Raw genomic sequence first — 69,519 nt, forward strand, 5'->3', positions numbered from 1 at the left:
GACACCACTAAAGCCACCAGGAAGCATCTGGTCATATGTGAATTCAGTAAGTATCTCATCAATTTTGTCTTTTTTTTTTATTCTCATGCTTCTCGGTTCAGTATTAGGCATCTCGGGACACCACTAAAGCCACCAGGAAGCATCTGGTCATCTGTGAATTCAGTAAGTATAGATCTTTCCATAATATCATCATTAGTGCCCTTCTTTATAGAAAAATATGGTAAAGTTGCTTATTAGCATGGATCATGCTTTATTGTCCACAAAACCAATTCATCATGTGTATATGTGCTCTACGCTGTGAGTTGTACATCTTTTGATTTTCTTTATTTGTAAGTGCTGGTGTTGCAAATTTTTAAGTGCAAAGCAATGAATGCTATATATTAGGAATACTTGTGTTTAGCAACAGTTATAAGTCATGCATACATACTCAGATATGTCATAATGTACTCCTAGGAGCTGTTATACCTATTTATTTGTTCAAATGCCTTCATTCTGTAGAGAAGTGTTCATGTCTTTAGGGGTTTCATGGCTGGCTTAGTGTTCATGTGTTTAGGGCTTTCATGGAAAATGATTTTGCTATAACATGTTGCTATGATGAGCCATATGGTGTCATTTTAGACTATACTCATATTACTTTTTCCACAGTAGTATGTTGTAATGTACATCTAACAACAGTTAAACCTATGTATTTGCTTAAAATGCCTTCAGTAAAACCTAACAACAGAAAAACACACTGAGAGTACTTCAAATATATGTTCAACTATTCTACTAGTGGTATTCCTTAAAATCAAAACATTCCAGTACTTGTACAAACTATTCCAGTTATTTTCATGCCTAGTCAATAAAATCGAAATATTGTTATCGTTGTTAATCTCCTCAACGAGTACTTGAGTGCTATGCACTTGTTGCCAAGTCTCCCCGCATGTGAAATGTTCTTAACAAGTACTTTAATGCTCACTTAATTGCAAAATCGTATGTTCATTATTGTGTTACTCTATACACAAGCGTGCATGACTTTTTTTAAAAAAGAAAAATTTGATATCGAGTAGTTTGTAATTCTGAATTGCATTATGCAAAGTCAAGGTTGCAGATGCAACTCATCTCCAACATGTCGTGAGCTGATGAGCAGCATGAGCAAATCACCTCTTCAGTAACACCTTGATGAGCAGCATGGTGCCACCCTTGCAGCCAAATTTACATCAACATTTTGCTTTCTTCTTTTCCAAAGAACAATGACATATGATCCTTCAGTTCATATTTGTATTCCGAACATCATTGCCTATAAATTTTTGCTGATTGTGTTGCGTCATGTATGAGAGGTTACATCAGTGCCTGCCTACAAATCTGATTTGTTTTTGTTGACTGTGTTATGAGAGATCCTCTTAAAGTCGTGAGACAATAGTGATGTGCCACAAGTTCTGATTGTAAAGTACTTAACTGCAAATTTGTACAGGACAATTTTGGTGTAAATTTATAGTAATCATTCATGGCACCTTACAGCATCTGAAGATACGATGATGAGATGACCAACAACATGATCGTGCATGCATTTTCTATACAAAGAGTTTGATAGTCACTAATGGCAGCTGAAGGTACCATAACGAGCTTGCATGCCAACAAAAGAAAAACAAACTGCCATTAATCATCTTATCTAGTATTATAGCAATATAGGTATAAATATTTTATATTTCTGATCCGTCAAGATCCATGCTAATCATCATGGCATACGAAACCAAAGTGTTCACCTCTTGGAAACATGCATCCTTATACTGCCATCTAAATCATTTGAACTGTTTTCAGTTTGCACTCCCAACATACTTAGTGTCTTGACATCACCATACCATATACTTCTTAGTAATCTGAAATCAGCACTACAATTTACAATATTCAAATTCCTAAAACTTCATAACAAGGAATTGTTTCACTGCTTTTGTATGTAGTACAAGCACTCATGCGGTAGTGTAGTATTCACGCAGAAGCACAAGCACTCCATCTATATCAAAGTATGTCACAGTTTGGTCGATAGTACGCAAAGCTCCTCAGCCAAACATGTAGTCTATTACATGCATCTCATCAAAGAACCTGCATGAAAATAATAAAGCACAAATTGGTAAGCATTCATCGGCAGCCCAAGTCAAAAGTGTACGGTATAATGCTAACTATAAGGATATAGGTATGCCTATAAGGCATTCAACTAGATGAAGTCATCGCAAGTAGTGATTAGAAATATGCAGAAATGCACAAATTCATGACAAGTATGCAGAAATAAATGGCATGACATGCCTGTGGCTAAGAATCATCATTCAGGTTATGCCATCATAGCAGCCCAACAAAGTTCATCGATGGTCATGGGATTATTGACTAAAATTTGGAGAACCAAGATTGCTTGCAAAACACAGTAGCATATCCTCCAGGTAGCTGATAAAATATAGAAAATAGCAAATATCGTTGAAAACTCAACGCAAAACATCTTACAAGAAAAGTATTCACAGGTTGTGCCAACAATCATTCACAAAAAATAGAAAACATTCTATGCCTAACAAATTCTATAGCAAATATTTTCCTAATCCTTTAAAGAATTTTTTATATTAGAATGATTGTAAATAACTGAAGCATAGCAATGCCGTAGGCACATATCCTATATTGCAAAATGCCTAAAAAGAAGCAGAGGAGGCCTAAAAATAGAGGACTTTCTACCAAAATGACTACGAAATAATCTAGCCTGACATCTTTTTTGTTCTTTTGAGCTAAGACCAATTAACTTGTAGATACATAGAAAATGGAGGGTCTTGGACCAAAATAAATATGAAATAATATAGATGAAATAATGTAGGCTATAGATTATGCTCTTTTGAACTCAGTTCCATATACGATATTTGTAAACCAGTGAGATTGAAGAAATGTTTTGGTTTGTATCTTCTCTGCGAGTTAGGCTCGCAACCAAATGCGTACCTGAAACAGCGACATGGAAATCAAAATTAAGCTTCATGCGAACTACATCTTGCACCATGTACCAGCAGGTATCTTTGTCGATGAACTCGTTCCTCCATGGAGAGCCGCAAGAGGTCTACCTGTGCTTGCATCCTCGGTGGCGCAGCGTGGCGCAGAGAACTGCAAAGAAGGGCAGCTATGCCAGCTAACAAATCCAATCGGATGAGGAGATCTAGAAGAGGAATGAGCACTCAAGAACTACACAGAAGAGCGCAAGCATGAAGATCTAAGAGAAATACTCTACTCGCCGGAGCTCCAAGGAAATAGCCGGCGTCGGCGAGCAGAGAGGGAAGGAGGGGGGGGGGGGGTGGGGGGATGTGGCACAGGTACATGGCCCCGGCGAGCAGACGGGTCGTGGCCGCAGAAGGGAGGCAGCATCGAGTTGAGATTAGAGAGAACGAAAGAGAGGAGAGATTGTTGGAGAGAGATAGAGGAGGGGGAGGAGAAGAGAGAAGGGAGGAAGCTGAGATGTTGCCGGTACACGGCAGCGGAGGAGAGAGAACAGTGAGAGATGGATGAGGAAGATGCTTGTATTGAATCCTGTATAGGTTCGTATATTTCAAGCATAATGGGAAAGCGAAGTAATACGGGTGCTGGCGCACTGACAACGCTCCACATCCTGATGCATCAGTCCCCGCCACCGAGCGGGCTCCAACCGTCCTGATAAATACAACTGAGGGTATACAGTATAAAAACAGCTTTGAAGACCTTGTGCCTTATCAATCCAAATAAAAAAATCTAACAGATAATGTATGTTGTCTTCATCTTATAATTAAGTTATATTCTCCTAACACCAAATTTAATTTTTTATGTGGAACTAAACCAGCAATCCTTCGGTCATACACAACAATATGTGACCATGAAAACCATCCAGCCTTCCTCATCAGCCCAAGAGCGAGTATAGGGTATGGGATCCCTTCTTCTCTTGTATCCGCCGGTGCTCGCAAACCATGCTTCATTAGAGATGTTCCATATTTCGAGACACATCTTAAAATGTCGCATCAATTTTGCAATGGTCGTTTACATTGGATCTTGCGAAAAAGGAAAACTGTTGTTTTAGTACAAACACGTCTTAAAAGGATTTTTTGTGAAATGGATCTTACGTAGTTGGTCTGTTAACTTCCATTTTCGCAATACTTTGTCCAGGTCACCGAATGTGAAAAATAGTTCTGCAATACTCTCCGATGTCAACGTACCATTCTCTCCGATCCCCTTCTCGTTACTTTTTTTTTGTATCTAATAAGCTCCAATCACGGATCCACATTCTTTATCGTTACTCTGTGCTCCCCAATGGAAAACAGCAGTTCCATGGACTCCGCCGCCGCCTGCAGTCACCTACACCAAATTATTAAAAGCCGATAGCAGCAGTTTTTCCCGTTCGTCTTCCCGGTGCCCATGGTAGTAGTTAAGTCACCTCGGCCAGCACTGTCGATCTTTTGGCTATGAGTTCTATGCTCTATCTTCTTTTGGATCTGTACTCGCTAAGCTGGTTTCCCCAGCCTTCTGTACCGTGGCATAAACATACGCTTTCAATAAAAGCAGAGATAGATCATCTCTCCTTTGCAAAAGAAGTAAAACCCTTTCATGTTATTCATTAAAAAAGCAGCAAATTTACATTTCATTTTGCATATTCAAGCATGCATGTATATGTTGTCTGTACAAATTGGCACCCACCGTCCGTCGTACTCAAAACATACGTGGCCACGTGGGCAAAAAAGCTATCAGAAAACCAATCAATCAACGAATCTATCAACCATCGATTAGCAACGGCAAAACTGTAGCGATCGACCGTGGGCGCGCAGCCATTGGATTGTGCCATTGAGAGCTCCATCTCCATGCCTCTTTGTCCATCGATGGCGCGCGGCCCTGGACACGATGATCCTCCGCGCACAGCTCTCGGATGGGCACGCGACGAGAGATCATCGTCAGATCTTGCGAAGCGAGCTGAGCACACGCGCGGCGGGCGCACGGCCGACCCATCAGATGCATGCGCCGTCGTCGTCGGCCACGGTCCTACGGAGGGCAGCCGTTGTTGGGGCTGTTGGTCTGGCACGACGCCCCCGGCCCTCCCAGCTGCTGCAGGTACAGCCGCCGGAGCGTCTCGACGATGAACACGCCGCCGCCCGGCAGCGGCCCGGCCCCCGTGGCCGCCCACCCGTCGCCGCCGCCGCCCAAGGGCCGCGCCTCCGCGCCGGTCGCCGCCATGAGCAGCACCACCGCCACCGCCGCCACGAGCACCGGCAGAACGAGCCCCGTCCTCCTCATGGCGACGGTCATGGCTGACGAGCGACGACCTTAACTCTCCCCTCCTTCCTCCTCTCTCTTCTCCCCCTCTTCTTCCTCTAGCTCTTTCTTGCAGAAGACGATCTCTGTATCGGGGAGTTGAATTCGCGTAGGGCAAGGTAACACGACAGCGAACGGGTCGGCGGGTATATATAGCGCGAGGAGGGCGAGGAGGCGGCACCGCGATTTCTCGGGGGTTGCATTGCATGGCGCGGGGTTTCGTGCGGCGACTTGGTTCGCGAGCGCGTCCGTCGGAAAAGTCGCCGCGCGCGCCCGACCAACTTCATCAGGTCATCAGCATTGCACCGGCATGCTCTCGGATTAGCGTGCCATGTGCATGTGTGCCAGTCTGGCTGCAGCAGCGGAGTTATTGGCGGCGTACGGCTCGTTCCTTTCCGGGGGCCAGTTGGGGGCCCGGGCCCGCGCGGCGGCGGCGACCGGCCGAGCCGCGCGCGGCGGTCGGCCGGTGTGAGAGAGAGAGAGAGAGAGAGAGAGAGAGAGAGAGAGAGAGAGAGAGAGAGAGAGAGAGAGAGAGAGAGAGAGAGAGAGAGAGAGAGAGAGAGGAGGGTCGTCTTTTCTTTTACTTTTTTTTTCCTGTTTGGAGAGGGGGGCAAGGTGGTTAGAGTTTGACCACGACAAGTGCCTTGTGGGCCAAGGCAGGTTCGGCCGTTTGGGTGCGGGGTCTAGTTTGACTTGTCGGGTCAGCGGAACGATTCCAACCCGTCGTGCACTATGCGCGCGCACGTTCCCGCAGTACTCGGGTCCTCCTCTTCGTTCACACGGTCGGAAACTTGGGAGTCCTTGCCTCATCGCTTGCATGGCATGGCATTCAGCAGCTGAAGCACGCACCCACGCTCCCTTTCCATCGTCCTTTTGGTCAGAGTTTTCACCTCAGGATTTGTAATTCGTGTCCAAGCAGAAGTCAAAACATGCGCTGATTTTCCGGGAAAGTGCTCGCAAAAGTTGGCCAAAAGATTGTTTCCGCCTTCATATCTCCAAACCATCTTACGTGTAAGCAGCTAGCTAGCCTGTTTGAGATAAACTTGCACTATGTTCTCAGTGTTCCAGGGAAGCACGGTACCAGGTCGAGTTCAATTCCTGAGCGAGCTATACCACAGACAACAATGACTGCACCCACTACCTACACTGGCATTCTTTAAAATCTTTTCTTGCGAGAAACTAGTGCATTGGCGTTTGGCAGATAACTTGACGTTTTCTTCCCCGTGCCCGTGCACGAGATATTTGACCACTAACCACCGTCCACCGCGGATTATCGATCGAGCTGGGTCAAGCAAGCAGGCAGCGCAAACCTACGACCGCTTCAAGCAAGACTGCGAGAGGGAATGAATGGAGGAGACCGCCGTGACTTGCACAACTCTCCGATCCGTCCTAGCAACGTGATGTGCCGCGAGTTCCCGTCTCGCCGTCGCGCGTGGTAGCTGCACGGCTTCGCCCGGCGACGGAGACGTGGAGCTGCTGGTCGCAGGTAGGCATGAAAGGCACCGGCCACCAGCTGCTCCCTTCACCTCCCTGCGGGCTCCAAGAAATGGCGCCTTGTCACCTCCCTGCACGACAGGTCACACAGCAGAGTGAACACAAAGATCGTCAGTTCGAGGTCAGCACTGTAGCTGAGTGTCCTCAATTAGCCAGTTTCCTCTTAGGAGCTACAGACAAGAAGTACCTGCGAGCTGGTACGGCTCGGAGATCATGTGGGTTGGTTTTCCCCCATGCCGGTGCGCGAGATTTGACCAGGTGCTGCATGCATGTTAGGCAACACAAAACCTACGACCGCTTCAAAGGAGAGATGCAAGGCTGTGGCTTGTACGGCTCTCTGTCCTGACTCCTGCTCCTGCCTCCGTGTCCGTGGTGTGCCGTGAGTAATTCCTCCAGCTGCGAGCGCCGCACGGCGATTTCCAGCATCAGGGTCAGCATTGTAATACCATCCTCGTCCCAACTCCCAATTCGGGAGCACTAAGCTCCGAGAAAATGCCCCAGGCAGACTGTAGATGTCAAGGAAATTCAGGCTTCAGCGCAGCCACGGTCGGCTGGACTCTGTTCCGGTTCCAACGAAGGGAGGCCTTGGTTTTTTAAGCTTGCCACCTCCCTGCAGGACCGGCAATACAGAAAAGTAAGTACAACTTCTGTCATTGTAAGTCTAAAGTCGGCGATTAAGTACACCATCACCACATTTAAATACAGCACCTCAGAACATATTCATTCATGATCTAACCTGTACGGGTGAAGATATCTGCAAAATTGGAAGTGATTTGCTCAACTCTCGTCTCTGTTGTTTTCTCCTACCTCATTTTTCTTAGGCATCTCTGCTTAGCAGCAACATCATCAAAATCACCAACATTAGCAAAGCCAGGAGACGAGGTTACTCACACCGGCCACAGCAACAGGTCACTGAAGTTGCAAGGAGGACACGGTTTCCCTGCCATGCCAACTTGGTTTCTGCTGACTTCTGTGCTTGGCATGGTACTATAGCTCATGTCTTCCCAGCAGTAGAAGAAACAACTGGCAGGAACAAGTCAACATACGTGGCTGTCATCGACTGACAAAATGCGTACCACCGCCAGTGTCGCTATGGTATTTCAATTCCCTTGAAACACGGACACAACTTTCACAAGGATTGAGGGCAGGAAGGAGATCAGATGCCATCTTGAAAACCTGGCTAAACAGTATGGTGAATAAAAACAGGAACATGTAGCACTGATGATAGCTTTGATAGTTCAGTCGCAAGTGGTTATTGGTAATGTCGAAGGACAACTAATAAGGAGAATATAACAAAACAAAAGCATTAGCTTATAACTGGTTGCTAACGAAAGCCTTTTATCCTATTTTCGCCTCCTCTATTTTTTACTTTTTATGTATGTATACAGATCTCCATGGAAGGGCAGACCTCGCACAGCGGTAGAGACTCTCTGCTTTGCAGAATTTCAAAGTAATTTTGCAAGGGTAAGGCTGTCTAGGAATTCCCTTGCCCAGACCCCACCTTGTGTGGGAGCTTTCGCACTGGGTAGTACGCCCCTTTATACAGATCTCCATGGTAGTACACATTCACTTCACCAAAATCTGAAATAAGAGGGAGCATGGAAAAAATGAGGCATACCTTTATATTCATGAAACTACTACGAATTAACACTTTTGGAAGACATAATCACTATGAATTTATGTCAATTAAAATATCCTCTTCTTCCTTCAACCATGGAAATAGCACAACAAAAGTTACTTCAAACAAAATCAAATTTGTTTAAAAGAACACAGATCACACTTCATTGGAAAGTATCATCATATTATGACCTTCAGTTTCCAAGAATTAAATCCATAGATAATTTTACTTTGTGTTATCTGTCAAGATAGTTGCAATGTGACTGCACTCATGGAAACTGATTCAAAGTCTTGCTGCTTAAGGGTAGTACCATTATCTTTATAACCACGATTCAAATCGTTGCCGGCATTAAGCTTCACACAGGCGGCACATCACTAGAGATTAATTGATAATGTAAATAAAATGTTTAAAAGATTCCCCTCATCTCTAAGGTGCAATTGATATATTTTAAATAAAAGAATTCATAGCTTGTAATCAGCAAGCAAGGCAACACTGGAGACAGGGCACATGGCAAGCAAATTTGGACGAAGCTAACATGTGTTCCTATCTCAGTACAAACTCCACCTGCCTAGTTCAATAACCAACAGTATAAATGTAAACAAGATAGCATCACCAGTGCAAGGAGTGGAAATTGGAATGCAAGAGAAGAGACGAGAAAAAAGAAGACCTTGTTACAATGAAGAGCTCCCAGTCCAAACAGGCTCCTCCACCTGCATCTTCACCTCCAAGAGCAAGTGCTTCCGGCGACTCCAGGTCTACAGGCTCCCTTCCAGGCAGCACCTTGTACAGCCGTACAGGTCATCTACACCAGCCATACACTGCACGGCAGTGAGCTCAGCCAGTACTCGAGAGTGCCATCCGTGATGTACTGGTAGCATACCAACTCAGTGCAGCTAGGCGGAACCTTGTTGCCGATGTGCCTGCTGCTTGCGCAGCAGCAAGGTCTTGCTGGAGGAGGCATCGCAGGTGGAGGCCAACATCAGCTCTCCTGTAAGAGAACATTCACACTTTTACTCTTAGAAATGGTGAATTACTTTTACTCTTAGAAACGGTGAATATGCCATTCTAAGTAACAGCAAATGCAATATGCATTTACATTGCATATGAATTCATCCATGCATCATTTGATTTGCAGATTTTTACAATTGTCACGTTTACAATTGTTGAGAGCTGTGTATGAAGGATTTTCTATCATTGAGAATTTAAATTCAATCATGGCGTGTTCATGTAAGAAGGTTTTCCAGGAAATAACTTCAGAGCAGACAAAATAAGAAAAGTTAAATATAGCCTTGCAAGAGGGTCTTTCTTCTAATGAAGGTTCATGACAGAGGGTCATGAACATTAACAACAAAAGGCTGTGCTCTTAAAATCTTACTATTTTCCGAACTGAAGTTATGCAACATTATCTGTTGAAGAATAAAAACTTCATTTGATGTAGACCAACGTCAAGAATGATTTGGTACATTGGTAACTGTTTTCAACTATCATCTATTCAGCGCTAGAGTTGCTACAAAGGAATAACCTGATGAGTTGCCACTATACTGAATAAGATTCCTCTGAATTTTGTATGCCTTACAGTCCTAAAATCGAATGTACACAGCCAGTTCTGACCATGGTAGTCCGGATCCATCTCCCAAGGCCAGCTAGGATTTAGAAGATGGTTTTCAAATTCTTGTGTCAGCACAGTCAAGTCTGAGTTTCCCATGACAAATTAAATAGATATTGAAATTCTAATTAATCCAACGCAAGATTCATGCCTCCATTCATGGCCCAACATGCAAGACAGAACTCATGGTGCCTACTAAGCTCCCCGTGCTCTCACATGGTTATCCTTTAGATCCCACTGCTGCATGAAAGGTTTTAATCTCTCTGTTTCACCAATTTCAGGGAGCCATTCCATGAGAATATCCAGAGTCACATAATCAGGAGTGCACCTCTCGTCTCTCATCTGGTCCATAAGTTCAAAAGCCTTTTCTGGCATATTCTTATCTTGAAGACCCTTCAACAATGCATTGTAGGTTGTTACGTTTGCTGGCACATTGTTTTCCCTCATCTCATCAAACAGCTTGATAGCTAAATCAACATCTCTGCTCTTGCAGAGAAAGTCAATGAGAGTATTGTATATTACGGTGTTGGGCTGAACTCCGGACTCATCCATGGACCTGAAAATTCTTAACGCCTCATCAATTTTACCAGCTTTGCAGTATCCATGTACAAGTGTACCAAAAGTGACCACAGAAGGCTGACAGCCATCATCAATCATCTTCCCCAATAATTCATCCACCGCCAAGAAATCTCCTGCTTTGCACAAACAAGACAACAAGGTATTGTAGGTATACACGTCTGGCTGAAGACCAGCTCCTTTCATCTCCGCAAGCAACTCGTAGGCCTCACGCAACCTTTTCTTCCGGCAAAATCCACCAATCAAGATGTTATACGCCTTTGCATCCAGCTTAAAGCCTGCCTTCTTCATTGATGACGCCATGGTGCAAGCATCCTCCAACCGTCTTGCTTGTGTCAATCCAGATATCATGGTGAAGTACATTATTGCATCTGGTGGATGCCCTTGGTCCGCCATCTCATGGAATAACTCCATGGCCATACCCACATTGTTGCAGTGGAGGAAAGCACTAACCAAAGTGCTATAGGTCATAGCATTGCCCTTGGTCTCCGGCCAAGCTGTTCTCTTCTCGTGGAAGAACTCCAGAGCGGCTCCAACCCTCCCAACTCGGCATAAACCACCAACAATCGTGTTCATTGTGACAACATTCGGTGGCACACCCTCTTTCTCCATCCTGCCCACCACTTCGCAGGCCATGCCAACATCCCCCACTCGGCAAAACGCATCAGCCAAGCAGTTATATGTAACCGTGTTGGGCGCACACCCATGCACGCGCCTCATCCGCTCATCCACGAACATAATTGCCTCCTGAAGCCTCCCAGTCTTGCACAGACCATCCACTACAGTGTTCAAAATGACAATATCCGGGCGGACGTCCGAGCCTGGCCTGGACATTCCGTCGAGCACCTTCAGCGCCTCCCCAACGCGGCCTGCCTTGCAGAGACCGTTAAGAAGTATCCCGTAAGTGACGACGTTGGGCTGGACGGACGCGCCCCGCATGGAGGTGAACAGCTCGGTCATCCCGCGCAGGTCGCCGGCGCGGCCTAGCGCGGTGAGGAGCGAATTGAAGGCGTAGACGTCCGGCGCCGGCGCGCCCGCGGCGAGGGAGTCGCGGAGGAAGCTCGCGGCGTCGGCTGGAGAGGAGAAGCGCGCGAGGAGCTGGGAGAGGAGCGACGCGGAGGAAGGAGGGATACGGTGGCATGCCGCGAGGGAGTGGAGGATAGCGAGGGAGCCAGGGGTGAGGGGGGCGTCGGACTTCCCAGACACGGCGATGAGGGCATATAGCTCGTCGGCAAGGCTCGGCTGCGCGCGTATGAGGGAGAGCGCGGCAGAGGAGGGGGTATGCTCCTGGAGGACGAGGCTGGAGAGGAGGGCGACGGCGCTCGGGGCGGAATGGTCGAACGGGGATGAGGAGGAGGACGAGGAGAGCCGGCGGAGGGATAGGATCTTGTTGAAGGCCGGCGCAACGAGCCTGCTGGTAGATGACATGGTGGACGGCGGAGGCGGCGGCACGGGAAGGAGGGAGGCGGCGGTGTATTCGCCCGGCAGCGGAGGGGAGCTCTATTTACCATGCTCGGCGGCGAGCGCGGCGGTGGCCGGTTGGTATGATTCTGCGGTTTGCAGGATGGGCTGGGCCTCATTACCGTCGTTCCTCACAGCCGCTAAGGTGATATGGGTCTGAGTTGGATTGTGGATTTGTGGGATCGTGCAATGTTTGGGCTGGAGGGAGACTGGGCCGTAGAAAGGGAGTACAAATCCACTTGGCGAAAGCCCATTCGGCTTCCGGCGTCGCATCGCCTCTGCGAGTCGGCGAACGCCCGTCCCTCACGCCACCTCCCCCTCTCCGACGGCGCAACGCCGGCGACGTAGCCGCAGCTCACCCCGTAACGGCCCCCCGGCCACCTCCACTTCGGCGACTTCGCAGCACCCTGTATAAAAAAATTTAAAATTTTAGTCTAGATAATTTAAAAATTGATTGATTTTCTAGCATTTTATATCGGTTGTCTTGCATTTTTGAGCATTTTATATTTGTATTTTTGAGTCTAAAATTATATAAAGATCAAATTGGATTATGAAGAGTGCCCACTGGCGGCCCCCTCCCCGTCCACCTGCCTCCTGCGTCTCGCCGCCCTAATCCGGCTCCGCGGGGCACATCTCTGTGTGTTGCTTCCGCCACCTCCGCCGCGCACCGGCACTCATTCACCGCACACGACCTACAGCACCCGCCCAGGCGCCCTGCCCATGAAGCCACCACCACCACACGCACTTACACCGCACGGCCCGGCCGGCGCGGGCCAGCACACCACCACCTAGCCCGACACCTCCACCAGCCGACCAGTTGGCCTGCTACCCCCGTCTCGCATCCCGCACGGCTTGCTAGCCAGCCCGGCCGCACGCATAGCCTAGCCCGTCACCGCCCACACCCAGTCACTAACGAGCCTGCCCCGCTCATCAGCTTTCCCCTTCATCCAACCAGTCCCCGCCTCGCCTCTGCTCTGCTCCACCCGCCTCCGCACCGAGCCTACCCTGCTCCGCGACAACACGGCGCAACGGCCACACCCCGCGCCGCCGCAGCCCCCACGTCACCCACGCGCCTCGCTTGACCACCCGCGGAACCCTAACCCCGCTCCTGCAACCGCGCGATGCTCGCCACATAGCCCCACGCGCCCGCCGAGCCGCCACGGCCATCCCTCAGCGTCCGGGCCACCCAAACCCTAGCGATCGCCCCTACAAAACCCCCAATCACCGCCGCCACAACCCTAGCCACCCCGGGGTTCTTCCCCTTTTCCGCCGCCGCCACCAAGGAGGGAGAAGGGGAGAAGCCAAGGAGGAGGAGGCCCGCTGTTGCCGCCACCCGGGGGACTTCGACAAGCCTGCGCCCGTACGCTTATACCAGCGTAGCCGCACGGCACGGCATGGCTTCACCTCGCCTGCAACGACCCACCACCGCACCGAGACCCTCGCCTGCGAGCCCGACCGGTGAGTGCCGCTGCCCTTGTCCCGATACCCTCGTGCTGCCGATGAGCTCGCCGCCGTCGATGAGCCCTCCAATAGGTGGCCCTAGGAACCCCCTCCCTCCCCCCCCTTTCCGATCCCTTTCTCGTGCAGGAGCTCGTCGCGCCGCCCTTGCTTGCCGCAGCCGTCGTCGCCACCTCGCCCCGGAACGCCGGTACCCCGCGCACGGCACGGCCATGCCGCGGTCCCGGGATACTAGGACCCGCGCGCGTGCGTGCATGCCGAGCTGACGGCCAAGGCCCTCCTTGGCCCTAACGGTCCAGACCGCCGCCGTCGCCGCCGCGCCATGGCCACTCCACGGCCAAGGTGACCACACACGTCCCTGCAACGTCGCGGTGTGGCGCACGTGGGAGCCTCTGCGGCATTTCACCGAGCACCCCATATGCGGCCATCACTCACGCCCGCTGCACACACATACGCACATGCACACGTTGCTACCGCACCGGATCCAGGTGCTGCCACACTAGATCCGGCTGAGGCCGACGCATGGGCCCCAATTGTCACAAGAGGAGGAGACACCGACCCGTGGGCCAGCCATGACAGAGAGAGAAGGGAGGTAGACGGAGAGCCAAAAACGAGACGGGCCAAGGAGTCGGCCCGTAGAGCCGAAGCCCAATCCAGCCTGCCAAGCCGGCCCATGAGCCGAGCTGAGTCAGGTTGGGCTGGCTGAGCCGATCCAACACGAACCGGCACAAAAACCAAGCCGTGATCCTTTCTCTTTTCTTTTCTTTTACCTTGTCTGGCCGAGGGCCCCACCTGTCAGCCTCGGTGAGGCTGACCCGTGGGTCCCACTGACCCGCGGACCCGCTTACCCCGTTGACCGTTGAGTGGTCAGCGTTGACCGGTCAACGATAACGTCGGCAGGACTCACTGCTGACATCAACTAGGACGGACCCCCCAGTGACGTCATGCTGTCGTCAACATACCACGTGGCACACTCTGGTGCTGCCACGTGTCATTGCCGAGTGTTTTTCTTTTTCTAATTTTTTTATTAATTTTATAAATAGGTTTTCCCTAGAAAATTCATAATAAATCAACCGGACCTCCGAAAATTATGAAACTAGTTTCATAATTCTTCTAAAATCATGAACCACCCGTTAGAATAGGTCTTGATGTGATTTGGGTCTTATTTGATAACTTTTGTGCACTTTTGTACTTTGGCGCTAGCCCTTATACGTATTTACGAATGGGGCCCAACTACGAGGAGCTGACCGACGGCCAGGACCACCCGGAGGCCCAGGAGGACTATGAAGAACCGCCAGGTTCACGTCCATCTTCATTTTGAATATCTATTAGATATTGCTTGCTAGATATGTTATTATCCCTTGATGTGTTGTGATGAAATGAACGTGCATAGCCTATTTATTTACCTAATTTCCTTGCTATCCCATACACTTGATATATATATATATATATATATATATGAAATGTCTTGGTACGCTTTGCATGTGTATGTATGGGAATGGATGAATAGTCTTAGCATGAGTGGAGATACACTTACGAGGAGTTGGGGCTTAGGGCTTTTTAGCCGGAAGCGAGCGAACTTAATTTGATTTTGGATCGAGGGTTTAGGATGTGTACCTTAGCACACCGTACGAAGTACCTATGGTAGGTACAATCTTGTGGTTACTTGGTTGAGGAGTTGGGGCATCCGTAATGGGTGCAATTGCGGACCATTACGGTGGAGACGCATGTGACGAAGATGCTCGTTTCAGCAAATGAGGACCGGATGGAAGTAACTATGATTAGTGGGACTATGTTAAGCGTGCACACCACTTACGCATTATGTGGGTGGGTCTGGTTCAGGGCTAGCAAGTACGGTACCAAGCTAGTAGGAGGATTGAGTATCGGTGCAGGGGAAGGAGGTGCCGACCTCACATTTCCCGAGACGCAAGGGAGGCTTCACAGTCCCGGGACGACCTCTTGCGGGAGGATGCGCCCAAGATCCGGGAAAGCTGGATGGTGCCGTGGCTCCTAGTCTTGTTTTAGTAGACCGGTGTCTCGTCGTCCAGTTGGCTGATCTCCGGCTAGCTTTGATTCGAGTGGGTCCAGGTGTACAACCCTTGCTCGGTGAAAACTATACGTATAGCCGCGTCCTCGGTCATGGACAACCCTACTCTTCTTTTGCTCTTATTAGATAGTGATAAACTTGTTTTCTACCTCCCTTTTGCTCTTATTAGATAGTGATAAACTTTATTTCTACCTCCCTCTAGTGGTAACTTCCCTAGGACAGTTGAGGTGAGAGAAGCGGGAGTTCTCGCACCGACTTGGTAGTTTTGAAAGGTATGTGTGGACCGGGAGACCAGGATGCCACCATGGCCCGAGTTCGGAGTTCAGAAGAAAACATATTTGATGATGCGCATGCAGAGGAAACCCCAACTTATATCCTTGAACCTTTGTTATACCCTTAGTATTGTCTACTTTAAATCTTGCATACGGATGGTGATGTGAACCTATCCCATTCCTTGGGGATAGCCTGGTACGATGCATGATCCAACCCGAAGTTCAACCCCAACGATGATGGTTGGTACGATTGAAACCCGTGCAACGATGATGGTTGGTACGATTGAAACCCGTGCTACGCTCGAGTTTACTTGTGGAGGAGATTCTAGAAGATGAAGGATGGACCAGAAGCCAAACTACCGTTTCCCGTTTCTGTCTATTCATTTTAGCCCAAGGGGCTTGTAATGGATCTTGTATTGCAAATCCTATAGATTTATATAATAACTAAACCCATATTTTAACCTTATGCAAAGTATAACTATAAAATAAGTTCTGTGTACGATAACGCTTGATTCAGAAACTATCACGTTAATACGGGGAGTGGGATTCTCAATTTGAGAATCCGATTCCTTTCAATCGTGTCCCAACGGCAGCCGATGCAGCCCAGCAAAAGCTTACGGACGTTGGCCAGCCTTTTCTCTGCGGCAGCATCCCGTCGATTGTGTCACCGTTCGCTGAATTATTTGGACGGTGAATTTAGGGTCTGATTGGTCGCCTACCAAAATTTGCAATGTTAAAATATGGGTATACCAAAAATTTTTGACACTTGTTTGGTTGGAAATAAAAAGTAACTCACCTTCTAAAATTACCAACATTTTGATAAAAAAGATTGGCATATCCATATTTTAGTATGCCCACGTTTTGGTTGCCAACCAATCAAGCCCTTAGTCCATCCGGTACATCTGAATTATCCGGACGAACTTCTTCCTTCTTTTTCTCCCTCCAGTCCTCTCATAATGGACAAGGGTGATCGCCATGGATATTTTTTTTGAATCATCTTCATTCATATTTCACTTCTTTTCATTCGACCTCTTATTTGCATACACTGTTAATCAGCCCAATCTGTACAGGCTCGGTGGTTCTTCTCTCTCTTTACTGCACGCGTATGTACAGCGACACAACACAACCGGCCGGCATGCAGAGGTGAAAAAAAAAGCGTGCAATGCAGGGATACAACGCTTCGACTGGCGCCCTCGGCCCTTCTACAGTGTTCTACTCGCCATCTTCCTGATCGTCGTCCTCGCCTCCGACCAGGTAGAGCTTCTGGCCGTCCTTGACCATGTCGACGTCGAGCACCCTCGCCCCGTCCTCGCAGAGCAGCCGCAGCCGCGCTCCCGGGCCCGGGACGCCGAGCTTCTCCTGCGCCGACGCGACCAGGCTCTCGATGGTGTGCGGGATCCACAGGACCACCCCCTCCTTCCGCCGCCCCGCGCCGGTGGCTGCTGCCGCCGCCCGCCACGGGTGGTACGGGAACACCGAGCACCGCCGCGGGTGCATCTTGTCCCTGACCCCCTCGCCGCGCTCGGGGAACTTGGATAGCTCGTCGGCCCGCGCCTGCTCCAGCAGCGCCAGCAGCGTCCGGCCGCCGCACTTGCGCGCTTCGTCGAGCGGAGTGGTGCCCCATCTGCACACCACAGCGTGAGTGTGTGACACTGTCAACCTCGTGTTCTAAGTTGCTACTACAAACTTGGCATCGGACCAAGCTTGGACGTATACCTGTCCGTGGCGAACACGGTGGCGCCAGCCTCGACGAGCATCTTGGCGATGAGGTAGAGGCCCTCGGCGGCGGCGATGTGGAGCGGGGTGCGGTGGTCGTAGTCCCCGCAGTTGGGGTCGGCGCCGCAGGCCAGGGCGCGCCGGATGAAGTCCGAGTCCCCCTTGGCGACCGCCGTGCACAGGTGGCTGCCGGCGTTCTTGAGGCTCAGCTTGGCACCCTTGGCGAAGAGCAGCGCCGCCACCCGTTCGTGCCCCTGCTTCACCGCCTCCAGCAACGGCGTGTTCCCAAATTGATCTGGTAAGGAAAAATGTTAACATGATCAAACAGGGAGCAATAATCTAGGAAAGAAAACTGGAGATGGCAAGGCAACAGGGACGTCAATGACATTGGATCTAATTTTCATCAGAAACAAAAAGAAAAAAAATGGCATTGGATCGAGCGTGGCGTCATACCGGTAAGGTTGATGTCGACGCCTTCGCCGAGGAGGAACTGCACCACGTCCTCGTACCCTCTGGAAGCCGCGAGGTGCTGCGAGGAAGACGTAGATCACATCACAAACTTGTTGAGCTGATATCAGTTAAGTGCCAATGGCAGAGGCATTCTGCTCGTACCAGAGGAGTCCGCCCGTCGTAGTCGGTGTTCTTGGGATCGGCCCCAGCCCGGATCAGGCTTTTCAGCTGGTGCAGGTCGCCGTAGAAGGCGGCGCTGTTGACCCGCAGGATGAGCTCCGCCTCCTGCTTCCCGATGTGGAACGTGATGTCCGACTCCAGCTGCTTGATCCGCCCGCCGTACTCGCTCTGCACTCAACCAGGAACAGATCAACGGCATCATCCACTGGCCAAAGCAACTGCAGAATTCGATGGCACCAAGAGCTATTTCCGCTGCGTATGTACGGTACCTCGGAGAGGTTGCTCAGGATCCTCCTCCCGTCGACGAAGTAGATCTCCAGGATGTTGGTAAAGGACTGCTTGTCGAGACGCAGGAGCCGGCAGAGCTCGCAGACGCGGACACTGTAGGGCTGCGGGATGTTGCAGAGGATGGAGATTTCCCCGAAGGAGCTCTCTGGCTCCAGCATCAGCACAGTCTCTTCTTGGCCGTCTTCACCAATGCCAACACCTTCCTGCATAGAGCAAGGGCATGTATGAAACACAGGTACCGACTTTCTCAAGCAGGAGATGCTTATGGAAACATCTGATGGTTGTTACATGCTCTTGAACTCACCAGTGCACCGTAGCAAACAAAGTACAACTGATCAACCGCGCTTCCTTGCTCCAAAATGACTTCTCCTGGTAAGAAAAACTCCTCTTGCAACCTGATCACCTATAAAGCACAATAACATGTTACATAGATCTTGGGAACATTATCAAAAATAAAAAAGAGTATGCATTAGATCAACATGCATAATTTGAATGAAACAGAGGGCGCTTACTATCTGTTGAATGAACTCTGCTGAACATCCCTTGAACAGTGGTACGCTTTCAACATATGGCTTATATAGTGTTTGAGAAATCTGCAAATGCAATACATTTATCATCAGTTCCAAGTAGCATAAGACAGTTGATGTTCTGTGTATAGCCGAAGGACAACTGGAGCACTAGTATTTTAAGCTGACAGTTGCAACCAAGACAATTTTCAGAACTACTCCAGGAAGGATGGAAGCATAACAAAACTGTGGCTCGTCACCTTTGCACGAATAGAAATGGGGATATCCTGAAGGACGGAAGCTTCAGTGTAGCTGCTCTCATACTGCAACCTCAAGTGTCCTTTGATCTGTTCTCTTATTTCCTTTCCAAGTTTATTTCTGTTCATATATCTGATCACTTCTTTCATCTTGTCCCTAAACCTCTCAGTCCTCGAGCCTTTCACGATGAGTGCAGTCATGTTACCGATCAGGTAAGCTCCTAGAATCATATCAAAGGAAACATAGATCATGACAAATATCATTTCTCTGATATTAACAGCATGTATGTCACCATAACCTGCAGAGAGAGAGAAAAAAGAACATTTCAGCTATTTTAAATACCAGCATTTGCTAAGATTTTAAGAGACAAATGAAAATGGAGTGGTGAAAATTATGTGTTGGAAAATTAGGAGACCAAAATTTACCAACAGTTGCCATGGTGACAATGGCAAAGTATAACGATGTTATATAGCGCTTGGCGAGATCGATCTCCCTGAAATTGGCATAGCTGTAGTCCCCCAACTTCAAACTCCCTATCCATGTATACCCTTCCATTGATTCAGGAAGTGTTGTAGCCAGATAATAGAAGATACAGGCTGCTGTGTGTGTACAGTAGAGTTCCACAACTATAAGCTTTACTATCCTTGTGAAAAGGTAGTTGACACGTATGTCCTTTTCCAAATGCCAGAAGAACTCTGAAACCTTCAGAGCCCGTGTCAAGCGAATCCACAGCAGGTATCTTACTTCTTCTTTACTTCCACAAGCCTGTTACGGAATTCACCATGAGAGAACTAATCACAACAGAAAAGCGAAATTTGATTGCAGCATAAACACCAATGCATAACTAACGAGCTCAAAGTTTTCTCAAGCAGAAGAGTAACCTTGTAGATGGCATCCCATGGGAAGCAACCAAGAAGATCAAATATGAAGCTTGACTTGAAATACCGGAGGGCAATAGCTGTGGGATCATAGACGATCCGATACGTGTCTGGGTCACGGTACGCCACAAAAAATTTGATGACAATGTCAATAAGAAATGCAATTTGTCCAGCTATGTCCAGCAAGAAGAGGTTTCTTGGGAGCCCTCTGAAGAAGGCAAATTCCAGGGGTGTAAAGAAGGAGCTGTACACTGCCCAAACCAGTATGAACTTGGTCCATAACCGATACCACCTGCAGAAAAGGCCATCCAAAAGAGATTCACAAATGAGGAAATTATGAACCTAACTTATAAACATATTCTCATTGAACACTAATTCCAAACCCACCAGCTAGTAATGAGTAATGACTCATGAGTATAGTGCTTCAAGAATTGAGATATTTAGGTAAAACAGGCTCAAAACGTTGGTAAAAATCAATTTATTTAAAGCAAAAAATGGTTAAAATTTGGTTCATTACAAAGCCCTATGATTTTGTTGCTTTGCAAGGTACGTGTTCAGAGACAGGATCTATAACCACACACGACGCTTGCTTGTTAGGTCAGAAGAAGTAGGTAGACCAAATTGCATGGTTCCAGGTGAGTTCAGACGCACAACCCATTCTCAGGAGCACATGCACATGTCTGAGGTGACCGATGTGGCCGTGAGTGGGATCCGCTTGTTGTGCATCCATCTAATGATCCTACTGGCAATAAACTAGCTTCAAAAGGACTACTTGAAATGATATAAATTTAGGAGACGCTAGCAGAGCACCTCATCTCCCGTCACAATCACCAGGTAAGGGTGAAACAGAGATCGACAGGTTTACCATGCAAATTATTTAAACCTCACGCCTAATAACAGCTAGTAATTTAGCAGAAAAAAATACATGTTGATGCTAACGAGGTTGATCAAAGCCATTGGACATGCAGTAGGGCTGTGCTCTTAAGGATCAAGCTTGCTGAATAAAAAATTATGCATACTATCACTAACCTGATTTCATTATGCGTGATCGCCGCTGATTGAAGCTATGACGGTCCACATCATCACAATAGTTTAGCTGTCAAGGAGATTACTCCACGACCTTACAGATTGGCAACCTACGCACCCCTGTTAAAAACTGCTTAAGACGTGATCCCAAATGCCTCCCCCGTAACAGTCCAAAACTTCTCTGGGCATCCTGATGAGAGGAAATTTTTTGGCCTCGAGCCCCGTTCAAACCCACCCGTCAAAATCAGAAGTAACCAAATCAAACTCGGAGTGCTGAACCTCTTCAGCTGCCGTACAACTGGTTGGCCTTTAAGGTGAAGGGTGCTCGTATAAGCTATAGCTTAGTTGTCCTATTGCGATAAGCGCGCGGATGAGCGTTATTTATTGTGTATTGTTTGACCTTTGCTTGATAATTAACAACTAAGCACGCATGGAGGATCGATGTGGATAGCTCCAATATTATGTTCATGTTCATTTTCTTCAGAAATTAGAAAGATCATGTGTACCTAAGTGTTCAGCTCGTTTACGCCATGATAAATAAAGAAAAGAATGTCGGGCAGGGAGGGTTTTAATTAGTTTACAAAGTTTTGATGCTGCCTGATGACAGAAAGAACCCAAGATGAGGAATTGAGGATGGATGACAGGTAGCAAAGGCAACCTCCAGAAAATTTGAATATTCATGCAGGAGGAAGATAGCTGACGCTACAAACAGCTTCTCTTCAGTTGAATTTTTGTTTGCACAGGGAGCGATTTTTTCAGATACTAATTCACTTTTGGTGCTCTACTTTCCTTTTATTTTTCATGCTTTAGTTTAGTTCTGTGTGCTCATTCTGCTAGCGAAATCAAGCGGCCGCGGGTGATAGTATAATGCTCAAGTTGTCATGACAGCATTAACCAATTCTAACAAGAGGAATCTAGCAAGTATTTTTCTGTGCTGTGTGGAATCTACCAAGCATATTAGCTGCCCCTACGGATTTGACAAACAATACCTGGTTATTCAGCTTCATATAGTGAATCAGTCACTACACTCTTCTTCCAGGAACGAAAAAGGGGAGGAAAATGATCTCACCGGGGGGGGGGGGGATTTCCCCACAGTAACCGGTCAAAACAGGAGGGAAAAGGGGAAAAAAATCCGTGCAAAAACAACTACCAGCGTGATCCAATTAAATTAGGCTCATGTTTGTGTGGCCGTCAAAGCCTACCCCGTGACCGCGTGGCTGGCAGTCCAAGCTAGCAGCTTGCGCAGCTGGCGATCCCATCATCATCAACCCGCGAGAAATTTGCGGCTGTGATGCTGATGCACACTCTGCTCACCATCGCCTCCACATCGCGTGGTCATCCACCATACGAACGTACTAGTACGCGTCACATCGATCAGACCAAAACGTTTAAAATCCCGGGAAATTCACCGCCGGGGATTCACTCGTGGTCGGGTAATATCCAACAGAAAACATCTCAATATGCGCGGTTAAAAGTGTTTTAAAATAGGATTTAATTATCTGGTCCGTCCTGGTTGCTCAATTATAGCGAAATCGCGCGCTGGAGCGAGCCGTCCGATCGGATGGACGCAGCCGAGCGATCGAGCTCGCCGTTTCGCGTCGCCTCGCCGCCATGCAGCTTCCAGGAGAAGCAACAGCCGTGGCGCGAGCGAGGAAGAGGAAGCGGAAGCTTCTAGAGCAACGAGGCTGCGGAGGTTGGGGGAGGAGAGCGCTGGGTTTGCGTACCTGTTATCGGGGTGGATGACGAGGTCCTGGAAGAAGCCCTCGGCGCCGCCCTCGCGCCTGCGGCGGCGCGGGCGGAAGCGGCCGAGGCGGAGGTCGGAGCCGAAGAGCGCGAGGCGGCTGCCGCGGGAGGAGGCGATGTGGTCGCGCACCACCTCCACCTCGTACTCCTCCGAGGACCCCTCCTCCTCCTCCTCCGGCTCCGCGTCGCCCTCCGCCACCCTCCGCTTCGACCCCAGCCCCCTCCCCATCGCCCCCCGTCCGCGGTCTGGTTATTACCGACCCGACGCAGCAGGCGGCGGCGTGGAAGGCTCGAGTCCCGAGCGCGGCAGTAGTGGCGGCGGCAGCCGCTGGTGGTGGTGGGGCCTCGGTGGGCAGCAAGCGTTCGGCGTGCGGCGAGCGTTTTGAACTGGGAGGGAGACGGGGAGGCGGGGTTATTTATAGGCGCCGGCCGGAGAGGCTGAGCTCACCGAGGGGTGGGGGGAGAGGAGAAGGGGAGCAGGGGGAGGTGAAGCCGTGACCGTGAGAAGGGTTTAAACCGCCACGGCCGACGGGGAAGGGATGGATGGTGGTCGGCGCCTCGGCGGTGGGATGGACGGGACGGGCGGGCAGCCAGGCAGGCGACTCCTGTCCTGGCCCACCCGGTGCCGGCAAAGCGAAGGGCCGGGAGAGCTGATACCACTTGTTGGAGATACTTACGCGAGATGGAGACGCAAGGAAGGAAGCTAGCGGATAAAAAAAAAAGAGAGACACACTAAGAGCTCTTGCGGCAGCACACACAACTATGCCTTTCCTCTTATTTCTCTTATGCTGAACTGATTACACATACTCATATTTAAAAACTCACACCGGTGGCATGCTGTCTCTTGCGCGTGCTCAACTAGCCGTAAGAGTCGGATCACAACTGCTTAAACTCGTCCACTAATTAACTACATGCATGACTCATAACTTCCTGGGAGGAAGAAGTGGTCTGACCATGCAGATGTGCGTGGTGTGGCTGGTCGCGTTAGTTATGAGTCATGCATGTAGTTAATTAGTGGACGAGTTTAAGTAGTTGTGATCCGACTCTTGCGGCTAGTTGAGCACGCGCAAGAGACAGCATGCCACCGGTGTGAATCTTTAAATATGAGTATGTGTAATCAGTTCAGCATAAGAGAAATAAGAGGAAAGGCATAGTTGTGTGTGCTGCCGCAAGAGCTCTTAGTGTGTCTCTCTTCCTTTGTATCAGCTAGCTTTTTTCCTTACATCTCAATCTCGCGTAAGTATTTCTAACAAGAGCAACACCAGAGAGGTCTGTGGCTGTCGTCCGGGAGTATATTGTTTTTCTTTTGTCAGCTAAATGTACGGGCTTCGCTTTATCCTCGGTTACCATGGATGATTTTGGTGTATGTTTTTTTTAAAAAGAAACTACATCCGTTCCTGCAAAACAACTCCGAGCTCAGCAGCTCGCGGATTATGATGTTCCTTGCTTAAACAGCGCTGGAAGTTTATGGTGTATGGATGATATATTCTTCTTTATAAACCTTTTGAAATTTAAGATAATTTTAAATGGGACAAAGCTGGAAGTGCACTTAGGACTGAGTGAGTTTAAACAGTTGCATCACTTAAAGACACACATGACGCAGAACTTGCCCGGATAAGCAGGGTACAAGTACAACCACCTGTGTTAACCACCCAAAGCGATATTTTTTTCATATAGACAATGATTTTGAATCCACGATAAGAGCAATGTGGGCATTCAATTCAAGCCTTACAAAGCCATTTTATCAAATTTAATGATTATAGCACTCTAGTCAAACTATAGTGTGAACTATGTTGCTGCGAAGCTACCACTGGAAAAATAAAATTTCTTCGCCAGCATTTTTTTTTCTGACAAGATGACAATAGGACCTCTTATACCTGATTTGTATTAAGCAAAACATATGAAGACTATATCAAAATTACGGTTGAATCTAATGAAACCTTCTTCTCCACCGCAAACATAGCTACTCTATTGAGCTGCGTATTAAAAGGAACCGGTGCTCGTAGCCCAAGAGAGGGAGGGGGTGAATTAGGCAATTCTAAAATTTTAACCTATGGCTCAAACTAGTTTGCACAAAATATAATCTAGAACATGCTATTTAGATGTACAACTATAGTTCATCTAGTGTGAAATTCTTATCCCAAACAAGTTTTGCAACCTATGGCCAATCCTAATAAGATACTACACTAAGAAAGTAAAGTCACATAAGTTGCAAGTATAAAATGCGGAAATATAGAGGAGGGGATGAGAGGAAGCAAACTATTGACATGAGGATTTATCCGTGGTATCAATAGCCACTAAGCCACCACTAATCCATATTGTTTAAGCACTCACTAAGAGTATTACTTCCCGGTCACCATGTCTCTTCCGGGACTCCCTTTGACTTGCCACAAAGGCTCGGCCACTAAGAGTCACGCTAAGTCTTCTAGTCACCTTAATGCCACCTTCACTACGGAGCTTCCAAGAGTCTCCTCATCCCCCATACAAAGCCATCGTCGCCGCTCCACACCAAGCTGAAGGGTCAAAAATTTACCAACGAGCCACGAAGACTCCAAGGGGGCGGCACACCGAGGTACAAGCTTGAGGTTCACCCAACAACCAGCATAAGGTCACAACATCTTGCTTTCACACTCTCTCTAGAGCTAGCCTAGCGCTACATCCCACAAAGCTTGTGCTGAATCTAGCGATTTGATCAATGAGCTTTTTGGTTGGTTTGAAGAACTGCAGTAGAGTTTCTGTAGCTTCTTACGAGCTCCAGCAGCCTCAAATAAACCGTGGTGAGGCCTTATATAGGCTGGGGGCAGCTCATATGCGTCGATTAAACCGATCGCCACCATCGATTTAACCGGTCATACTGACCCCTGCCTGCTAGCCGTTGAACTCCAACTGTCTTCTTCTGTTGACATCATTGCACCAATGCCTTATACCGACGGGTGCCGGTTCAACCGGTGCTGAAGATCTTCAGGCTTCTCCAACTTCAAACGCTTTTGTATCAGTAAACTACCAATGTACCGACGCTTCCACTTATGCTGTCGGTTCAACTGGTGCTGAAAACTTTACTTGGAAAAATCTTCTGGAGCCAAGACATGCTCTCCGAGTAATCCCAGCACTAATGCACCGACGTCTCTGTTAGATCCGTCGGTTTAACTGGTGCTAGTGAATCTTTCTACGCTTGGTTGCTTTATCAACTCACCAATACACCGTTCGGTTCAAATATGACGCCATCGGTTTAACCGTCTGATTCTTTACTTCAACTTGAATGTCTTGACTACGATTTGGACTGTCTTGTATATGGATTGGACTCCATTTATAAGATCTAGAAATTCTACGAACTTAAACTCTCTCGTTAGTCCATTAACTATATTATCACACAATCAACAAAATCACAATCGTAACCTAACATGTTCCTTACGCATATCCACATTCACTGCTTGAGAACCATTCCGAGGGCCACACTCCAAACCAATCCGATTTGCTCTTGCGCCACATCTGTGGATAAAACCATATCCCTTACATGCCATTTACTGATTTACATACCAGTGCCATTTGGAACGTCCTAAGACCAAGGGAACAGGAGGATAGTTATTCCAAAGTCTTACCATCAGCTCTGCCCAAAACGATGTCATGGACATGAAATCCTTAGCCAGTAATGGTGCACCCCCATCGTGGAGGAAACCATCAAAGTGAGATGACTAGAGGGATCAACACAAGAAGATTTGTCATCTCCGCCATCGATCACTGATAAAGCCGGGATAGACGGGTGCCTATCTGGACCAAAGCAGCCTAGAAAAGTTGCTAAACCTATAGAGGGGATGGATCCCCGCTCCCTGGCTCCCTCTGCTTCCTATAGCTCGTGCGCTGGTTCGTGCTGTACTGTCTGATCCAGCACGGATGCCTGGCCTGCAGCCTCTCACCTTACCAGAATACCAGAGCTCGGACACATCAAATCTCTACCGGCGCCGAAAGCTATTAGCTCGTGCCCGTCTGAGCCACCATGGATGATGCCTGGCCTGATCTGACGACGTTGAATTTACCTGACTCTGTGTGATGATGACCGGGATAATGGAAGACGAGCCAGTAGCTTTTGGCATGGTTCGTCGTCTCTGCACTTCAACCACCGAATCATGTGGCCACTGCACTGCTGCACGATCTCTCTTTTCAGAGTGCCGGCTGATCCTGCGTGACGGGCCGGACGCATGCGTCGACGATCGACCACGCCGAGATCTGATCTTGCTCGATGCGTCGGGGATCCGAGGAGGCTTCGTCCGCGTCGGAGCTGCTACCACCGCGCCTCGGAACGTACTATTTTTTTCTCAACTCTTAACTGATTCGATCTCGTGTCACGGCCTGTGAGCGTACGACGTTGTCAGGAGCGTGCTACGTATATTCCCTTTGATAATGTAGTGCTAGCTAGGAAAGCGAGTGCACGCCCTCGAATTGAATTGCCTTTGCTTGCATATCTTTGTGGGCACTGTGATGCGTGCCCGCAGTTAAATCGCTTTGATCGATCTAGTGATCCTAGACTGCGCTGCTGCTAGGAGGCACCCGTACATCCACGTACGTGTTGTGGCATTGAAATCTTTGGTGATGAAATGGGGATCATGTGTAATTCCATTGCTCGAATTATAGCTATATATATAGTCCTGTTCTTGTTGACTTGATCACACACTTGGCCCCCAGTTTAGGCTCGGCATCTTTCGTCCACCGGCTGGCTTGGCCCACCCGGACCACCAACCACGCACAACCTGCGTGCAACAGCGGGTAGCATGCGAATGAATTCTCCATGCCACTGCGTGCTGAATTCAGGACCAACCAACCAATTCCGGGCCGGTCCTGCAGCAAACTTCTCCATTTCCTATTGTAGTACGCAGTAGTAGTACGGTACCATACATGTATCCAGGACCGCCAAGCCCCATCATCACAAGCTCACGTTTGCATCCTAGTACGTAGAATCCTAGCTAGGACATTCAAATTCCTGTTTTGTCCGTCGTTGTCCCTTGCCAAAATTCATGGGAATTAAAATTCGCGTGTTCGAATTGAAACACTGCTCGATGCGCCAAACGAGCCAATCAGGCGGCTTGCGTGCGCAGGAGCTCCGAGCTCGGCGGTGGCGGCGGGGATCGGACCACCGGAGCTGGCCAACTTGCGGCGGGTCGCACTCCATCGACGCGCGGCTGGCCTCCTCACCCGCGAGCGCGCCCCGCCGTTGGCGCAGCACAAGTGGGGTGCAGAAAATTCCAGGCGATGGAGTAAGCCGACGCGAGCAGCTGCGCCCTTCCATTCGCTCATGCAGGCGAGTTTAATTTTAGGCGGCCTTTTGGAACGTCTGAATTCTTCTTCTTTTTTTGAGCTACTTATATACAGAAGAAACTAAACCTAGTTGTTTCATAAGATCAATTACTTATAGCAAGGAAAATGTATACGTTTCAAACTTTGAATCCAAACGACTTATCTCTTTTTAAAAGTAACCGGAACGATGCATTTGGATAGGAAAAGAAGTTAACACTATGTCGTCGTCATACCAAATAAAAGATTGGTCTATTACTATCACTTACAAACAAAAGGAATGTTGTGTTAATATACGTATAAGCATCATCAACATGCACATGCTTTTTTAATTTTCTAAATAAAATTTTGAGATGCTGCCTTGTGTCTGCTGATAACCATGGATGAACTGCTTATGTATATGCTTTGCTGATACTACTAGTAGATAGAGGGGTAGAGCCAGGTTTCAGGCTCTGTTGTCCACGTAACTAGAATCCTTATCATCACGATAATCACGACGACGAAGGCGTGTTTAGACCAAGTAATGGAATTCTAATAGTCTGTCCAACTAGCTGTCGATCGACTGCACCGGCATTATTTGTACATCCAGGAGCTTAGACAAAAAGAAGTTTGTGGCCGAAGCTATCTGACAGATTAGAATTGGTCAGGCTGGTCTAGCTTATTCAGACCGTCTGATGTGTCCTGACGGTACTCGATCAAGAGTTTGCCGTTGTGCCCTGATCTTACGCTTCTACTGTATGCGGTTTTCAGTGACAAGGCAAGTACACAAGAGGAAAGGTCCGGACTGGTGAAGGCTCGCTGCTGATTGCATCTGAATGATCCAACTGCAGCAGCTGCTCCTCCAGCTGTCATGCGGCGTCGGTGATCCAAGACGTGTTCCATCTCTGCGTTACGTGTCATGTTAGTTCTAACTAATACACTCATTGTGCTATGTGTCATGCAGCCTCAGGCCTGGGACTGATGTTCTGAGATACTTCGGTTCCATCCAACTCAACTAATATCAATATAACATGTAAATCTGTGAATCATACGTAGTAGAGAAAAATAGACAATAATTGAAGCCAATAATAATCGTTCAAGTAAATATGCAACAATTTCCAGCATAACAATAAATTTAGTTCAACAAAATTTATTGTGGCTAATGTATTTTTTTGCAAGATTACTTCATCTTTTAATAAATATTCATATATATATATATTTTAAAAAATATAACTTTTTGTTTATTTTGGTAAATGGGCAATGATCATATTATATGTCGTTTTGATATTTCTAAATTTATAGTTTATTTTACGGATAACTAGATTCATAGTTTTTACTGTATGTTTAGACATAACGTATATTTAGATGCATAGCAAAAACTATATATCTAGAAAAAAATAAAACGACCTATAATTTGAGACAGAGGGAGTAGTAGTGATGATTGCCACATAATGATTTTTTTGTACAAGCTCACTATGGCACCCTTGAATAAACCAGCAAAACCCATTGTTACATCAGCCATGTCGCATCTTGTACTCCATTTCACACTTAATCGAGAAAATTCTACATTCGACATGGGATCCTAGATTTCGTTTTCACAGCTGCCAAAGTCTATTTCCCTTATAGCTTGATCGGTTGCAACTGATGTCTCAAAGTGACATACAGCACAGCCAATCGACCAATAGGTTAGATGGTATGGTGGCTTAAATGGACAGAGCAAGGTTGAGTTAGTGCACACCGGACTGCATACATGCCTTTTTGGACTCTAGCCACCTCATTTTCTTCTTTACTTTTGGATCAGGTTTATGTAAACTTATGACTCCTTTAGGCATTATATATCCATGAAAAAGAGAATCTTTTCAGCATGTGCACAGCAGGTCACTAATCTTGATAGCATCAATAATTTGCCTGAAATTTAAAAATTGAAATGGAAACTCCTTTTGCACCTTTTTGTTTTTTTTGAGGGAATGCCCCCCTTTTTTTTGTTTTGCTCTGAATATTCTAGGACAACTAATGCTGCCGGTTGCAGTACTGCTTCATCTGTGGCCGTAGCTTTTGTCAGGAATTGTTGCTGCTTTGCGTCAGTGTGAGGCAATTTAAATTAACCGTAGATTTGGATAGTAGCGTATATGATCGCACAAAAAGCTCGACCTCTCCTGTGCACTGTCACCCACTTTCCCGTGTTTATTATACATGATCTGGTACATTTACGTCACGACCACCTCTAGGCCTGCTAGGGGGAATTTCGCAGGATCGGCCAATATGTCGCTCATTATTTTGATGAAAAGAATTATATACTAATTTGTGAACTGCAAGAATTCGTCTTCAAAGGATCATCAAATTGCGCAAGTTGATGGGCATAGATGGTGGGTCAATTTGCAGTGGAGCAAGGCCAGTTTGATGCCAACTTTGCTCGGAAACCTCAGCATGAAATGCGTCCATGCTTTCTGAGAAGGTTCTGAAACTAGGCCTTCCCTTTCCGCTGGCCACTTGCATTGCAAGCAATGAAGCAATTGACCACTCTAAGAAACTGATCTTTGTTCAAAGAACTTAGACTTGTTAATGAATCATAACTGGTTGACTAAAGCAACACACAATTGATAAAAGTGCATGCATAGCTAGCTTCACGGATGCTGAAAACAAGTGGATGACCATCATACTATTACTAATTACTAATTGAGCCTACTTTTCAAGCCTCCATGTGAAACCACTTATGATCCTAGGTAGATACTTAAAAAAATAGAAAAATCCTAGAAATTCTCACAAAAATTATAAACATCCGATCATCAATCCGACAACTCTAATCGTTATAGTCATTGGATGTGTTATTTTTTCTAATAAATTACCCACCTCTACCATTATAAAAATACACTAAAATAACCCCCATAACATGTATCTAAATTACTCACCTCTGCCATTATAAAAAATCTAAAGTAACCTCTATCTTCGTGTAAATTACCCACCTATACCATTGTAAAAACAATGCAAATAACCCCCTAAATTTGCATATAAATTATCCAATTATGTTATTATTAAAAGTTAAAGGAACTCCTAAATCTGAATCTAAATTATATAATTATAACCAAATATTAAAGTGCACCAATATAAAATTCTAAATTACTATTTCTATCATTATTAATATATTATTTATGTTATTTTTTTATATAAAATACTACCCACGATATGTGTCATCATGTATTCATGTATGATGGAAGAGATAAGAGTACCAATTTATAAACAAGTGGTTCAATTAAATATATATCAAACACACATGGAGGTGTGATGCAAATAAAATCTATTGCAACTAGATAATGATAAATACGTATTTTAGAGTATGTGTTAGAATATTTAATAGATGAAAGAGAGTGTATGATAGATAATTATAATTATAAACTATAAATCTTATTTTATATTAAATGTAATTAGCCCGTGTGGGAGCACGGGTTGATAGGCTAATACCACCTAGCTAGGATGGTCTTTCCTTCAAGCTATCTAATTTTGTATCACCCTCGAACTATCATAAAAGTCTGATTTACACCCTCAAACTATCATAAAAGTCTGATTTTCAACATTCAACTAGAAAACCAGACAACAAGGGACATCAAACTGTCAAAACCGGATAAGTTTGGCCCTTTGAGTGGTTTCAAAGACTGTTTTCTATTTATTTTTTTAAAAAATAAAAATTCTAGTTAGATATAAAAAAACCAAAACTAATTCAATTTAGATCAGAAAAATATAAAATTAGTACCAAAGTTTTCCTAAAATTATAACCTATCTGTTGTTGTTCTATTTGTATTTTATTTATTCAACATTAATAGGCATAACTGCAAGTAAATAATTACTAGGAATAGGAAAAAATTGAATTCGAATAACTGACAATAAGAATGCTAATAGATAGTTACATTTTTAGAAAAATATTGGTACCCATTTCATATTTTTTTTAATTTAAAATGGACTTCTTATGAGTTTTTTTAGTTTAAATTTGAATATTTTTAATTTTTACAAAATAGAATACTTTTTTCACGAACATGCCTAAGCACGTATTTCATTATCAGAAAAGCAATACAACCATTACAAACCTTAATAGGCAGAGGCTATTAAGGCAAATACAGAGCACCACCAAACAACTGGCGGACAACCTTAGCAACAAACAAGAACAACAGCAAGAAAATTAGGGAGCAGACTCACCTGGACCACAAACCTAGCTAAAACCAAACAACTGAACCTGCTAAAGGAAACTATAACATCAAAGGTGCGAAGGTCTACAACACAACAAAGGTGGCAAAACATCTACCCGACCAACCAACCACGGCGGCAAATCATCCTTCCGAAGCGATCTCCAACCAACACGATGACAGCGGCAAAGCATCCGCTAGAGTAGAATGGCGGCAAAGTATCTGCTAGCGAAGAGAGGGGAGGCAAAGCGTCCGCCAACCGACGACCAAGGCAACCTGGATGATGTAGAGGAAACTAAGCGACGACGGGCGCAGAAGTGGAAACTCCCCAAGCAGACGACCACCACCAATGAGAGCTTCCAAGAGGACGCCTCCAAGGAGGGAGTGACGCCATAGGCGTCGTCGTCGTCCGACCAACATGGTCTAGATTTTCACCCGAAATGCTCACCGGAGAGGAGGGAATAGGGGAAAAGAGTGATGCCTTCAAGAAGGTAAACAACGCCTGAGGGCATCGCCGTTACCGGCCCACAGGCACACCCTAGGCTTTCATCTCCACTCCATTCCCATCTCATACCTGAAGACCGACAAACACCGCCACCCAAGAGAGCCCACCAGCACTGCAATAAGGGCGGCTAGCGGGGGCAGAAGCCAACCATCAAACGAGCGACAGGAGGTCGAGACCCCAGGCCGGAGGCCGGCATCCAGTCCCCGCGAGGGCAGCGCAAGATGAAGGCCCACCCAGGGCGAGCGGCGGCGCGACCCCGGCCACCCGAGGGAGGCGGCGCGGCCACGGGCCCCGGCCACCCAAGCCACCAGGGGCATAGCACCCCGAGGTGGGCGGCGGCTCGGACACCCGAGGGTGGCGGTGGCGCGGCCAAAGGCCCCCATCCATCCGAGGCACAGCAACCCGGGGGCGAGGGCAAGCAGCCAAGGGCCCAAGGTCGGTGGTGGCGCGCCCCCACCTGAGCCACGGGGCACAGCACCCAGGGGCAAGCGGTGGCACCGGTGGCGCGCCCCCACCCGAGCCCGGCGGTAGATCCAGCTTTGGGAGGCTCAGATCCGGCGAGGAGAAGGTCGGATCTGGCCCCGGCGGCTAGCGGCAGCGAAGGACGACAAGGTTGTAGGTCGGGAGGAGGAGTGAGGTGGGGGCAAAGAGAGAAGAGGGTGGGGAGGGGGGCGCGGACTGAGCCGACTTCGGGTCAGCCACGGGCCGCCGCCGCCTGGACAGTCAGTCAGGCGGCCTGGAGGGGTTAGGCAGGCGGCAGCACGGGGCGCCCCCTGTGTCGCCTTGGAGAGCAGGGGGGGTTGCTGATCTTACTTGCCGCTGCAAGTTCGGACCTTTCGTGCACGGTGCATCTCACCTTCTCACAAAATAAAATACCACCTTTAAAACCACCTAAAGGGCTAAATTTGTTCGGTTTTAACATTTAGATGGTCTCTGTTATCTGATTTTATAGTTAAAGGTTGAAAATCAAACTTCCATGATAATTTGAGGGTGTAAATTAGACTTTTTCCTTTTAAAAAATAGCTACCCGAATTTGAAGGGAAAAGAATTCGGACATAGGCTTCAAGGTACGGTGTGCGCCCTAGCCCACATGCACCTCATTCTTGAGGTAGGGTGTTCGATGTCCCTTCGTCGTCGTAGGCATGCTTAGCAGTAGCAAAGATAGAAAAAAAGGACGAAGCATGCCTTATTAATAAAATTGAAGCAGTAGTACAACCTGAGATTCCATTAGCTGCCCAGTGCGGCATCACATCGGCATCTATCTTGTCTCTTGTCTTATCCTGATGTTCTTACCTCCAATGCAGGATACGGCACTAGCTTTAGCTGAGATGGGAAGTGATCATGTTATGTTCATGCTTGGAGTTGGAGGCGGTGGAGTTTTTAAAGGGCGATTAAGGCACTATTCAGGCTCGTGTCCATCAGCATTGCCCAATTGTCTTGTGTGAGATGAGACATATATTCAGAGACTGATGTTTGGTTGATCTATGAGGGTTTCGCCCTTTTCTCTAATAAAATGTTTGGTTGATCTTTTAGGTGCTGGTTTATTGGAGATGTGTGGTCTATGTCATACCTAATAAACAAACAGATTGTGTGGCCTGGTAGGTAATTAGGCCAGCCTAACAACTTCAACTTCGAGCGGTAGTGGTGTCACGTCGGCAAAAGTGTACTGGCTAATAGCCACATTAACATGCACCACACTGATGGTCAGTGACACTCATGTTTGGGTTATTCTTCTGACCCATGCATCTGTACCACATGGTGATGTCGACTAATGGAAGTAGTATGCATCACGATGGCCTTTGATGCGTTAAACGTTTCAGTGGTTAGCACTCTAGCTAGTCCAAATCATTAAATAGCCAGTATGTTGATATTTCATCCAGTAAAAAAAAGTGGCGTTTTGAACATGTGCCACAAGCAACCTGCAAATTCCGGATACTGCGGGTATAAATTCCGAATACTGCGGGTATTACATTTGCGAGCATATGCGGGTGTAAGGGAGATACAAAACTAATTCTGAATGTGTAAGGTACAGCTCTTTATTAGGGATAGATGTATATGTGTAAGGGACTTTATCTAATATTGCAGATTTATCCAAGAAGAAACTGAGGCAACTCCTAGAAGTAGTAGCCAATTTATGCCGTTTTATTATGCATGAAGTGATCCACCCAATGGGTATATTTTTTAGTAAAGACCACGAATTAGCAACCGATTCTAAATATATTAGTCTTCGTGAGTGGGCGAACCCGCAGCACCTTGCTGTCTCAAGTACTATTGGAAACTAGGAAAATAATATGTATTCAAGCAACACTTTTAATGATGTACTGTAATGATATGATATATGTATATGTATACTTTATTTCTATATAATTTAATTTTGTATGTGCAATTATTTATATTCATGAAACATATTCCATGTTGATCACTGTAACATTCGATCGCGCATTAGCATCAAAATTGGTGAGAAAAAATTTAAAAGGCAGCAGGAAATAGATTTGAAAATTTTAAATTCAAATAAATAAAATTTAGGCGGGAAGGATATTTCCAGGAGCGGGTGACCGCCTAACCCGCCCCTGGAAATCTATTTTCAAGGGTACGTCACCTCCTAACCCGCCCGTAGAAATTGATTTTCAGGGGCGGATCACCCCCTACCCGCCATTGGAAATCGATTTGCAGGGGCGTGTTAGGGGGTGACCCGCCCCTTGCAAACAGCTATTTTTAGCTGCGAGAAGCAGGGACGGGTACCGCACCCGTCTCTACAAATGCTGTTTTACCTACACCTAAAAACCGTTTCTGTAGTAGTGCATATCACTAAAAACTGCTTTAATTTTATATTTAGTTACTATAGTTTGAAAATTATTTGAATATAACATAGGTGTAATATTTTAATGCTACACTTCAAAGATAATGCAGCTGTACTATTATTAAATTCTATCAAAATACTGAAATGATTAAATATTAAATGTGTTGGCTGTGAGCAATCTTAAACAGTATTTCCTCTGATCCGAAACATAAGTTCATCTATGTTTGTTCTAAGACAAAAAATTTTACTTTTGACTACAAAAAAGTTTTGTATAGATTGAAAACACAAGATTGATATAAGTAGATCCATTATAAAATATATTTTAATATATAACCCTTCAATTTAAGACAATATAATTTTTGTAGAAATTGCTAATAGTCAAGGCGTCAGATTGGAGGTGAGGTCGATGTCTCAATGAATTTATTTCCTATCGCGGAACTATTTATTTTCTTGATTGTTCATAAATATATGAAACCATTGACTTTTTTCTCAAGGTTTGACCAACAATATTTATTTAATGAGTTAATTAAATAAATTAAGATAAGTTAATATTTTAGATTTAATTTGTAGATTGCATCAATATTTATAGAAAAGATGAATAGTCATATGAAAGAAAAAAAAGTTAATTATGTTATATACTTAAGAACAGAGGTAATATCAGTTTTGTGGAAAATGTTATACTACAATTACCTCATAGAAGAGCTGTTAATGTTGTTGACAATGAACCGATGACCTAATAATCAGATAACTTGTCAAATACTAGTCGCTCATGTTCCGGTCAATGGTTTAGAAATGCATAAAAGGATCTGTTTAACAGCAAAGCATACTAGCTACTGTAGAACGATTATGTGATGGAATGACGACACACGACAGCACACAGCAATTAAAACCCATCAACTAGTAGGCAAGTAAACTAAAGAAGCCCCCCCTCCCCCCCCCCCCCCCACCACTTGTTCATATAGTGGTTCTTTCGGTTTCTTTTCCAGGTCCTTCTGCAGTAGTGTGATCTGATGCACAGCACGCCTGAGAAATCTCCGGCGAATACCTTGAGAGAGATCATGTGACACGGCTTTTGATTTCTATGCGTGTGCAGTCGCCAGTCGCATTGTAAGTTATTTATTTTTTCTTGTCTGTACGTTTATAACTAGGACAGTCCCAATGCTCCACCGCACCTAGCACCTCTGGCATTTTAATTAAATAGTAGCTCCACGTAGAATTTGAGATGGCACGCCATTGGAGTTAACGAGGGGCGAGAAGAAAAATGGAGAACCATGCCTAATGCAAGACCACTTGTCCAGAATCAAAGCCAAAGTACTAGACACCGCGAGAAACCCAATTGGATGAGTCTCGAGTTTCCGAAGCACTCAACTCACCCTTTTCGGTGGAAGAGGAGAATGTACTAAATAAAATATTTACTTTTTACATTTATAGTAAAAACCTTGCTTTAGAGAATGCCGGGGTCTATAATGTCTAATATGACATGTAATCCATAGACATTACGTTTAGTGTCTTTCATCAGGACTGCGTTTATACTTTGGTAGCTCTTGTGTGATGTCCTGGGGCAGCCATGGCGCTCTGTCTAGGCTTCTTGCTCTGAATGGTGCATGACGTGATCGCAACCACACGCATGCCTAGCTAGCACAGGCTGCTCGGCTCGATGTCCTCCCCCTTTTTCCGTATCACTTACTCTCTTCGTTCAAAACTAAAAGTCACTTTAATTTTTTCTAAGGAAAATTTCTTTAAATTTGACCAACTTTATAGAAACATTCATATATATTCTACAACATCAAACTGATTTCATTAGGTAGACCATAATATACTTTCATAGTGCATTTATTTGATATTGTAGATGTTAATGTATTTTTCTATAAACATAGATGTTTGATTTAGGAAAAAACTAAAATAACTTATAATAACAAATAGAAACGAAGAAAGTGACCATTCTTATCCGTTGACTTGTTAAGCACCAATCTGATTATTTTGCCTAGTGTGGACAATTATACTACTTAGAGCCAATCTGGTTATTTTTTTAAGAACTAACAATTGTTTTTTTAACAATTGGTTAATTAATTGCTCAGGGCAGTCCTGAATTTTGATTGACGCTTACAATGACTTCGGTTGGCTAGGATGGATCAATTAGTGGGTCTGCTTGCAAACAACCTTCAATAGAAGCTTTCAAAAAAAAAAGCGTCAAAAAAGCATGGGGCTACTAAAGTGTCATTTTTGTTTTTTTTCAAAAAAATAAACCTACCTATAGGATGACCTCAGTTAAAATCGTACGGGTATTTTCGCTCCCAAATATTGATATGAATGTAGTTATCGTTTTTTAGTACCCTTAGCTTCAGTACATTCCAACAGTAATAAATTTAGTGATGAAACACTCAACCTTGTCTTTTTCATGTATATATGTCGTGCGACAATGTCGCACGTTTTGAGATCTAGAGGGCGTCTGTAATCTTTATGAATGTGATCGGGCTAAAGAACCGGTGAAGGTTCTAACTGGAGTGAGGGAAGCAACTATTTCTCCACGATCCACTTGCATAGTTTCATACTTCTGAAATGCCTTGTTCATTCTTAATTGAAGGTGAATGGGCTGATGAAGTCCACTGAAACTAAATATTAGGTTGGCCAAAAAAGTTGCCATCAGAATTTGCATCCTGGTAATTCTTTTATTAACGGGATAGGACTGCCCACAACTGCAAAATAATGTGTGTGCCAGACAAAATTGCTTAGGTGTGTTTGGTATTCGGTAAAGGCATCAAGTGTTGAGAGTTGATTGCATCTTTGGCCACTCCATAGTCAATGGAGTATCTGGTTACGATTTTCCCAGTATCTTGGAAATAAAATAGGCATGCTCTTCAAGATTCTGCATTAATTTTACAGTGGCATCCACCCTATATAAATAAATAAAAACAAACTAGTTAACGCAAAACTTAATTCCTTTATAAAGAGACAACTATGATGTTTGCTTGTCATTATTTTGATGTGCATCAAGTTTTCAATTTTTACTCTAAGTACCCTTTACGTGTTGAACCTCCACAAACCATTTGAAAATATAAACGTAATAAGGTAATATACATTGGAAGGTTTCCTAAATTTTGGACGACCTCATCTCCATACCCATGCAATGAATTGAAAAAGGGTGGATATGTTGATTTGTATATGATTTTATCGAACCCGTTAAAAGATAAGCACATCTAGTTTTCTCCACTCCTTGCACTCAAAGGATGATTCTGTAGTGTAGAGCTAAATCATTTGGATGCAGAAATCACATGATTTTTCCCTTTAAATTTCTTTAATCAAACAAGCCCTAAATGACCAGCAGGAACATGCCAGTGACCTTGTGACGGGGATGCACACACAAAATTTCACCATATAAGTAAAAGAAAATTTTGAAAATAGCCCCTTCAACTCAGTTGTTACTAGCTATATGGTCACCCTCAACAATTTTTTTTCTCTGCCCTTGAGCTTAGTCAAACTTTCTCTTAAAAGACTATAAAATACTGCCATCCCAAAGGAAAGAACAATCTAGGTTTCTCCATGCATTGAGATTGACGCTAACAAGCTCAAAAGTTACTTCGCGAGATTATTGTATTGTACTCCGTCCCTTTCTCGCCCATGTACATATAACGACATTGAGCATTACCAACGGTGTATCATGATCATACTGTTACTGTCATTGACTTTCTATTTACCCCGGCCTCAATCTTTTTTCTCAGGGTTAGAAACAAATCATCATCAAGTTCAGAACCATTCGCTTTTCTCGGACTCACATAACCACTGCGAAATTAAACACCCCGGCTTAAAACCTCCTAATCGCCTTTTCATTACGGATTTATGCATAACTATAAGCCGGCAGCACATAGTGGATGTGAAAAGCGACCGTAAAGCATCTAGTTTTCAGGTAGTTAGGTATCGTCATTAGGGATTAATTTGTATCCTGAACCGGAGGCCGTCACGCACGGATTGAAGGAAACCTGTGTGGATGATGGATCATGCATGACTGCATAGCTAGTTGCATCGCATGCATAGGCACACTTGCCGGTCATGGTTCATGCACGGCATGGGATGGAACTCCGGAAGTGGCCAGGCAAAGCAGTGGATAGAAAGTGGTCACGGAAAAGCCTGAGCTACGTAGGCCAGTCCATGATCTATCTACAATAGGCGTGTGAGGTTGGGCCGGGTAAAGCTGTGTGCACACACATGGCTCCGCAAATGGAGCATGACGTGACAGGCATCCACAGAAGCCCCGTCACGCAAAGGCAAGCTTTTGTGCGTGCATGCTGTGTCCATTAGAATGCCAATTAAGGGATCATTCTTGCTTTTTCGTCGGACTATTAAGGGAGGGTTCACGTTGGCCAGGAGTGCCGAATCTGGTTGCTTCCCCAGGCGCGTACTCTCCCCAACTGAAATATACTGTAATCGTGCAGCCAAACTATTCTCTTTGGGTCTTTTCTGCAGATCTATAGCAGCAGCAACATGCATGTTATTAGTACAAATGTAAACTAGATTACTTTTACCTATAGGTAAAGTTGTAGAAATGGCAACAAGCTTTAGAAGTCACGCATGGCTCTGTCCTTTTTTTCCCCCCGGTGCATACAGAGCCAAGATGGCAACTTTTTGGCGACTGAGTCATCCACAACAAGTGACAGAATTGGAGAACGTTTTAATGAACTGCCATGAGTAAATCTTTCCCCAGGGCGCACCTGCAACCTTCTTGAAAATGCCGGAAAGACTATTCTGAATTAACGGTTGTGCACGTCTAAAGCAGCCATCAGAATTTGCATCGCGCTAATTATTTTACTAATCGGATGACAATGCCCACAAGCGCAGAATAATGTGGCAGACAGAACTGCTCATGCGTGTTTGGTGTTTGGTAAACGCACGAAATGGAGCTGATTGCATCTCTGGCCAGTAGCCACTCCGTCCATAGTCAATGGAGTGTTCGTGATTTCTCCAGTATCCGGGGAACCGAATGGGCGTGCACTTCATGTATTCAATTACTTTTTACAGTGGGATCCAGTATGTAAATAAACTAGCTAACACAAAATTAAGCTTCCTGTAGAAAGAGACAACTAACTGCAATGTTTACATGTCACTATTTTGGTGTGGAGCAAGTTCTCAATTTTTCCTTACCTGCCTATGTTGTACATCCATTAGGAAACGTGATTTTGAACACATGAAAACGAAAATAAAGACATGCAACGTAGAATTGTGGACATACACAATGACTAAAAAAAATAGAAAGTTTCATAAATACTAGTTCTTTGGGTTATCTAAGCTTCAATCATAGTATAAGAATTTAAAAAGTAGATATTTTATTTCTGTATATATAATTCTACTGGGTCAAAGAGAGTCATATCTATTTTTTTCCTACACTTGCCATTCAAACAAGATGGTTCTGTGGTTCGCAGAAACCAAAATTTGTCCAGCTGAAAGGTTGACATCAGAATTTGCATTGTGCTAATTATTTAACAGGCGTTACTAGAAAAAATTGGGGCAATGGGTAAAATTGATTTTGTGTTCACTAGCATGCGTGCGTAAATAAAACAAAATATAGGGGTGAAATGACCGTGATGGCGTGAAGAGATAGGGGGTGCTGATGGAGCTCCTTTGTCTTTAATTTTTTTAAGAGGAGAGATGAGAGAATCATTTGTTATTTCATGCTTAAACACCTTGAATGGACCTTCTTAATGTCACGGCATTGAAATATCAGAAAATTCCCTCTATGATCCTAGAAATAATGACAGTTCCCTCCATGATCCTGGAAATTTGATACTCCACTATTTGGCCCTCTTTTTAACTTTGATTCCTTATTTGACTCTTCCGTCAACCATGTCAGTTATCTCACGAGAATAGTAACTTGTGATTTTGCATCCTCTTTTCTTCACTAAAACAACCTCCAAATCACCTCCAAAATATATAAAACTTTTTTTAGAGATACAACTAACGAAAATGAACCCATTTTGCAAAAAATCCACATGTGTAACATTTAGGATCTTAAAATTAAAATTCACCAAATTAGACTACTTTTTAAGAGTATCTGATTTTTAAGGCACAAAGTAGTGTAAAAAAATCGTGTAAAAATAACTAATATTTCTAATATGGGATATATTAATTTATAAAATTATTTTACAGTATATGTTACTCAAATAATTTTGAAGTTATCTTAAAAATTTGTTTTTGAAAGGAAGTTTAAATTTGTTTTGTTAAAGAACTTCAAAATTATCTAAGTAACATATGATAGAAAATAATTTTATAAATTAATTCATCTCATCTTAGAAATATTAGGTATTTTTATTTATTTTTTTAACAGTAGTTTTATGCCTTAAAAACTAGATACTCTTAAGAAAAGCCTAATTTGGCAAATTTTAATTTTAAGATAGCAAACACTACATATGTGGTTTTTTGCAAAATAGGTTCATCTCCATTAGTTGTATCACTGTAAAAAGTCTTATGAATTTTGGAGGTGATTTGGAAGTCATTTTAGTGAAGAAAATAGAGATGAAAAATCACAAAATTACTCTTCATGCGAGATAGTTGACAGAGTTGACGGAAGGATCAAATAAAGAACCAAAATTAAAAAAAGGACCAAATGGATCAAATAGGAAAGTTTCAAATTTCCAGAACCATAAAGTAACTGCCATTATTTCTAGGGCCATAGACGAATTTTTTCTTGAAATATTCAGCGCCACAAAGCCCATAAGTCGAGAGCAACAGGCCCAAATTGACCTACTGAAAGACGCGGCCCAATAACTTTAAATTTCATCCAAAAGTAAGCCCACAAACCCACCGCCCACCCTAGTCCCGTCGTTTCTACAACAGATCGTAGTGGGCCGCGCCGACAGCCTTCCTCGAAGCTCAAGTTTCTTCGAGCTGAGTCGCAAGTAATTCGAGGGTTTTAGGCAGCGGCCGCCGGAGATGGGGGAGCGGGCGAAGGAATGGCTCCTCGCAGCCGGCGCCGGCGCCGCCGTCGGCGCGCTTTCTGCCGCCGCGATCATGAATCTTCTCTCGAGGTAACCGGTCTAATTCCCCGTTCCCGACGCCAAGCTGGACCTTGGTGACACGGAGCGTTCTGCTGACGCTCGCTTCGTTTCGATGTTGCAGATCCAAGAGGAGAGAGGGGTACGTGCGGGAATTGCTGGAATCGAATGGCATCACGGCTGGTACGGGTGCGATTACATTCTGTTGGTAGTTTAGCAGTGGGAAAATGATAACAAGTCAAGATTAGCTGTGTATTTCTTGTTGAAATTAGTTACTTGATGGTGTTGAATGTGTCTTCCAAAGTCCTGGCTCCTTAAATTGTTCTATTTCAATCAGGCAACGCTCGGTTCAGCAGGCAGCTGGGTGCTATTGGTAGCTCCGATCTTCTCTCAGATGAAGTGGTCTCTGAACAGCTTACAAGGTTTGCATTTGTTTTCTTCCCCTAGTAAAGTTGATGAGCGAGGCCTTAGCTACAAACCATCTGTTGATGTCTGCTTGATTGACACAGTTAGTTTTATTTTGATAGTTTACAACCAGTGAATTCCACATTTTGTTTCTATAGGTGTACCAATTCAGATAACCACATTGCTTTGTATGCTACTTCTCGATGCCATCAGCCTTTTATGCTTTTCATCTTTAGAGATTGGTATTGTGCGGAAAGTGATATAGCATGTGCTCATTCTTTCTGTGCATAGCTTAATACTGTCTTATTAGCATTTCACTTATTAAGTTCTGGATTTTCTCTTCAAACTACACAACTGCCACACATTTCAAATATCCGGAGAACTGTAACATGCTCAAGCTATTACTGTTTCATGTTTTGTGTTTGTGATTACCAATGTTAATTTTCTGTATTCTAGGAATATACAGTTTTTTGGCATGGACTCTCAGAAGAAAGTGACTGAATCCTATGTTGTAGTCATTGGTCTTGGAGGGGTTGGCAGTCATGCAGCTTCAATGCTCCTGAGATCTGGTGTCGGAAGGTTGCTCCTTGTGGATTTCGATCAGGTATGGATTTGCGTGTTCCAGAGGTGGATGCATGACATAGTTGTGACTTGTGAAATCTTGAATGCACTTTGGTTTGTTTGATTATCTAGTTAAATAAAAAAAGGTTTGGTTAAACATAATTTATGGTTTGAAACCTAAAATCTTTTTGGTTAGGAAGGATTTAACCAGGACTGAAAAACCTTCTTGACTAAGATTCATATTATGAGCTTTATGTAAAACCAATCTTAAGTTATTTTGCCCAAAACAAGATATCATCTCCATGTTATCAACAGCTAATGGGCTCATCTGAGCATGGTCTATTCTAAACTTACTGGAACAAAAGTGCAACTTCAAATTTGTTTTATTAAAAATAATAAAAGTAAATTTCTCTAAACTTGTTTGTTTCTGATTAATCCACATGGTCTGAATTACCACATAAGTAGTTGCATACTAGCACTAAGGTTTCTTTTAGTGAATTGTCAAAACATCAAGAGTTTATTTGACCACACTAGTGGAATGCATGTTCTCCATGCTGGCATGACTTCCAAATTTTCTATCCAAATCAAATCTAGAATCGCTGAATCATCTTTCATCTATTGGGTGCCCCTGCATTATCAATTAAAACTAGGATGCATATAACCATTGGAAACATTTGTACTGGGCAGCTTTTACGGCAGTATCAAATGGGTGGGTGCACGTTACATTTTTATAAGTAACATCTTGCATTTATAATAGGTGGGCATTAACAAGGCACTCATGATATGTTGAAAGGTCTCACTGTCGTCACTGAATCGACATGCTGTGGCAACCAGAGATGATGTTGGGACTCCAAAAGCACTATGCCTCAAGAAGCATTTTTCAATGATATACCCAGAGTGCCAAATAGATGCAAGAGTGCAATTGTATGATCCATCATCTGAGGCGGAGATTCTTTCTGGACAGCCTGACTTTGTTCTCGATTGCATCGATAACATTGATACCAAGGTAATAAATACTAATATTGAAACTTCTCCTTTCACTCTTCCATAGGTGCTTCAATTGCATTTCACATGCTTAGATACAATACTCAGGCATGGTTGTGCTTCAAATCCTTTTTAGATATTCTGTTTTAGCTGTTCTTAATACTCCATGCAAACACCATATATTTTCAATTTGATGAAATAATATCTTGGCAGTACTAGTCCCTATGTAAACTTAAATTTCCCTTACCTCTGTGTTTTCTGATGATCAAGCAACACAAAGCTATCATACATATATAGTTTTAACCGAATTTTTGTATCCCAAATTGCTTATTCAAACATAACTTATGAACATCACCACAGGCTAGTCAACATTTCTCTTTGTTATTTGTAACCATTAGGTGGCACTCCTTGCGGCTTGCGTGCGCAGAGGTTTAAAGGTGCTTTCTGCAATGGGGGCTGGAGCTCGGGCTGACCCCACCAGAATTCGTGTTGCCGATTTGAGAGAATCAAGCAATGATCCCCTCTCTCGATCAGTTAGTTTGATACTTCTTCCAAATTGTTTAAATAATTCAGTCCCTTTGTAAGCTGCCATTCAATCATTTACTGACATGTGAAGATGTGCTGCAAATGATTTGTTGCAACTGCTATTTTTAGGTGAGGTACCGGCTTAAGAAGGAACATGGAATTGAAGGCGGAATACCCGTAGTTTTTTCATTGGAAAAGCCAAAGGCAAAGCTACTTCCCTTTCAAGCTTCAAAAGAAGAGGAAACTCCATCAGATTATCAGGTCAGCTCCCCTTGGGCTATTCACACTCACACCCTCCTGCTGCCTATTTGATCCATTTTTTAAAAAACCCTTTTCTTTGTGATTTTCTGAATAAAGAGTTTACATGACAAGGAGTCGACTAAATTCCTCTAAAACACCTAGTTGCTTATACACTTCTGAGGTTCATGACTACTGAATACTGACAACATGCTGTTCATTATTCCACAGGTTGTGCCAGGGTTTAGGGTTCGCATTATCCCAGTGCTGGGAACAATCCCTGCAATATTTGGTCAAGTTATGGCCTCCTATGTGGCTACTCAGCTTGCTGGATTAGATTTTCAAACTGAGCCAGTTGTTAACCTGGATTTGGATCATTACCGTATACTTCATCAGCGTCTTATTGAGCATGAGGAGCTGATATATGGGACAGCCGAGCAAGTTCTGGTACTCTGTATCTTTCTATCTAATGTCATAACCTGAAAATAAGATATTTTCTTCTAGCATTATCAAATGGAGGCGTTATTTATTTATGCAACTATGACCAAAATTATAAAAAGTAATTCTTCGCCTACAATATTGTGGCATATTTTTTTATAAATTTGTAACATTATCTTTTAAAATTAAAGGTAGATGCTGAAGAGGTAATGTACATTGTCAAGGAATTGTGGCGTGGTCGAAGTGCTAGAGACCAAAATCAGAAGGATACTGGGCGGAAAATGTGGAGATCTGTCAATGAGCTAATGCTTGTTCGGTATGTTTCCTTCTCTATCAGATCGTGTGGCTTGGGATGCTAGTTATGTTGCCTTTTGTGGCGCTGCTTAAGTTCTCTGGAGCAAAGAACAATTTCGTGTAGGTAGCAGGGAAACCCCACTTGATTATATCTGCAGTGGAGGCCTGGAGGGTGACTGTTGAACCATTAGCTAACAAGGCTGATGGAACATGTTGAATTATGACAATAAAACAGTTTGTCATTGTTAATGTGTTAATTTTCAACGAATTTACACTTTTATGAATTAGTCCTGTAATTATTTTATGTGCTTTATTTTGTTAGATGGGACAAATCAAAACCTGCTGGTGTGTCGAACTTAATACTTCTCAAGTTTAGTGAGGTAATAAGACATCTCTAAGCATACACCTTCTTGTTTCCCAAGAGTACATATGTTGATAAGATTTCTCCTGTTCTCATGGTTCACCTTCTCGTTTCCCACAGGCTGACGCCCATGAATCCACCACACTTGATCAGATAAAAGAAAAGGAACCTGAATTCTACTCTATGGTTTCGCGTGTGCTGAAACGAGCTGAAGTGGAGTTTGCTTTATGAGTGGGCTGCCGATCTAGTTGGAGTTTGGCGTGGCGGGTTCCGTACCTGGGAATACCCTATCAAAATGCTAAGATGAAAATGATGTGCCAGTTTGGTTTTCTACAGTCGAACCATCAGCTTCTGCCATCACGTTGTAGTCGGCTATGTATCCATTTTCTGCGTGAATCTTATCCTGTAACCTGCCAAACCAAGATATTTTGTTGTGATATGTTGAGCAGAGGCAGTTTTGATGCGACTGTGACGTGTTTGCCACGTACATCGCTGATAAGTTCTGAACTTTCCTTGCATGATATGCGAGGAAATTCTTGCAGAGTCCAGCAGAGACCGGAGGCAAGGGGTCTTGCAATGGAGACAGAGACCGGATCCGCTGCCGGGTTCGAAAGCGCGGCGTGCGTCTGCTGCGTCTTCCGGTGGGAATCTAGTGGTTCCTACCGAAATCTGATCACTCCGCAGCAGCGCCGTCCACGCCTTTTTCCCAAGACCAGGTCATGGGTGATTGGTTCGATGCCTTAATGTTGTGTCGTGTGCCTTACTTTCAAAAAAAAAAGTTGTGTCGTGGTGCCTCACTTTGTGGTTGGGTTTTTTTTTGTTTTTTTGATAAACTGTGTGGTTGGTTTGGTTTACGAGTGGAATGTTGGGACCATGGCAAGCTGACTGCGAACCTGGTCAGGTCGGGTTCCAAGGTTTGGGGAGTCTAGTCGTGCCGTGATGTGAAACCGAGCTTTGGTGCGAAAAAGAAAATGGTAGTGGCCTCAGCGTGAGCTCAGGCTTTATCGTTTGCCAAATCCTTTTCACATTTAACGCTGCCATTTTTCACGAGTGAGACACACACAGTAAAGTAGGAAACGTTTGCTCTTCCCATTTTGTTTTTACTTGTCATTATGCTTATCAATTAGGGGCCAAACCTTGTGTTCGACACATAGTATGTCTCACTAACGTGGCTATTTCTTTGATGATGTGCTTGTCAGCAATAATATGCATGTGGAGACTTCGCCAATCCTAATATTTGTTGGTCCAATCTTGCATAGACATTCATAGAGTACGGTGCTCTTGCCTGCGTCATATGGTGAGTGTGCATATAACATGTCTTAGTTGTGTTTGATAAAAAGAAATAAAATAATATGCCAAAGATTCTATATTTTAATTTTGAATTTGAAGCTTTTTTGGGGCTCCTTTTTTTAAGTCCCTTATAGGTGGACTGGTGTGACCTGAAAATTAGTTACCGCCAACAATTGGTCAGTTAACTACAAGATTTGAATCCTGGGTTGTTTACTCAAAAGGAAAATCTTCTGCATAGTAAATAGATGACAAAGGCAACTAATAAAAATTACGCCAAGTATTAGGTTCTCTTTCCAACACACTTTTTTGGTGAGAAGAGTGGGAAGACTGAACGATCGGGGTGGGTGGGTATGGGTGTGAGGGGTGTGTAAATAGAGATGTGAAGGATATAGAAGAAAATAAGTTAACACCCAAAGATGATGTACTATATTAGGGTTCATACCAAGTGAGAATTCAGAAAGCAATAGGATTAAAAGGCCAAAATGTCTTCGTCTGAGCTTTATTTAATTGCCAAGATGTACATAACATATAGATAAAGCATCTCATTTTCTGTCAGGGATAAAGCCATGTTCAGAGATCCACTAGAACAACATGCTATGTCAGAAACGCATGTGCGATGAAGCTGACTTGATTACTAGAACAGTTTTGGAAACATTCTAGAATTGTTGTAAAAGAAAAATTGAACTGCAAGTATAACCGTTAAATGAATCACTTGAGTTCCAAACAGCAGAAGAATTCGTACATGTGTTTCTGACTAACCACAAGCAAATTTTGAGGGAACTTGTTCCACGTGCTGGTGATGGACATAGCGCACATACGATGTATGTGGAAACTGAAACGCATATGCTAGAATTTTCATTTGAGTTTACCAAGTTTTCTCAGCGTTGATGTATACTAGTATCTCAAAGAAAATTTCACATCAATTTCTCGCTGACCATCTTTTGTTTGTTGCAAAATTGAAATACAAAAGATAATTGAGAAATGTGATAGTATAGGTCAGCACAAAATTAAAATCAAGTAACAGTAATAGCATTATTCTGCAGTCCCAACAGTCTAATCAAATGCAGAATTTTTATAGAAAACTATTTGAGTATGAATATGCAAGAGTAAAAAAACACATCATAAACTATATAAAGGAATAAATTGTCTTCAAATTCAAGTCAAATAATTACCTATGAAAAATCCTGGCATGGAAAAGAATGTCAACCAACTGTAATGGTCTGTAGAATGGTAGCCAAAATATTCAATGTTTCTATATTTATAAAAGGGGTTTTATCTTCCCTGCTACAAGCCAACATTATGTAAACTTCCTGTAAAAAATGAGATCATGTATAAGACTTATTTGTTTTTTCTACTATATCACCCAGATCATTGTAGCTAGGGAACAATGGATATTTCGGTCATTTTCTCACAGTTGTGCTATTCTTATACTCACTCCATTATAAATTATATATCATTTTGGTTTATCTAAATACATAGTAAAATTATGTATTAAACATAGGAATATACACGGCAGAATCTATATGAATTAAAAAAAATTCAAAACGATCTATAATTTAAAACGAAGGGAGTAGGTCGTAACTATTTTCAGCCAAGCTTTCGTGAACAGGGTCGTATGTACGTGCATACATGACATGCACGGTTGTGTGCCTTGACACGTAAGGACGATGACTATGAATCATCGCTGGCCCCTAGCAGCTCACCAGAATTATGATTCGTGGAAAAATTGTGGGTTGCCTCAGCGTGTAGTAAGCCCATGGACAAGGATATATCATGAGCTCCAGCTTTTGGCGGCGCCCTTAAAGAAGGGACAAATCATGGTTTTGACCTATGTTACAATAGTTGCTACTAATATTGTTGATTTTCTGATTGCATGAAAAGAATTTGAAATATGAAAACATTTTTTTGAGTGGAAAAATAAGGAACATTTCAGTACTACTGTATCGTGTGGTTGAAGCTCTATACACCCATGTCCTCACGAGTAAACAAGAGATTCCGATGCCTTTGGCGGTGCCCATCAAGAAGGGGTAAAACTTGGTCCCCAAAAAACAATGAACAAAAGGAATTCCATTCAAGAATGAGCCAAGGGAAATAAAATACACAGCAGTCAACCTAGGCTAATCCTTTGTCAGTTCCCATTGTCACCACCTCTCCCCTCACCTCTGCTTCCCTCTCTATATAAACCAAACCCCAAAAGTGTCATTTCATAAGCATTCGCAGCTACCACAGGTTCGAAACTTCAATCACAAATTTTGTTTCATTGTTCAAGGGAGCACAGGAAGAAGAAGAGAGAGAGAGAGAGAGAGAGAGAGAGAATTAGATTAGAACTGTTGACAAGTTCAAACAATGGTCCATAGAGATAAGAATTGCCTCGCCGCATCGGAAGAAGACATGGCCAGGATCAGAGAGGTGACCGCCAGGGAAGAGATGCCGGGAGGCGATGGCGCGGTGGCGGCAGCGGTGGAGAAGGCGGTGAGGTGCCTCGGCAGGGGGGTCGACATGGCGGGCGACCTGAGGCTGAAGCACTGCAAGGATGCTGGGGGCTGCCTGGTCCTGAGGAGCAGCGAGAAGAAGGCGGCGGCGAAGGTCGTCGTGCCTGGCTTCAGGGTCGTCGCCGATGTGCCCGCCGACGTCAAGTGCGGTAAGGGCGACCGGATCAGGTTTAAGTCCGACGTGCTTGAGTTTAACAAGGTTTGTTGTTGCTTAGCACCTTAATTTGGTTTTTTTTTTGAAGAATACCTGAACCAAATCAACATTTTGGTTCCAAATGTTTTCAGTTTCAATTCAAGTTAAGTACGAACTAAGTTCTTTTGTAGAAAATATGTTTAATTGCTTGGAAAACAATTTGTGAATATTTCTTCTTTTCGCTGCAAGTTTCTTTCACAATGAAGTTTGTCAGCTAGAAACTAGCGACTTGTACACACGAAAGTGACATAAAAAATATTTAATTTATTTTCCTATCATGAATTTCCTCACAACTTCTTTCATCCTTCATTCAAGTCAAACTCAATTTCTCTTAAAAAATGAAGAAGTCAAAACGTAATTTCTGATCAAATAATAAAAGGCAGCATGATGAATTATACACTATCTTGTCTTGACCAAGCCAATCAGTGAAGAAGAAATTATCCCTTCTTGACCATTGAAGAAATCATGCTTTATTGTCAAAACAAGAACGAAGAAATTTCTAACAAAACTAACATGATCTGTGCAACCTTGACCTGCAGATGTCTGAGGTGTTCAACCACCGGAATTCGCTGGCGGGGAAGATCCCGTCGGGGCTCTTCAACTCATGCTTCGACCTGGAGTGCAGCTCATGGGCTGAGGACGCCTCCGCCATCAAGTGCTTGGCGTTCGACGGCTACTTCATCTCCCTCCTCGACCTCCAGCTCGACTGCCGGCCGCTCGCCCTCGCCGACCACGTCGTCCGTGACGTGCCGGCGGCGTGGGACCCGTCAGCCATTGCAAGGTACGGACCGGTCACGGGCACCACATCGGCGACCGTTTGGTCTTCTTTCATTTTTAATTACCACACTGGGGCCTGTTTAGTTCATTTTGCAAAAACGCAAAATTTTACTGTTGCAAAGGAATCTTACCAATTTGAAGTACTAAATGAAGTCTATTTGCAAAACTTTTTGCATGGATGAGTTGTAAATCACGAGATGAATCTAATGATGCTAATTAATCCATGATTAAGCAATAATTAACGGATGGTTACTGTAGCATCACTGTTGCAAAACATGGATTAAGTAGGCTCATTAGATTCGTCTCGCGATTTACAACCCATCCATGCAAAAAGTTTTGTAAATAGACTTCATTTAGTACTTCAAATTGGTAAGATTCCTTTGCAACAGTAAAATTTTGCGTTTTTGCGAAATGAACTAAACAGGCCCTGGGTCTAATGTACTTTTCATTCGGACATTGACACCATTCCACGGGTTTAAAATTGTTTTCTTAAAAAACGTGCATTAAGGTTAATAAAATCATATTGCAGTGGTGTGAAGTGAAACAATTAACGCAAGACAATGTTTTAAAACTTTAACTGCGTATACTTCATGATGTCATCTACCTACTTATGACGAGGGATACTCTGTCGGCCCCGAAAGGTAAGCCATGGTCGAACCTGGCACAGTTCGCAAAACTAGCCTTTGGCTCTTAATTTCTCATATATTACAATGTTGTGGCATTAAAATCATAACAATGAGAAAGTATTTTTTTAAATGTCAGTCTAATTATATTACTTTTATAAACAAAATTTATATTAGTGAGGCTAATTATTGGTCAAATATCACGATCTGAATCTTGAAATGCATGCACGCCTTATATGTTTGGATAGCGGGAATAGTACTGTAATAAAATAGGATATGAGCAAGCAAGTTGAGGTGATCAAGTACAATGCTTAACTTGAGGGATTGGCTCAGCTCTTAACCTAATCCGGTGACCAAGCGCTTGGTTTTGTCACTTCCAGGAGTGCAAAATCGTCCACCACACGTTTGCCATGCGTTGTGGAAAACCGTATGCATGGGTGGAAAAGGACGAGACCAGGCAAGAAGCAGCAGCCTGCAACTTGCAGAATGCATAGAAAGCTACTTGCAGGACTTAGAATTGTCCTAACCTTCCAGGTCTCATATCTGAACATCAGCATGCATTAATTCAGACGTGTCACGTCAATGTGCGTGGCTCAAAGAAATGAAAAGTAAAAAAGAAAGTATGTTTCTATCATTTTTTTGTTAAAAGAAGATTTTCATTCTTCTATGCAGTGTTAAGTAGATAAACTTTCACCATTACTTGCTAGACAGTACAAACTGAGCAGCAAGTTCTCTGAACATGTCACAATTGAGGCACTGACTAAACAGAAAAACAACACAAACCAGATGATTTACTCGCTGAAAATGGTGTGCAGTTTCATCGAGAAGTACGGGACTCACATCGTTGTTGGACTAAGCTTGGGTGGCCAGGATGTGGTGTATGTGAAGCAGGACAACTCGTCTCCATTGTCCCCATCTGAGATCAAAGAGCACTTGGACAGGCTAGGCGACCAGCTGTTCACTGGGGCATGCACTCTACCCCATTCAAACCGCAAATCCAGGGACCACAAAATTAAGGTTAACAAATCATTTTCATTGATGTCCAAATCAAAGTTAAATTATGGACTAAACGTCCACCTGCAGAATATCATATCAAAAGGATGAACTGAAATGTCATGGAACTCTCTCATTGCTCTGATGGCAACAGATCCCTGAGGCCTTCAATGTATTTGGTGCCCATGTGACACGGCAAAGACTTGAAGGAATGATTGCTCCAGTGTCCTGCAAAGAGGTATTGTTGTTCAGTACTTTGACAAGTTGCAAATAACAGTGAGTTAGGGAGCTGTAGAGGCCAGGATATAGGTTATTCCAGTGACTGGAGAATCTTCAGGCTTCATGCAGTGCCACTTCTGATTGTTAACTGAACTCATCCAGGGTGTGACAGTCATACACTCCAAGAGGGGAGGGAACACAGCAGCGAGTGACCACTCAGAGTGGCTGCTCACTGTGCTGACAATGCCGGAAGCAATCAACTTCAAGCTTGTGCCCATCACATCCCTCCTCAAGGGAGTAACTGGTGTGGGCTTCCTGTCTCATGCCATGAACCTGTATCTCAGATGTATGATTTTCTCCTTACCCATTTAGCTAATCCATCTGCTAATAAGTGCATAGAAATTTAAAACTTGAAGAATCGGCGCAATCGGTGAAATGAATCATAAGCTATGCCTCACCAGAAGTGAAGCAATTCAGCAAGAATGATATTCCTTGTTATAAGCTGTGCCTATTTTTGTTTTTGTTATCCGTCCATGCTATGTTTCAAATCCTGAAAGTTTATGATCACGCCACTGTTCCTTAACAGACAAACCTCCAATAGAAGAGCTGAGCTACTTCCTGGACTTCCAGCACCACAGATTGTGGGCCCCAGTACTCGGTGACCTGCCACTTGGTCCCTGCTCAAACCGGCAAGGTGCTAGCCCGGCCTTGCACTTCAGCCTTGTAGGTTCAAAGCTATACGTCAGCTCAAGCGAAGTAAAAATATCATCGCCTCATTAGTTTTGAACATGTCCGAAATTTGATAAAAAAACACTCACATTAACTATTTGGCGAAATTGAAATGCAGGTGATTGTTCCAAGATTACCAGTCACCGGCATGAGACTGCATCTGGAGGGCAAGAAAAACAACCGGTACAAAATCCACTTCCAGCTTCTGTGATATTTTCTCTGAATGCTGGCTGAACACACTGCATAACTAACCTGAGAAACTTCACACCTATGTCAGGTTAGGCATCCACCTGCAGCATCTGTCGAACACCCCAACGTTCATCGACGCAAGATCAGCCAAGCAGCCGGTATGGCGCGGATCGGAGACGATCTCCGACGAGCGGTACTTCGAGCCGGTCCAGTGGAGAATGTTCGCCCATGTCTGCACGGTGCCGGTGAAGTACGACCCTCGCTGGGGCAGCGCCGGCGGCTCGCCGGCGGCTTACGTCGTCTCCGGCGCTCAGCTGCACGTCAAGGCTCACGACTCGACCAACATACTCCACCTCAGGCTCCTGTACACTGAGCTGCCGGGACACGCGGTGGTGCGGTCCAAGTGGGCGCACAACACGGTGAGGCTGTCGGGCAGAATGAGCTTCCTGTCCAAGTCGCTCGCGGCGTCTTCGGGCGCCGTCGAGGAGCAGCGGCAGCCGGCGAGGGTTAACATAGACTCCGGTGTGTTCGCCGGAGGGCCGCCCGTGCCCGTTGGGGCCCAGAGGCTGCTCAAGTTTGTCGAGACGTCTCAGGTGACCATGGGGCCACAGGACAGTCCTGGGTACTGGCTGGTCACCGGCGCGAAGCTGGATGTTGAGAAGGGGAAGATCTCCCTGCACGTCAAGTTCTCCCTGCTTGCTCCAGTTTCCTGACAAAGGTTCTAGAAGTGATGTACAGTACTCTTTCAATAGGAGAAAGCCACTGTAAAATCGAACTCCCTAACTCCCTTTGTCGCCATTCACCTTCCCATTTTTGTCAAGAGAACCATATCTGCAGAAGGCCAAAAGTAGGGGATTCTTTGTGCAGTAACGGTAATAAACATGAGTGATAGAATTACCTACAAATCGTAGGAATACTATCATGACCTAAGATGTATGCAAGCATATAACTTTCTTCTGTAAAAGAAAACAAATTGTACGTTACGCATTTCCATGTAAGACCTCATGATCCTAGAACTTTTATGCGTTTTTTTACCTTTTTCTTCCTTTCTTACCCTGCTTAGCTAATGCTACCACTCTTATAAATCAACAAGGTCCTGTTTTATAATACAGTAATTTTGTGAGAATGTACTCTTTCATAATGACCTAATGTATTATGAAAGATCACATTAGGTCCTTTATGAAAGATTAGTCTCATAAAATCATAACAGGCATTTCCGAAGTAGGAAATTAAAATTTCAAGTTGAAGATCTGATAAATTTTAGCTAAAAGCAAAGAACCTAATTGCTTCGTCTCCATAAATTGCCACACTTTTTTGCTGAGTGTTGGGATCTGAAGGATATTTCCCTAAATACAAAAGTGAAAATTGTGTTTTGACTCAACGAAATAACCTTATATATACTCTCAAAATCTTAAAAAATCACCCCGATTACAGTAAAAGGTGGGGGTATTTAGACCCCCTACCTTCATTACATAGTCCCAATAATGCCCCTATTCTGTTTTTGGATCACTTCCGGACGTTAGCGTGTACAAGTTGTTCACTAGAAGGTGATCACGCTTCCCATGGATATCGAAGATTCCATGAAGCCTTCGATCCTTCGTCGGGGGGTCTTGGCGTCGTCGGAGGTTGTGCAACTGATTCCTTCGTCACCTAGAAGTCGGCCTTAGCCTCCGATGCGCTCGTCACAGATCCAAGCGGTCAGTCCATCCTTGCGCGAAGGTTACATCGTGACCTCGCGCATTCAGGCGCAAACCTTCGACCATCACTGAAATCACTGAAAAGGGCCAGTCCTTGAAGACAAGTCAACAACCGCGTAATGCCTTTTAAACCATCCGAAGATTTCATGACCTTTGATGAGACCTTCTCGAGGATGGCGATCCCCAACACTAAGCCATGCCTAACACACCTTAGATAAAATTTAGCAAAGCAGCGATTCAAGTGGGACACTAAGGTAGGAATCTAGGAATGTATGTCTAGCCACGACTGTGGCAAAGAACCAAATGCGACTGCCTTGAAATTACATGGAAAGTATGGTGTATCTAAGATTTGGCATCGTTTCGCTTCGGAAAAAAATTCTGTGCAGGAGGGTTGCAAAATACCCTCCGTGCAGCCCCGGTCTTGATGTGCGCCGTGTGGACGCCCAGGCAATCCGACGCCTGCTCGGCTCCAACTTAAGACTTGCAGTGCCCGGCTTACGTGCGGAGGAAAGACTCAAACAGCTATGCAATCGGCTCCAGGGATATCGAATTGCCACCGCCGCCGCCGCCGGCGGACTCGCGAGTCGCGATCGAGTTGCACCAGCCTCGTTCCCTAGCCGCCGTAGGGAGGCCGACGTTGCTGCTGCCACCGGATCGGAAGGGACCTTGCGGCCGGCGCAACTGCATCTGATCCTTCAAACACCGTGACCGTGATGCAGTGCATATTTGATTAAACCATCCACCACAATCAAAATTTGTTTAAAATATCCATCACATTTCAAATTTCAGAACAGCAAACACACCCTGTTTATCTGGGAACGTAGGTGGAAGTTTGCAATGGTCACCACATGTTTCATCTGAAAACAAAATGGCCACCACATGGAAAGTTCCTACTTATCACATGATGCTCGTTGCAACGGACAGTGTCGTATTATGTGCCGTCTTAGGAGCTATCCAAAGGCACTGATGTTTAGTTCTGCATATCCGAACTAGACCTAAGGTAACGCTCCCGACAGTACCACGGGAAAAAAGAGCATAGTTTGGAAGAGCCATCTCAATGACAAACATGCCATACGTGCAAGAGGATTGTTGCATACACCAGTTGCCACTTGATGCGCAAACATATGCAGATCAAGTGACCACGTTATCAAGTGAACTCCAACAAGCCCCTGAAGCCATGGAAAAAAAATTTCCAACCCAAACACAGGGCAATTAGAGCAGCGGCAACAAACATATGAGGATACAATATTGAATATTCACAACCTGGGCAACGGGGCTCTCGCGGAACCGCAAGACATGACATGCCAAGATCGCCCAGCCTATACAAGCATCAGGTGCGCTGCCTGGACTGAACGAAACAAGAGGGCGGCAGCACGCGCCACAACCCAAGGTTAGACACCTCAGGTCCACTCCTGCAAGGGCCGCATATCTGATCCGAGCCTACTCTTACCCTGATCTAGGTATTGTAGGGTCATCTCATCTGTGCTATGATTTCAGCCACAAAATTCATAGAATAGGAATGAAAGAAATACAGGGAGGAACAGAAAGGATCTATCCAAGAATGCTGCCTGGAGTTAGTGCTGCTGTCACTGGAAGTTGCGCATCGACCCACTTCGTGTTGCATTTCTGCAGGCATAGAACAGAATAGAATGTAAGTAAGAAAAAGAAGAGTATGGCAGCTTCCAGCAGTCTGTAAGAAAAGCATCTATGCTTTTCAAAGAATGAAAAGCATGCACAAGAATTCTGTGAATGTAATATTGTACTTCTATTTATCACAATTAATAGGACATTACCTAGAGGATACATAGCATGATAATAGATAAGCATGGAGAACTAGAAACTAAGAGAATATCCAACTGAAAGTTCCCCCAAAAAAATTAATAACATGGGTAGTGGAGAAAATGATATATAGCATACTTGTTGGTCAACTTCTTCCAAGATATTAGGCTAACTATTAGCTACTTGTGATTAATCAATATCCGAAGAATTGAGCATTTCAATAATGAGAAGATCATAGTTCCATAAAACCTTTAGCATTCCTAAAAATGTACCTTCCAGGAAGCAGCTGTGAACTTCCAGGGCTTTTTGTACCAAGCCGCTTGGCTCTAATTTCTTGTTCTTTATTGGCACGCATAGCTGCAACTTCTTTCTCCATAGCTGCAACCTCTCGTCTGACCTTTTTAGCCTCCACTTCCATTGCTTTGTTTAAGGTGTCTACTTTCTTTGATAAAAACTGCAGGGCAACAATAGATAGTATATAGCTTACTATCCACTAAAGTGCAAAAATAAGAAAAGAAATAGCTGCATACCTCAATAGCATCATCCTTATCTTTTAGACTCTGATCCTTTTCATGGCATGACTTTCTCAAAGAAATCACCTCTTTTTGCAGCATATCATACAGGAAACCAGATACTGTCTCACCAGAATTGTTATTTGTGGTATCATTACTTTTCTCATCTGCATTGCTGTCTGCGCTCTCATCAGTTCTCTCATCTGCATTCCCCTTCCAACTGTCGTTACTCTCCTTATCTCTAACAGCGTCTGTAGATCTGTTGAGTAAATGAGCTCCATTTCCATGGACCTTTCCCCTATCTAGTGACCTAGATCCTCCATCAAATGACTTTGAAGTGCCTTTAGCATGCTTTAGGACCAAACTGCTGCTTGATGAAAGAGATGACCTTGAATGAAAAGATGGCAACCTCCTTGACAACAGGCCATTTGGTGACAATTTAGACATATTATCAGCTCCACCAAGTGATAGCCGGCGGGAAGGGCCATTGCTAAAGCTCTTTCCTTCAGTAGGTGGACGACTAGAGCCACTTGGAAGCCCCCTTAGTCCATCTTCTAATACTTTCAGACGTAACTGATATTTTTCCTGAGTTAATAAAGATGCAGAAGCTTAGTCATCCGAACTAATTCACTTACAAAGATTAGAGTGCATTATAATACAAACGCTGTAACATATTCTGTCTATAAGTCAAGCTAGAAAGCTAGTAAACAAGCGACAAGCAGGACACAACCAGTCTTCTCAACTGTAACAAAAAAGTTATGCACCTTTAGTTGAGCTTCAGATCGTGCCGTACGTTCTGCAACAGCAAGCTTATCACGAAGTTGTTGCATTTCCCCCTGTAGAAACAAGAAATTATCAAAGGATGGTACATACCACATGATACTCAAGAAAAGAACCATGTTCAACAGGTGCTACATTGAGTTTCACCAAAGAACAAGCATAAACTTGCATAGTTGCATGCCAACAAAGTACATTTGTAAAGAAAAGCCGTAGTTTAACCATCACACCTGCAAGAACCTACGCTCTTCAAGCCACTGTTTGACTGGCATCACTTTGTCATTAGAATCTTTCCACTCATTGGCAACAACAGTAGCAACCCTATTTGCTGTAACTTTTGCACGTGCAAGTTCACGGTCAAGTGTTCTCTTTTCTTCCTAACAAAATCATAAACATAAATAAGCATGAATCAAGTGTTCATGTGAAAGAGGTGAAAAATTTGATAAGGATTTTATGGCAAAAGATGTAATCAGACTAAGGATAGATTATTACACTCATTTCTTGAAATCTGCGCTGGTAATCTCGAACAACATTAGCATTTGCACCACCTTGAAGTACAGCCTCTTCCAAATCTCTCACAGTTTGGCTAAGCTTTTCAACTTCTGCAATCTTTTGACGATGCAACTTGTCCAAGATCTTATTTTCTTCCTGCAATGCAAGAAAAATCAATCTATTAAGCAAAAAATACCCAATTCGATTGGAATGACCAAGTTATTATTCTCTTTTCACGACAGGAATAAACCGCATGCACCTACTTACATGGCATATCTCGATTTGCTTGATCAACTCTTGGTTCTTGTTTTGCAAATCATCAACCATAGCAGCTTTTGCCATAGCAATTTGCACGGTCCTCTCTGCTTCTAGCAGCGCTGCCTCCTTTTGTTTTGTTAGACGATCCAAAGCTCTGTTGTCATCCTGGAGCTTTGAAATCTGAAAACAAGGTAACTTGTCATATACTTTGTCCACATCAAACACATGACAAATTGACAAGGGTAGTTCGATAGCCCAGGGTGACTGGACTGAAGGGGTGAAATAGTTGCCAACTATAATGGAAACCTACGAAAGAAATCTTGTGGGTATACAAGACTCGGTATTACCTCCTGCCGAGAAAGCTTTAGTTCAGCTTCAAGCGGTGCAAGAATGGCTTCAATTGGTGGCATGTCGTCATCTTTTTGGGCTGCATGTACTCTTCGCAAAGTTGCTTCTGCTGCAAACTGGGCAGCCAATGCGGCCTTTTTCTCATCATTTATCCTTTTAACTTCAAGATTCTGTAAGTTTTTTTTTACTTCGTTAAGCACAGTCAAGAGAGGAAGCAAGCAAAAAGTAAGCACAAGCCGTTAAATAGATACTTTGCTTTCTAGGAGAGATTCTGTCAGCTTGAGTTTCTCGTCCATCTTCTGCAATTCATCTGTTAGCTGCCACCAAAATACAATCGTATTAGAAACAACAGGGAGTTATTTCCACCAAGTTATTGTTTGTTACCAACAAAATAATATATATATAACCAGTAATTCAGCAATGTATTTTTTTCATGAAACAGTGAAGGAATTTAGAGCGCATATTAGCTGGAACACTTCATGATGAGTGCGCTATTCTTTATGCAGCGCTAAGTGCAGAGGCATGAAATCAGAACATTTCATGATGATAAGCAAGTGGACTTGACTACTGTTCTTGCCAATCAATGTATATTATTAGCAACCAAATTGTACTTGAGAGTCGAAACGTCACCCGTTAAACAAAATACAACCATAGCTCAGTGACTCCCACAAAAGCAACCTTGTGCGCTAAGATCACTAAACCAAACTATTAATAATTATGAACACCACACCTGAAAAAGCATACAATTAACTTTCTTTGGCATAAAAGCAGCATATTCATGCCAAGGAGAAATTAGTTATGATTGGAGTTATCAGCATGTAACATAGTGAGGTAACCAAATTCTGGAGTTAAAGATAACTTTAGCGTTCCAGTTGAAGCTCAAGGACCAATTTATGAGAGCCATTTGGTTAATTAGTTAATAACAGGGGGCAACAGAATAAATTGCAAATACAGCCTACAAGCATCTGGGTTTTAAACCTTGGATTGGTATTACTGTGAAGAGTTACCTGAACAAGTGCTAAATTTTGTTGATTAGACTCACGGGAATCATAAACCAAGGGAAACCAAGGTTCATGAAATATATTTGGGGATCTAAGAATATCTTGGAAATATGATGATGCAGTAGAATATATACAAGCCCAGGTGTTCTCTTGATAGCAGGATGGTAAAAAAATGTATGAGCTCAGAAACAGGACTGTGGAACTGAGGCTAAATAAACCATAGTAGAATCTTAAAAAAACTCTTATAAGAAAGTAGTTATGAGTTGTAACAATACAATCATACAAGCATTGGGTCTTTGTACCATGGGCCAACGAGAACAGGCTCTCCTGGATTCTATGCCAGTGTTTTCCTTAACAGAACTTTGGCCAGATTTGGCAAGCATTTGGATTAACATTAAATTTCTGAAAGATTCCCTTGCCAGGTGAAACTTAAGTTATTTTCTTGCTAACTATTGGACAACCCATGGGTTTATTGGTGAAAAACTACGGTACAGTTTGTTGGGCCAAATTTTGCTTCAAACCAAACAGTCCATGAGTTCCAAAAAGCTCACCAAGGCCACATGAATAAAAGACAATGCTGCACACAACAAAATAGGAAAAGAAAAGAAAATAAGATGGGAGGAAAGATATAAACACATCAATGCCTTGAGATTGGAAAGACACTTCTATCCTGCAGTCAGTCACATAAGCTAGCTCAAGAGCCAAAGTTATCGAACTAAGCCAAACAATTCATTGTTGCTAAATTCCTAGACACGTCCAGTTCTTTGGACTAAAACTATAGTTGGCCACACCTAGCTTTATTCTTATATCCTTTTTTCTTTTCTTACCCTGAGGACTGGTCAAACCTAGCTCATACGTCCACCACAGTTGGCTATTTCCCAGAATCAACATCACTTGGTGATCCAATCTAGAGGCAATGGGCATCCCAAAAATCGAAACAGATGATTCCTCCTCTTCTTTCTCACACCGAACTCCTTTTCGGGGGGGCTTTTTTCCTCTCACTCAAGGGATTGAAGACTATATAATCGACATGGTAGCACGATAGAATGCGGAACCAATTGGGGCTTACCTCCTCGACGGCCTTCTCCCGCGCCCTCTCCGACAGCCGCAGGGCGCGTATCTCCGTCTGCGCCTCCCCGAGTTCCCTCTCCTTATCTGACACCATCAAAAAACCGTACAAAAATCAAGCCTTCCTTCCAAAACAAAACCCGTAAAAGCCGCTGCAATAATGGAAACAGCAAAGCACGCAATGAGGAGATAGATCATCAAACCGACCCCTCAGCTCGTTCTCGAGGCGGGTGAGCTCGACCCTGACGGGATCCGAGCCGTGTATCAGCGCGATGAACTCGTCGGCGTCGAGGCTGGCCCGCACGGGGCCCCGCCGCCGGGAGGGGGCCCTGTGCAGCGCCGCATTCCCGTCCTCGCCGCCGTCGGCCATCCCAGATCTGAGTCCCCCCGCGCCGCGCCCCAGATCCCCCGACCCGCCCCGCGCCCGCCGGCCCTCCCGCGGACGCCGAGGCGCCCGCCTCCCGCGCAGCGGCCGCGCACGGGGGATCCCGCCCCGCTCCCCGTCCCCGCCGGATCGGAGGGGAAACCCTAGCTCCGGCGCCGCTCCTCCGCCCCGCGTCACTGTGCCCGCGGCTGTGTGCGAGCGCGTGTTGCTCTACCAGTGGCAGCTGCGGCTGCGGTTGTCTTGCTGGCTGTTAAGAGGCGGGTTTAAAAAAATCACCGGGCAAGGGACGGGACGGGACGGGCGGAGCTTTTTGGATTTATCTTAAGCATAGGGCTTTAGACAGCGATTAGATGAGGGTTAATCGCGGCTGGACGAGGCTAGGGTGGTAGGCACATTTGACCACCCACCAGCTCTTGCCCGGTCCGATTTACTTGTAATTTACGAGCACACAAAGATGGGTTCCAAAGCACGCTTTGGTAGCTGCTTTCCAATGCTTTTTTTCAAATTAATTTGAATAAGGTATGGGATTGTGTAGCTATAAATCCAGAGGAACGACCAAGTTCAAATGCATTTCAACGAAGCTCAAAATTTTCGGATGTGCTAAAGATGGTGCGCATGCTCTTTGCCATGGTTAAGAGTTCGTGGACAGTTAGTTGTAGCAGGAAATACTAATTGAGCGTTTTCATATACTTCAGATTGGAAGCTCTACTTGTGGGCAGAAATGGCGCTATTTATTCAAATCATAATTGAAGAACTAAACTCCAAGGTAAAAAAAAATGAAGGAGCATGGTCAACTCGTAATATGATGGTTCTATAGGTAACAAGTTGATGTATTTTTGTCCGGCTGCCTTCCCTTGCACATGTATGATGGGAGTTCACAGCGATTTATGATCATTGCAAGCGTGCGAGAATATCTTATAGTCACATCACATGCAAAACAGTTTCAAAGGTACTTAGGGCCTGTTCGGATCCAATGGAAAGAGAAAGAGAAAGTGCAAAATTTTTACTCTTTTGCACTTTTGGATCCAAACATCTCAAAGTGCAAAAGGGCAAATGCTACCGTAATTTTGCTAATTATGGATTAATTAGGCTTAATAGATTCGTCTCGTCATTTAGTCCTCATCTATGTAATTAGTTTTTTAATTAAACTATATTTAATACTTCTAATTAGCGTCCAAACATCTGATGTGACAGTAGCAAAAATTTTGCCATTTGCCCTTTTGCCATTTGCCACTGGATCCAAACAGCACCTTAGCTAATCATCATCTAAACATGCTTCCTTTACTTTGAACTATGCGCTTGAATTGTGCGTTTTGAGGTTGTTTTGTTTACGCTTGCTTCGACAGTATTGTATAAAATTGATGTTTATGTATATCAATGTGCCTCAAAATGGTATGATATTAAGATCATGAAGATTGTAGCTACTGGTGATATTATTTTCCCATACTTCACTTATCATGTTGAAAAATTTTAGGTCAGAGTCCCTTGCTACCTACTCCGTCGGGGTTCTTATGTTCCGGCGCACCTTAGGCCGTGTGCCCCATGGCTGCTGTTCGGACGTCAAGCTAAACGGTACAACTAGCGAGTAGCGAGTAAGGAGTTGTTTGGATCCGGCGACTAATTTTTAGTTTCGGATCACATTGGATGTTTAGATGCTAATTAGCGGAACTAAATATAAACTAACTATAAAACTAATTGGTATAAACGGAGACTAATTCACGAAACGAATATATTAAGCCTAATTAATACATCATTAGTACATGTCTAATTAGATTTGACTAATTTGATGGATTTGTTTCGCGAATTAGTCTCCATTGATGCATTTGGTTTTATAATTAGTTCATATTTAATACTTGTAGTTGGTGTGATGTTGATGGAACCGAAAATTAGTTCAAAGATCCAAACCACCCCTAGGAAAGGGAGAAGCTCCTCTACAGTCAACTACAGAGTGATTCGGTCACTTCATGTGGGCCCTGGCGCCCGTCAGGCCCCGTGCCGGTCATTGCAGTCGATTGCAGATGATCTGAATCCCTATAAAGAAAGCCAGGGTACGGCCAGAGACGTAGAAACGCCAACTGAGAAGCGCAAACGCCACGTAGGAGGGGGAATAGAGATGGGAACAGGCAGCAGCACTAGGGGGCCAACCATGTTTTCTCTGTCCCGTCATTTTTCGAATAATCTTCCTTGCACTGTTGGAGGATAAAATCGTCATGCAGTTCACCTAATTCAGCAATTCTAGAATTCGAGAAGATGCCCAAATAGGTTGAAGTGGATATCCCATCAGGGTATGAATTGAGGACTCGGATTTCTTTATGCAAGCTAGCTAGAGACTATGACCATACTACGCTCGAGTTAGATAGAGGCTAGAGTCCATCCAACCGTCTTTGACGTCACTTTTGTTGACACTACAAGTCTGGCACTTTAATGTGCTACACCTAGGTGTTACCTTGCAATGAAGCAATCTACTTAGATATCTAGGATTTCCATTTCCATCCGTCTCGTTGCAATGCCTTTCCCTGATGATGTGGGACCAGTAATGCAATAATCTCTTTTTGTTGTTTTTTTACCTTTCATTGTTTGATTTATGATATTTTTGTTGCTACATTAATTTATTACAAATTTTAGTTAATCTACAATAATAGTAACACAATTTTATTCGTTGAGAATCTAGAATTATACATTTTCTTATAACTATTCTTAATCTATCCAAACATATTAACGGTCAAACTTTATAGCTGTTTGATTGTGCTATGTTGAACTTCTTTTTTAGAGCTAATGTGGAAACATAGTTAGTGCCGCATTCCCTCCAAACTCCAGTTGTATATAACTTTAAATATTGAACATCAATATATCTTTGAATATTTGAGCAACCTCCAATATTATATGTTCTTCTTAGATTTCATAAATACATCTATTTTCAAATGTTCATTGTGCATCTTATTGTCATACCTTATAATGGTCAAGTTGCGTTTTGGCGACCATTGTATGTTTTTTACACAGGTTATGCAATATGTATGATACTTTTGACTAGATTCAAATATTCTTGCATACCTTTGAGCACAGCACAGTGCTGCCGCGCACAGCTAATTAAATAAATGCATGGTACTGCTCCAGTGGTAGGCATATGTGTTTGCTTCTCTTTTGGCCTTGACTAAGACCGGAGATTAGACTAGTTAGCAGCCAGCAGTAGCGCAATCAGGCTAAACACATGGCGCCATCAGATAGACCTGTAGGGTCTATTGACTAATGTGGCATCACTAGCCAGTCATAACTTCGAAGTGACAACTCTGATGACATGATGTCCCGAAAATCCAAATATGCCACGGGCTCTTTTGGAATGGAGGACCTCTAAAAGATAGGATTGGAAATCATATGGATTGAAATCCTACAGGAATCCAAAACACAGGAAACTTGTACAACATGTGTGTACATATGAAGAATATAAGATCCCTAAAGCACAAAGGAAAGAAAACATGAGGTAGAACCTCATGGTTACTTTCCTTCAAAACTTACATGGAGGAGTCCATTCCATAAGAATTCAAAAGAATTCATATGATTAAATCATTTGCTCCAAAGGCTCTCATAGAGAAATTTGATATAGGATTTACGTTTCCTCCATTCCAAAGGGGCCGTACCATATATGGGATCATGACGGAAACTGCATGGGAGTGCTAATTTCTACATGACTAAAATATGGGTGGCCAAACGACGCAAAGAAGCATGCAGTGAGCCAGTGAGGGCGAAAGAAAAGGCTCGAGGATCTTGTTCAACAGCCTACCTGCAATACAAGATTAAACCATGTGAGATGTGGCTTCTTTTTCTCTTTCCCAAGCGTGTTCTTGGCGATCTTACTGAAGCGAACAGCCATGGTACCATGAGATCAGAGCTTGCCGAAAATGATGCGAGAACCAGCTAAAAGCTCAACCTTGCCTGTTGTCAGTGCTGCTGCTGCTGCTTTCCTAGGAGTCCGATTGTGGTTGCCAGAGGCTGTAGCTTCAGGCCACCACATCACTGTTGCGTCGATCTCTCCCAAACTTTGGTTTGGAGTTCTCTTTCTTCTCTACCTTTGCTGCTTTAGAGTGGTACAGGGAGAGCATTTTTGTGAAACCTTCTTTGGTTAACAAAAGATGAAACCTCCAACATGCTACAACATGTGAAATTATCTTTGTGCCATTTGCTTTCCGAAATCTCTATATTTTTCCTAGGTTCCACTAAAAATATTTTTCCGTAATCCTCTGTTTTGTACCAACATTCCTACCAAGTACCAACTCAATACGCCCTTATTTCAATATCTACATTGCTTGAGGTTGCGGTACAATTGAACGAAACTCGTATGCGTGCTTACCTGAAGAACAAGCAAGAGTTGCATAGATCCATCAAGGGAGGGTTTGGATCCCACCGAGCTGCTCCTTAATTGATCAAAAAAGGCTGCTTGTGGCTTGGCTTAAAAGGACCATGGCCAGCCCCTTGTGGGCGTTTGGCCTTAAAAAGCGAGGACCGAGCCACAGTGGTGGTGAGCCAGGATCTGAGAGTTGGGTATTCCTATTGTTTTCATCCCAAAACATGAAAGAAAATCCATCTGACCATAAATAAAAATACATGTTGTTCAAACTAAACACATCTCAATAGAAAAACTACAGTTTTTCTAAAGAAAAATACATTTTTGCATTTGCATTCCTTCATGGCTTGAAAGCATTCGATGGTGTTGGTGTCCTTTGCAAGAAAAAAAATACACGCTCAACAAATGTAATCAAGGCTAATTGGGTGTGGATAACTAGTATACGTGCTTCACTTTCTTCATTTTTGAAAGGTCTACATCAGTATAGTCTGCAATTGTTTCGTCCATCGATTGCGTAAGAAAAGAATCAATTGGATTATTGGCCTAAACAAATTATCTGTGCCGATTGCTCTTGCTCATGTGCCGGTGGCCGGTGTTGCTGCGCAATGCCCCACAGACCCTGACCCCCTCAGCTGGAGACGTATGCACCCAAATCAACTCTGTCTCTCTCAAGTCGGAAATTCTGGGCCTTGGAGCCTATGGGCTGACCTGGGGATGACAACGGAGGTTTTGTGGGGTGGGCCGCTGGCTGGGCTGAGTTGTAGCATAGAAAGTAGACACTTTAGAGCCCAACGTAGCATATACAGACATGTATTCTTCATGTATACTTCCTTTTTTTTCCATAAAAGTTGGGTATTACTGAAAATACCCATGCATCACTGTAGCTCCGCCCCTGCCAAGCCACATTTGGTTGGGAGCGTGTACAAGGATGGAGCCATTCCATCCCATTTAGAGAGTGTTTGGTTGAAGAGCTAGGGAATACTCCCTCGGATTCGGGATGGACAGGCTCCGAGAAAATGGTCGAACGAGTTCATCCCCTCCGACGCCGTATCTCGCCGTCTCCTTCCTGCACGCGCTTCCCTGTGTCGCCGCCCTCTGCTCCAGCGCCATCCCCCGTCTGCGGCGCCGCCGGCCTCCGCCCGACGTGTGCTCGCTGTTTGCGGACGAGGCCGCGGCTGAGCGACTCCGGCGAGGCGAAGCCCGAGCGCGGCAGGGGCGAGCAGCTCCGGTCAGGCGAGGCGCGAGCGCGGCGGCCGGCGAGGGTGAGCAGCTCCAGCACGGCGAGGAGCGACGCTGCGTGGCCGAGCGTGCGGGCTCGCGCGAGCTGCGGCGAGGGTCTCGAGGCGGCGCGGCCAGCGACGGGGCGCGCGCAGCTGGACTGCTGCGGCGAGGCTCGCGAGGATGCGTGGCCGAGCGGCGGGGCGCGCGCGGCTGGGCTGCTGCGGCGAGGCTCGCCAGGCTGCGGGCCGGGCGGTGGGACGGCGACAGAGATGCTCGTGCGGCTGGCGGCGGAGATGCTCGTGCAGCGTGGGCGTGTGGCGGCGCTGGCTCTGCTAGCCTTGCAGGGCTGTGGGATAATGGCCGACCTGCCACCTACCAGTCAAAAGGGAATGGATGGGCTTCGAAACCGCAAAAGGAAGAAGACGAAGCTTGTTTGACTGGCGAGTGGAGCCCACAGTTAACGCGTTAGCTGAAAACGTGAACCTTCCACCCTCATCCCTCAAACCAAACATAGAAATTGAATCGCTCTATTCCTCTAACGAAACACAAGAATAGAACCATTTCATCCCACCTCGTTATCCAACCAAACGCTATCTAATGGTACATATGGCCAAACGGGTCTGATGGGCCGCACGGGGCATGGAACTAAAAAATACTACACGAACATGGTCCGGCACGGTGGACATAGTGCCGGTGCTAGCATGGCACGATCGTAGTATCGTGCGTGGGCCGAAATCCCAGCACGCAGTGCCGGCACGGGTACGACGGGACCAATGGACCAGCACAATTTAGCCCGTTAAAAGCCCATTATCTCGTATAAATACTTCCACTCCAAACCACTCGCCCCCGCCCTCTCTCTCTTTCTTCTCTCTGGAGTCTTCCCGCGAGCCCGGCAACACCCTGCCACCCCTCCGCTCCCCTCGCCCCTCGCCCTTTCCTCGACATCGCCGCGCCCCTCCGCTCCCCTCGACCCTTGCCATTTTCTCGCCATCGCCGCGCCCCTCTGCCCTCACAGCCTCGCCGCCCCTCGCGGCCGCCGCCTCGGCCTCGCAATCCAGGCTCCCCACCGCCACGGCCTTCCCGCGAGGGGCACGACCTCGTTGTTCCGGCTCCAGTCGCTGCCGGCTGCCACCCTGTGCCCGTCATCGCCAGTACTGGCCCCTCGCCGGCCTCCCTGCGCCCACCGCTGGCGCTGCCACCACCATGGCCCCCCGCCGGCCTCCCTGCGCCCACCATTGGCGCTGCCACCACCACGGGCTAGGGCCGGCATGGCCACGCCGGGTCGACCGTGCCATCGTGCCGGCACGGCATGACCGCACGCCAATCGTACCGTGCCTGGGCCGCGGCGCCGGCACGGCACGATATGATTTGCTATCCGTGCCCAATCGTGTCATGCTTGAGTGTGTCCATGCCGTGTCGTGCTGGGCCGCACGTTTGGCCATCTATACCTAATGGAAAGCAACTGGCCATCAGCCAATTTGTGCATTTCAAGTTGGAGACCTCCTAACCACAATGAGCTTGATTAGCAGCAGAGACCTTGTTTTCAATTTCAGTTGCTATTTGTCCGACTGTGCCCTATAAGAAGGTCAACGGCATGACCGACATTACTCCATTACTCCAAGACCACCATGGCCTCCGACTGCTGCCGCTGCCGCCGTAGCCCGCCGCAGATCACGCCCTCCATGCATGGTCCGAGCTCTAATCCTGAGGAGGACGAGTGGACGGCCGAACGCCTGCGCACCTACGATTGGTT

General features: G+C 44.8%; 6 protein-coding genes across 18 annotated transcripts; 2 read left to right on the forward strand and 4 right to left on the reverse strand.

Annotated features, from left to right (window-relative positions):
- Nucleotides 1-4,550: 4,550 nt before the first annotated feature.
- Nucleotides 4,551-5,378, reverse strand: LOC112890680. Its single transcript, XM_025957528.1, has one exon. It carries the CDS (start codon nt 5,266-5,268, stop codon nt 5,005-5,007), a length of 264 nt encoding a protein of 87 aa, XP_025813313.1. The 5' UTR covers nt 5,269-5,378; the 3' UTR covers nt 4,551-5,004.
- A 958-nt stretch (nt 5,379-6,336) lies between these two features.
- Nucleotides 6,337-12,125, reverse strand: LOC112891011 (pentatricopeptide repeat-containing protein At3g61520, mitochondrial-like). 5 transcript variants are annotated; one of them, XM_025957903.1, is made up of 7 exons: nt 9,909-12,125; nt 9,267-9,374; nt 9,054-9,204; nt 8,177-8,349; nt 7,505-7,944; nt 6,956-7,378; nt 6,337-6,839 (listed from the first exon to the last, which is right to left on the reverse strand). In XM_025957903.1, exon 1 carries the CDS (start codon nt 11,994-11,996, stop codon nt 10,188-10,190), a length of 1,809 nt encoding a protein of 602 aa, XP_025813688.1. In that variant the 5' UTR covers nt 11,997-12,125; the 3' UTR covers nt 6,337-6,839; nt 6,956-7,378; nt 7,505-7,944; nt 8,177-8,349; nt 9,054-9,204; nt 9,267-9,374; nt 9,909-10,187. The 5 variants fall into 5 exon arrangements, 4 of the variants coding, with proteins under 4 accessions (XP_025813688.1, XP_025813689.1, XP_025813687.1 ...); XM_025957904.1 differs by having other exon boundaries at nt 7,505-7,595; nt 7,660-7,944; nt 9,054-9,374; XR_003228390.1 differs by lacking the exon at nt 9,909-12,125 and adding an exon at nt 9,762-9,895 and having other exon boundaries at nt 9,054-9,374.
- A 4,663-nt stretch (nt 12,126-16,788) lies between these two features.
- Nucleotides 16,789-23,479, reverse strand: LOC112889296 (potassium channel KOR1). The gene is made up of 11 exons (XM_025955855.1): nt 22,833-23,479; nt 20,086-20,374; nt 19,630-19,969; nt 19,207-19,502; nt 18,953-19,033; nt 18,745-18,843; nt 18,422-18,643; nt 18,135-18,320; nt 17,976-18,051; nt 17,523-17,817; nt 16,789-17,430 (listed from the first exon to the last, which is right to left on the reverse strand). The coding sequence occupies exons 1-11, from the start codon at nt 23,078-23,080 to the stop codon at nt 17,019-17,021; spliced, it is 2,544 nt and encodes an 847-aa protein (XP_025811640.1). The 5' UTR covers nt 23,081-23,479; the 3' UTR covers nt 16,789-17,018.
- An 18,988-nt stretch (nt 23,480-42,467) lies between these two features.
- On the forward strand, nt 42,468-46,850 carry LOC112888445 (tRNA threonylcarbamoyladenosine dehydratase). 6 transcript variants are annotated; one of them, XR_003227817.1, is made up of 11 exons: nt 42,468-42,612; nt 42,704-42,768; nt 42,917-43,001; nt 43,441-43,588; nt 44,339-44,551; nt 44,928-45,062; nt 45,184-45,315; nt 45,523-45,738; nt 45,921-46,045; nt 46,148-46,403; nt 46,505-46,543. XR_003227817.1 is itself a non-coding variant. In XM_025954660.1 (11 exons), the coding sequence occupies exons 1-11, from the start codon at nt 42,518-42,520 to the stop codon at nt 46,613-46,615; spliced, it is 1,383 nt and encodes a 460-aa protein (XP_025810445.1). In that variant the 5' UTR covers nt 42,468-42,517; the 3' UTR covers nt 46,616-46,850. The 6 variants fall into 6 exon arrangements, 5 of the variants coding, with proteins under 5 accessions (XP_025810445.1, XP_025810446.1, XP_025810447.1 ...); XM_025954660.1 differs by having other exon boundaries at nt 46,346-46,403; nt 46,505-46,850; XM_025954661.1 differs by having other exon boundaries at nt 42,704-42,762; nt 46,346-46,403; nt 46,505-46,850.
- Nucleotides 46,851-49,797: 2,947 nt separating this feature from the next.
- Nucleotides 49,798-54,905, forward strand: LOC112890716 (MACPF domain-containing protein At1g14780-like). Of its 4 annotated transcripts, none has more exons than XM_025957567.1 (8): nt 49,798-50,365; nt 50,899-51,140; nt 52,575-52,776; nt 52,907-52,990; nt 53,134-53,317; nt 53,558-53,665; nt 53,819-53,883; nt 53,978-54,406. In XM_025957567.1, the coding sequence occupies exons 1-8, from the start codon at nt 50,021-50,023 to the stop codon at nt 54,260-54,262; spliced, it is 1,515 nt and encodes a 504-aa protein (XP_025813352.1). In that variant the 5' UTR covers nt 49,798-50,020; the 3' UTR covers nt 54,263-54,406. The 4 variants fall into 4 exon arrangements, with proteins under 4 accessions (XP_025813352.1, XP_025813350.1, XP_025813351.1 ...); XM_025957565.1 differs by having other exon boundaries at nt 49,800-50,365; nt 53,558-53,694; nt 53,978-54,905; XM_025957566.1 differs by having other exon boundaries at nt 49,800-50,315; nt 53,558-53,727; nt 53,978-54,905.
- Nucleotides 54,906-56,764: 1,859 nt separating this feature from the next.
- LOC112889548 (microtubule-associated protein 70-3) lies at nt 56,765-62,450 on the reverse strand. Its single transcript, XM_025956253.1, has 11 exons — nt 62,029-62,450; nt 61,823-61,908; nt 60,004-60,069; nt 59,752-59,922; nt 59,414-59,584; nt 59,147-59,302; nt 58,885-59,031; nt 58,642-58,713; nt 57,896-58,462; nt 57,638-57,819; nt 56,765-57,212 (listed from the first exon to the last, which is right to left on the reverse strand). Exons 1-11 carry the CDS (start codon nt 62,189-62,191, stop codon nt 57,173-57,175), a joined length of 1,821 nt encoding a protein of 606 aa, XP_025812038.1. The 5' UTR covers nt 62,192-62,450; the 3' UTR covers nt 56,765-57,172.
- Nucleotides 62,451-69,519: the final 7,069 nt, after the last annotated feature.

Source organism: Panicum hallii, chromosome 4, assembly GCF_002211085.1.
Source record: "Panicum hallii strain FIL2 chromosome 4, PHallii_v3.1, whole genome shotgun sequence".
NCBI lineage: Eukaryota > Viridiplantae > Streptophyta > Magnoliopsida > Poales > Poaceae > Panicum > Panicum hallii.

Coding starts and splice junctions, on each gene's coding strand:
- LOC112890680 (XM_025957528.1), bottom strand. CDS start 5,268: ATGACCGTCGCCATGAGGAGGACGGGGCTCGTTCTGCCGGTGCTCGTG.
- LOC112891011 (XM_025957903.1), bottom strand. CDS start 11,996: ATGTCATCTACCAGCAGGCTCGTTGCGCCGGCCTTCAACAAGATCCTA.
- LOC112889296 (XM_025955855.1), bottom strand. CDS start 23,080: ATGGGGAGGGGGCTGGGGTCGAAGCGGAGGGTGGCGGAGGGCGACGCG. Junction 20,375..22,832: donor GTCATCCACCCCGATAACAG/GTACGCAAACCC, acceptor CCTTTTCTGCAG/GTGGTATCGGTTATGGACCA. Junction 19,034..19,206: donor CCATTTCTATTCGTGCAAAG/GTGACGAGCCAC, acceptor TTGCATTTGCAG/ATTTCTCAAACACTATATAA.
- LOC112888445 (XM_025954660.1), top strand. CDS start 42,518: ATGGGGGAGCGGGCGAAGGAATGGCTCCTCGCAGCCGGCGCCGGCGCC. Junction 44,552..44,927: donor TCGATAACATTGATACCAAG/GTAATAAATACT, acceptor TGTAACCATTAG/GTGGCACTCCTTGCGGCTTG. Junction 46,046..46,345: donor AATGAGCTAATGCTTGTTCG/GTATGTTTCCTT, acceptor TTATTTTGTTAG/ATGGGACAAATCAAAACCTG.
- LOC112890716 (XM_025957564.1), top strand. CDS start 50,021: ATGGTCCATAGAGATAAGAATTGCCTCGCCGCATCGGAAGAAGACATG. Junction 53,318..53,557: donor CATGAACCTGTATCTCAGAT/GTATGATTTTCT, acceptor GTTCCTTAACAG/ACAAACCTCCAATAGAAGAG. Junction 53,728..53,818: donor TATACGTCAGCTCAAGCGAA/GTAAAAATATCA, acceptor ATTGAAATGCAG/GTGATTGTTCCAAGATTACC.
- LOC112889548 (XM_025956253.1), bottom strand. CDS start 62,191: ATGGCCGACGGCGGCGAGGACGGGAATGCGGCGCTGCACAGGGCCCCC. Junction 60,070..61,822: donor GGGAGAAGGCCGTCGAGGAG/GTAAGCCCCAAT, acceptor TTTTGGTGGCAG/CTAACAGATGAATTGCAGAA. Junction 58,714..58,884: donor AAGAGCGTAGGTTCTTGCAG/GTGTGATGGTTA, acceptor TTGTTTCTACAG/GGGGAAATGCAACAACTTCG.